Genomic DNA, 71694 nt, shown 5'->3' with positions numbered 1-71694 from the left:
TCTCTTTCTCCTCTGTAAGTATTTTCTCACTTTGTTTCAGCTAAGCTTTCTGTGTCTATTCCAATAGTTTTATTAATCCTGCTGTACCTCTAGTCTCTGGCCTAGACTTTCCCCATAATCCTGCCATTACAGTTTAACTTCTCACCCACAGCTTTGTTGACCTTCTCTGTAAGGACATCTTTGGATGGGTGTAGGCAATCCCTTCACTATTGTCTTCCCTTGTCCCAGAAATTGATCCAATGCCCCAAGAACGTGCACCAGTCTGCGCAACCAGGCATTGATCATCCCTGAACTCCCACTAGCACCAACCTCTCTCACAAGAATCAAACTCCTCTTATTCACTTGACACAAATGTTAATCTTAGAAAATAATTCCTGTCCAACACCATCTTGATGTGCCTCAATGAATCCGAGACTCGACGTTAATGGAGCAAAGCAAGGCTTTTATTAACTCAGAAAGTAATACACATTGGAGAAGTGTCTCTCATCCAGAGATCTGCTGTGCTGCTGTGAGACACGCTGGGGCTTGCTTAAGTAGGGGCCAGGTATGGGCGGAGCCCTACACACAATAAATTACAGGTAAGGAAATGAAACTGAAACTAAACTAAACACAGGGAATACAGTGCCTGATGAATGGCATATTTCATCACATTCACCCCTTCTACAGATTTAGTCTGTTCGGGGGTTTGATAGTCCTCTGTGACCGACGTAGCTGTTGTGGTGCCGCGGGTGTCGGCTGGGTGTCCCCGGTGGCCTCCTGGGTCTCTGCCGGGGGCGCCGCCAGGGTTGTTGAAGGGGTAGTTGGTGGGGGCACCGTTGGCTGGTGTTCTTCCGGGGGTGGTGAAAGGATAGTGGGTGGGTAAGAGTTACTGTGATCGTTGTTGCTGTTGTTGTCGTGGTTGTTGTCGTTACCGGCTGGGGCGACGTCTTTTATGGACACGGTGTCCTCCCTTCCGTCGGCGTGCCGGACATACGCGTATTGGGGGTTGGCGTGGAGTAGGTGCACTGACTCCACGAGGGGGTCCGTCTTGTGGCCCCTCACATGCCTTCGTACAAATACCGGACCTGGGGTGGAGAGCCATGACGGCATGGATACGCCTGAGGTGGATTTCCGGGGAAAGACAAACATTCGTTCATGAGGCGTGGCATTAGTGGCAGTACACAATAGCGACCATATCGAATGGAGCACATCTGGGAGGACTTCCTGCCAGCGGGAGATAGGGAGGCCCTTGGTCCTTAGAGCTAGAGTGACTGCTTTCCATACTGTCCCATTCTCTCACTCCACCTGGCCGTTACCCTGGGGGTTGTAGCTGGTGGTACGGCTCGTGGCGATCCCCCTGGACAGCATGTACTGGCGTAGCTCTTCACTCATGAAGGACGCCCCCCTATCCGTATGGATGTAGCTCGGCATACCGAACAGGCAGAACAGGCTGTTGAGGCATTTAATGACCGTGGCGCTGGTCATGTCTGGGCAGGGGAAGGCGAATGGGAAACGGGAGTATTCGTCCACAATGTTCAGGAAGTAAACATTGCGGTCGACTGACAGGAGGGGGCCCTTGAAATCTAAGCTGAGCCGTTCAAAGGGCCGTGTAGCTTTGATTAAGTGGGCTCTATCTGGGCGGTAGAACCGAGGCTTGCACTCAGCGCAAGTGCGGCAGTTCCTGGTCAGAGACCGAACTTCCTCAATCGAGTAGGGTAAGTTGCGGGACTTTATGAAGTGGAACAACCGTGTGACCCCTGGGTGGCAGAGGTCGTTGTGGAGGGTCTGTAGCCGATCCCCGGTGGCGCTGGCACACATCCCTCGTGAGAGGGCATCGGGGGATTCGTTAAGGGCCCCTGGCCGGTAAATGATGTCATACTCGAAGGTGGAGAGCTCGATCCGCCACCTAAGAATCTTATCATTTTTAATCTTCCCCCTCTGTTTATTATTGAACATAAACGCTACCGACCGCTGGTCGGTAAGTAGGGTGAAGCGTTTGCCGGCTAGGTAGTGCCGCCAGTGGCGCACTGCCTCCACGATGGCTTGGGCCTCCTTTTCCACAGGGGAGTGTCTGATCTCGGGCCCTTGGAGGGTCCTCGAGAAGAAAGCTACGGGCCGCCCCGCCTGGTTGAGGGTGGCCGCCAAGGCAAAGTCAGACGCATCACTTTCCACTTGAAAGGGAGTGTTCTCGTCCACTGCCTGTAGCGTGGCCTGCTCAATATCCCGCTTAATGCTTTTGAAGGCGGCGTGGGCCTCAGCAGAGAGCGGAAAAGAGGATGCTTTCAAGAGGGGGTGGGCTTTGCCGGAGTAGTTGGGGACCCATTGGGCATAATAAGAAAATAACCCCAGGCACCTTTTCAGGGCTTTGGGAGTGTTGGGCAGGGGGAGCTCCCGTAGGGGGCACAATTGGTCGGGGTCTGGTCCGATTTCCCCATTCTCCACCACGCTGCCTAGTATGCAGAGGCACGTGGTGTTGAAAACGCACTTGTCCTCGTTGTAAGTGAGGTTGAGTTTTTGTGCGGTTTTCAGGAACCTCTCGAGGTTCGAGTCGTGATCCTACTGGTTGTGACCGCAGATGGTGACGTTGTCGAGGTAGGGGAAGGTTGCCTGCAAGTGGTGGTCATCGACCATGCGGCCCATCTCCCTCTGGAAGACCGAGACCCCATTCGTCACCCCAAAGGGGACTCTGAGGAATTGGTAGAGGCATCCGTTCGCCTCGAAGGCGGTGTACGGGCGGTCCTCTGGTCTGATAGGGAGCTGGTGGTTCGCTGACTTGAGGTCAATGGTGGAGAACACCCGGTATTGGGCGATTTGGTTCACCACCTCGGATATGCGGGGTAGTGGTAGGCGTCTAGCTGGGTGTATAGATTAACCGTCTGGCTATAATCTATCACCATCCGCTTCTTCTCGCTACCCCTCACCACCACCACTTGGGCGCGCCACGGGCTGTTGCTGCGTTCGATAATGCGCTCCTTCAGGAGCCTGTCTACCTCGGTCGCGATAAACCGCCTGTCCTCCCAGCTGTACCTCCTGCTTTTGGTCGCTATTGGCCGGCAGTTGGGAGTAAGGTTCGCGAATAGCAAAGGCGGCTTTACCTTCAGGGTAGCCAGACCGCACACTGTGCGGGGCGGCTGGGACCCACCGTAATTGAGCGTGATGCTTTGGTGGTGGCACTGGAAATCCAGGCCCAAGATCACGCTCGCACATAGATTCTTCATGATTAGTAATTTAAAATTATCGTATACAGTTCCGTTAACGGACAATTGTACCGCGCAGTAACCCATAATGGTCGATGTCTGGGTTTTATCAGCCATAGAGATGGTGCCCCGAGCAGGGACCACCGTTAGAGAGAGTTGTTGTGCTAGTTCAGGGTGGATAAAACTCTCCGTGCTTCCACTGTCAATTAAACATTTAACCCCGCACCCGTTTACCTCGATGTCCACCATTGATTTGGATAGCGGGTGCGGTCTGGTCTGGTCCACTGTGACCGATGCCACTGTAGGGCCCTGATCGAGACAAGATGGCGTCCACGCTGTCTGCTCACAAGATGGCGGACCCCACGAGGTCGGGCAAGATGGCGTCCAAGATGGCCGCTCCCACGGCGCCCACGCGGCGGTGGCGGGTTTTCCAGCGGGGTTCCCTCTGCACACCTTCCCAAAGTGCCCCTTCTTACTGCACTTAAAGCAGGTGGTGCCTTTCGCCGGGCACAGGTTTCTGATGTGCTTCGGCTGCCTGCAGAAGTAGCAGTTGGGGCCCCAACGCGTCACGGCTGTCGTAGGGCTTCTGGGGGGAGAGTGGGGCCCCGACGGTGTCGGGCTGCCGGGTGGGGAAGATGCCTTCCAAGATGGCGGCACCCTTGGTGCACACGTGGCGGCGTGGGCGGCGCGGGCCGAAGAGTAGGCGTCCGAGTTTCTCTGGGCCACATCCAGGGATCGCGCTGTGTCCACAGCCTGTTTCACGTCCAATCCCGTTTTTTCCAGTAGTCTCTGCCGGATGTCAGTGGAGCTGAGGCCTGCGATAAAGGCATCACGAACAAGCTCGTCAGTGTACACTGCGGCTTTTACATCTTGGCACTTGCAGTCTTTGCCAAGCGTTTTCAGGGTGACTAGGAACTCATCCAGCGATTCCCCAGGTCGCTGTGTGCGAGTAGCGAGCAGATGCCTAGCGTACACCTCGTTCGTAGGCTGCTGGTAATGCGCCTTTAGGATGTCGCAGGCGGCCGGGTACGTGTCGGCGTCTTGGATGAGGGGGTAAACCCGGTGGCTTACCCAATTCCGCAGGATTCCGAGTTTCATACTCTCAGCGTCCGTAGCGCCTGTGATGGCTGCGGAATTGTCCAGGAAGAATTCCATACACTTAAACCAGTGTCCGAATCGTGCCGATGCGTCCGAAGCATGCGGGTCCCAATCCAAACGTTCGGGTTTCAAGAGTTGGTCCATTGCGTTGAAAATTGAGTTAATAAAATTGATGTGCCTCAATGAATCCGAGACTCGACGTTAACGGAGCAAAGCAAGGCTTTTATTAACTCAGAAAGTAATACACATTGGAGAAGTGTCTCTCATCCAGAGATCTGCTGTACTGCTGTGAGACACGCTGGGGCTTGCTTAAGTAGGGGCCAGGTATGGGCGGAGCCCTACACACAATACAATACAGGTAAGGAAATGAAACTGAAACTAAACTAAACACAGGGAATACAGTGCCTGATGAATGGCATATTTCATCACACATCTCAAGGCTGAACTCCACCTGAGGCTAAACTCCAAACTCTTTTGGCGCCTGTCACTCCAGAAACTGCCATTCAGAACAGCTAATCAGACCTCTTTTGTAACTAATTCATTACCTATTAATACTCTCAAACCAGCTCACAGTTAAGGCACCAAGTAAGCAATTATAAAAGGTTCCTAGTAAACAGCTAAATTTAAATAAATTTAACCACAAGTTACAATAAAATATAAAAACTATAAAGTCAATACTTATGTATTAATCACTTCCACTGAGGCTAAATTCCATACTCTTCTGGCCTCTCACACTGCACTGGCCTGTTGCAGCCCTTTTAAGGGAAGATTAGATAAACATTTCAAGTAGAGGAAGGTACAGGGCAATAGGGATAGAGTGGCAGAGACACAATGGGCAGAATGGCATGTTTTGTACATGTTTATGGTTCTCTGAATCTAGCTCGCTCTCTGATTCATTTCTTAAATTGGCAGCTTGGCTCAGTTGGTCATATACTTGCCTCTGAGTCAGAAAGTTGTGGTTAAACCCCCACTCCAGAATTTAAGTACATAATTTAGGCTGGCACACCAGCAAGGGAGAAGTAGATCATTGAAGGTGCTGTGCTTCAGATGATGAGACAATAAACCAAGGCCCTGACTACCTGTTCTAGCCGGATGGTAAAGATTCCATGCCACTATTTAAGGAGTGCGATACATATTTAGGATTTTTTAGTGGCCCTACTGCCACCCAAGCTGAAATGAGCTAGCGCAGCACAAAGTAGGAGGTTTAATGATTTTGTTTGATTACTGTCTTTTCCTTATGTACTTCACAACGATTTACCAGATGCACAAATGGAGTCACAGTGGTAATTTTTATGCACAAGATAAATCATGAGATATTTCAGCATGGCTGTCATAACTATATTGTGAGTCAGTGGTAGGGATTGAGTGCAGTGATAGAAATTGATACCTTTTGCACGGTATATAACTCAGTCAGAAAAATTATTGCCTGGAACAGAGATAGTGCTTTTAGATTGACATATCTGGTGTTCACAATTGCACACACCCCCTTGGAACAACCCCTTCCCTGCTCTCCTATTAGTCTGTGTTCCATCATTTTTCTTTATGGTCCACAGTTTACACCCATTTGCTCCCACGTTGCCCATTTGCACTAATGGTGCCTGTGGACCTCTCACCACTGGTCTTAAATGCTTATCACCGCTTTTGTAGTCTGTAACAGCTCCTAAACTGTAACCATATTGAAGTCTGTATTAAACACACCTGATAGGTTTGTGGGGAACCATACAAAACATCAAAATGAGGCTGTTTGAAATCATATGTGCAAACTTTTCAGGCTCATCGATAGCCTAGCTAATCATTTTCTCTTTCTTTGGTTCATGAGTGCTGAAGCAAATTGTAGAGTCTCTACCACCACCTCACTGATATCAGTTTCATGGGAATGGTAGCACAGTGGTAATGTCACTGGGCTAGTAATCCTGGACTAATGATCCAGAGATGTGAGTTCAAATCCCACCACAACATCTGGAGAATTTTAATTCAGTTAATTAAATAAATCTGGAATACAAAGCTAGTATCAGTACTATCAGATTGTTGTAAAAACCCTGGTTCACTAATGTCCTTTAGGGAAAAAAATCTGCTGTCCTTACCTGGTCTGGCCTATATGTGACTCCAAACCCACAGCAATGTGGTTGACTTTTAACTGAAATGGCCCAGCAAGTCACTCAGTTGCAACAAACTGCTACGAAACACAATAATAAGAATGATGCAACCCAGCATCAACCTCGCGCACCGGCTATGGACATGGCAACGGCACACCCAGCCCAATCAACCCTGCAAAGTCCTCCTCACCAACATCTGGGGACTTGTGCCAAAATTGGGAGAGCTGTCCTACGGACTAGTCAAGCAACAGCCTGACAATAGTCATACTCACAGCCAATGTCCCATTCTACCATTACCACCAATGTCCCAAACTCCTCCATCGCTATCACATGTCCTGTCCCACCGGCAGGACAGACCCACCAGGGGTGGTGGCACAGTGGTATACCATCGGGAAGGAGTGGCCCTGGGAGTCCTCAACATCGACTCTGGACCCCATGAAGTCTCATGGCTTCAGGTCAAGCATGGGCAAGGAAACCTCCTGCTGATTACCACCTACCACCCTCCCTCAGCTGATGAATCAGTACTCCTCCATGTTGAACACCACTTGGAAGAAGCACTGAGAGTAGCAAGGGCACAGAATGTACTCTGGGTGGGGGACTTCAATGTCCATCACCAAGAGTGGCTCGGTAGCACCACTACTGACCGAGCTGGCCGAGTCCTGAAGGACATAACTGCCAGTCTGGGCATGCGACAGGTGGTGAGAGAACCAACACGAGGGAAAAACCTACTTGACTTCGTCCTCACCAATCTACCTGTCGCAGATGCATCTGTTCATGACAGTATTGGTAGCAGTGACCACCGCACAGTCATTGTGGAGACGAAGTCCCGTCTTCACACTGAGCACACCCTCCATCGTGTTGTGTGGCACTACCACCTTGCTAAATGGGATAGATTCAGAACAGATCTAGCAGCTCAAAACTGAGGTGCTGTGGGCCATCAGAAGCAGCAGAGTTGCATTCCACCACAATCTGTAACCTCATGGCCCGGCATATCCCTCACTCTACCATTATCATCAAGCCAGGGGACCAACCCTGGTTCAATAAGGAATGTAGAAGAGCATACCAGGAGCTGCACCAGGCATACCTAAAAATGAGGTGCCAATCTGGGGAAGCTGCAACACAGGACTACATGCATGCTAAAAAGCTGAAGCAGCATGCTATAGACAGGGCTAAGCGATCCCACAGTCAACGGATCAGATCAAAGCTCTGCAGTCCTGCCACATCCAGTCATGAATGGTGGTGGACCATTAAACAACTAACGGGAGGAGTAGGCTCCATGAATATCCTCATCCTCAATGATGGCAGAGCCCAGCACGTGAGTGCAAAAGACAAGGCTGAAGCATTTGCAATCATCTTCAGCCAGAAGTGCTGAGTGGATGATCCATATCAGCCTACTCCTGAGGCCCCCACCATCACAGAAGCCATTCTTCAGCCAATTCAATTTACTCCACGTGATATCAAGAAATGGCTGAGCGCACAGCAAAGGCTATGGGCCCCGACAACATCCCAGCTATCGTGCTGAAGACTTGTGCTCCAGAACTAGCCGCGCCTGCTGTTCCAGTACAGCTACAACACTGGCATCTATCCGACTATGTGGAAAACTGCCCAGGTATGTCCTGTCCACAAAAAGCAGGACAAATCCAATCCGGCTAATTGTCACCCCATTAGTCTACTCTCAATCATCAGCAAAGTGATGGAAGGTGTCATCGACAGTGCTATCAAGCAGCACTTACTCATCAATAACCTGCTCACTGATGCCCAGTTTGGGTTCCGCCAAGACCACTCGGCTCCTGACCACATTACAGCCTTGGTCCAAACATCGACAAAGGAGCTGAATTCCAGAGATGAGGTGAGAGTGACTGCCCTTGACATCAAGGCAGCATTTGACCGAGTGTGGCATCAAGGAGCCCGAGTAAAACTGAAGTCAATGGGAATCAGGGGGAAAACGCTCCACTTGCTGGAGTCATACCTAGCACAAAGGAAGATGGTTGTGGTGATTGAAAGTCAATCATCACAGCCCCAGGACATCACTGCAGGAGTTCCTCAGGGCAGTGTCCTAGGCCCAACCATCTTCAGCTCCTTCATCAATGACCTTCCTCCAACATAAGGTCAGAAATAGGGATGTTCGCTGATGATTGCACAGTGTTCAGTGCCATTCACAACTCCTCAGATAATGAAGCAGTCCATGCCCGCATGCAACAAGACCTGGACGACATTTAGGCTTGGGCTGATAAGTGGCAGGTAACATTTGCGCCACAGAAGTGCCAGGCAATGACTATCTCCAACAAGCGAGAGTCTAACCACCTCCCCTTGACATTCAATGGTATTACCATCGCCGAATCCCCCACCATCAACATCCTGGGGGGTCACCATTGACCAAAAACTTAACTGGACCAGCCACATAAATACTGTGGCAACAAGAGCAGGTCAGAGGCTGGGTATTCTGCGGCGAGTGCCTCACCTCCTGACTCCCCAAAGTCTGTCCACCATCTACAAGGCACAAGTAAGGAGTGTGATGGAATACTCTCCATTTGCCTGGATGAGTGCAGTTCCAACAACACTCAAGAAGCTCAACATCATCCAGGACAAAGATGCCCGCTTGATCGGCACCCCATCCACCACCTTAAACATTCACTCCCTCCACACTGGCGTACCGTGGCTGCAGTGTGTACCATCTACAAGATGCACTGCAGCAACTCGCCAAGGCTTCTTCGGCAGCACCTCCGAAACCCGTGACCTCTTCCACCTAGAAGGACAAGGGCAGCAGGCGCATGGGAACACCAAAAACCTCCAAGTTCCCCTCCATGTCACACACCATCCTGACTTAGAAGTATATCACCGATCCTTCATCGTCGCTGGGTCAAAATCCTGGAACTCCCTCCCTAAAAGCACTGTGGGAGTACCTTCACCACACAGACTGCAGCGGTTCAAGAAGGTGGCTCACTACCACCTTCTCAAGAGCAGTTAGGGATGGGCAATAAATGCTGGCCTTGCCAGCGACGCCCACATCCCACAAAAACGAATTAAAAAAAATTCTAACCCAGCCTAAGTCAAGGATCAAACCTTCGACTTTTCTAAACTATATGGCTCATTCGTGCATCATGAATTGCATTTACCATCTGAGCCAGCAGGAGATTTCCACATACTTTGTATTTCTTTTCTGGATTAACTCCTCTGTAAATCTCCTTTTCTGATGAACACAACTTGCATTTTTCTCACATCTTTAATGTAGAAAAACGTCTGAAGGCACTTAACAGAGGCATAGGAAAAAATTGGATGCTGAGCCAAAGAAGAAGATGATAGGAAGCTTGGTCAAAGAGGTATGTTTTAAGGAGGGGCTTAGAGGAGCAGAGGGAAATGCAGTGGCAGAGGGGATTAGGGAGGGAATTCCACAGCATGGAGTCTAGGGGGCTGAAGGTATGATTGTCAATCTGGAATGAAGAGAGAGGAGATGGACAAGAGGCCGGAGTCAGAGTAACGGTGAGTTATGGGAGGGTTGTAATCCTGGAGAAGGACCGAGGATGAAAATCAGATGTTCTTGTTCTTACCCACCTATTTCCTCCCTCCCCTCCCCACACTATTTACAATGTATCAACAGTTGAGATCAAAACTAACATTCTGTTAAAAATGTGCTCAGTTCCTCTTTCATGGAGAAGTGCTTTTTATATTAACATGAACTCCCTCATCACAAATAGGGGTTTACCTCTCAATTTTCTTATCATTGCCACCAAATTTTACTGGATGTTGTTTACTAGTGATTTGTGCTGGGGTGATTTTGCAAAAACTAAACTAGAAACTATGTTGGTTACGTTCAGAAACATACCTACCTTCAAAATGTTTCTCCACATACCGCCAAGTGCTCTTAATACTGTTTTGCTTTACATATACCAATAGTTCCTCTAGGTGTTGCACCTAGGGATTCAAGACTAAGTGCAGTGTTCAGGTGAAGCGGAGTTAGAGGTTGGGGGATATTTGGACCAGGGTGCATAGATGTAATTAATTTTAAAGTCATACATTCTGTCCTTATTTTTATATTTCCATGATGAATTCCTATGTCCAATTTAAAATGGTAAATGGCTATGTAAACATGCCATCCTGTAATACAGCCCCTGGCCAGTGGTGCTGCCTCTGTAAAGTTTCCACTGGCAGTTTCCAGTATAAATTTGAGCATAGGGATTTTTAATGGAAAAAGTTGACAAGAAATGTACGCAGAATATATTATATAGATATAGATATATTTACTTTCTTTCCTTTTCCTTGGGGCCTGTACCAACTGGAGTCAAGAGCATAAACAGGTGACTCGTTCCAGGGCTACTGCCAAAGCCACACTGAACCGGCCGTTAACAGGTTTGAACAAGCATTCATTGATGACTCTCCCTCTAATTTTGCCTCCTGCTCTGGCAAGCTGCATAGCGCCACCACAGTGATACTGCTTTGATGTGCAACTAATTTGCTGCAATTTTTTCTGTTCTCATCAAGAACATTTCTTTTATTTCAGGCCCATGTTAATATTCTCTGGCTGAAAGAGGAGACAAGGTGACCTACTCCCAGGACTTTTCCAGTATTGATCTTCATCTAATCACTTGGAGGCATGTAAAAGCAGTCTGGGATGGTTACCCTGGAATTCTGCTGCTATTCCCACAGGAGACTGGCTAGCGTCTGCTCGGCACTTTCAATGATTGTGTAATCGAGACCAGTATCTGTCTACATTTGGAATTGTAGGCATGAACTTAAGACCTGTTACTCTGTTGCAGCACCATGAAGTCAGTGGTACTTTAAATATATATAAATATTTTGTTGTACAGCACCAAATTTTATGTGTAAATGGACATCAGTGGGCATTGTTGAGTGTGAAACATCAGGTTGCAACAGAATAAATGGTTGGTACAAAGCATGGAATCAATAAAATGGATTCAAAGTTCTCCCATTCATTAATTTTATCTATATACTTGCTTTCTTGGGTAGTGATTTTCTGAGGCGAGAAGTTGATTCTTGGTAATGGAGTTTCCCACTATAGACACCTGATGCAGGGTAAAGTTTAGTGCACATTTTGCCAAATTGTGGACAGCTTTATTTCGTGGACCACATTTACCCAGTCATCTCACTTAGAACCTTTTTTTACATGCCAATTTGCCCTTCACCTCCTTTCCCGAAGATACAAACTCCTTGCTGGGGAACATTTCCACGGGTGCCAGTTGGCCTCTAGTACCTTGCCCACGTAGCTATTGACTGGGTGGTGGCATGCTATTTGACTACAGGGTGAATCACAGCTAAGCCTGATCCTGCCCTCATTCCAACACTCAGACATGCACACCTCCCAACTAGAGTCAATGGATAGCAATCACGAGTGGAAACCTTGGGCCCTCCATAACATGAGGCCTACTATAACACCCCTGCTGCCTCCTCGCTGACTCAACACAAATTGGCATCTTCTTTGTCTATATGGCTCAGTTATTCGCTGGATAAACTTGCTATGCCAGCAGAGACGGGAGATTTAGGAAGAGAATTAAGAATGCAAGGGCATGATAGCGGAAGGCTTTGTAACTGATGGAGTGCAGGAAGCAGGGGACATACAGTAAGCCAGGGTCGGGTGTCAGCTGGGATATAAGGCTGGAGGAGATGGCGGAGGCCAAGGCCAATGAGAACGGGGATTTGGAACGAATGTGCCGGGGACGAGTGCCAGTGGAAATCTCCGAGGGCAGGGACTTTGTATGGGATCGGATGCAGCAGTGGAGTTTTGGTTAGGTTGGTTTTTGTGTAGGTTGGAGCTTGGAAGGCCAGCAAGGAGAGTGTTGGAAGTGATAAAGATGTGGATGAGTTTCAGCAGGGTGGAACTAACATGGAGACAAAGACATCGTTATGGAGGTGGAAATAAGCAGTCTTGGTGATGGATGAGCTGTGGAGTTTGAAAAACAGCTCCATGTCAAGTAGGACATGAAATTGTGCACCACTGGGCTCAGCTTGAATGAGCAGCTGGGGAGGGAATGGGATCAGGGAGTAGGCTGTGGAATTTTTATGAGGAGCTAAATAGGATGGCTTCACTCTTGCCAGTATTGGAGAATGGTCAGGCTCATCCACAAATTGATGTTGGACAAGCGGTCAGACAGCACAGTAGCAAGGGTAATGATAGAGTGCTAAAATTGCATTTCATCAGCATACATGTGGAAAGTGATCTTATGGATAATGTTGCTGAGGGACAACATGTAGACAAAGAATAAGAGGGGACCAAGGATGTAATCTCAGGGCATGCTGTGCAGAGGTGAGGAAGAAGTCACTGCTGGAGATGTACTGGTTACATTAGGACAGGTAGGAGTGAAACCATGAGAGGACAATGCTGCAAACGTATTCCATACAAGAGTATAGGTGGAGGACCATGTCGAAGGTTGCTGAGAAAACAGGGTGAGGTTATGTGAAACTCTGGCAAAGTATGTTACTGTTTAAGCAGTGTGGTCTCAGTGCAGTGTTTAAGAAAAAAACAAACTGAAGGGATTTGAACAGAGAGTTGTGGGGAGGTGGACATGATACTGGCTAAAAATATCAACTCCAAGTCCCCCTCCAAGTCACACACCATACTGACTTGGAAATATATCACCGTTTCTTCATCGTGGCTGGGTCAAAATCATGGAACTCCCTCCCTAACAGCACTGTGGCAGTACCTTCACCACATGGACTGTGGTGATTTCTTGTTCTTGCTCTTCAAGGGGCTGGGGTTAAATAGCTGGTTAGAGATAAAAAAACATAGTGATTGGTAACTATTAATACTACATTAAATTAGTAACAGTTAATATTATATTAAATTAGTAACTGTTAATATTATATTAAATTAGTAGCTGTTAATACTATATTATATTACTAATTTGAATTAGATACATCTTAGTCTTAAGTTTCTGTAAAGCTAGTTAATAGCCTATTAAATAGAGACATGGCAGGGCAGCTCAGTCCCACGGAATGCACATCCTGCACCATGTGGGAAATCCAGGACACTTCCCGTGTTCTGGACAACTACGTGTGCAGGAGGTGCCGTCAGCTGGAGGAGCTCGAGCTCCAGGTTTTGGAGCTTGAGCAGCAGCTGGCGTCACTGCAGTGCATCCGTGAAGCTGGGAGCTACGTGGATAGCACGTTTCAGGAGGTGGTCACCCCGCAGGTAAAGAGTGTGCAGGCAGAGAGGGAATGGGTGACTGCCAGACAGAAGAGGAGGACCAGGCAGGTAGTGCAGGAATCCCCTGAGTGCATCTCGCTCTCCAACCAGTGCTCTTTGCCTCTCCCAATCCTTTGAGAACATTATTGCCCCTTTCTAATGTTACATCCTGGTGCCCACCCCCCTGCCAACCGGATTTGATAGTTAGGGGAGCAGGCAGGCATGGTATGTTGCCTCCCTGGTGCCAGGGTTAAGGATGTCACTGAGCAGCTGCTGAATGTTCTGAGGGGGAGGGTGAACAGCCAAGAGGTCGTGGCCCATATTGGTACCAACAACATAGGTAGAAAGAGGGATGAGGTCCTGCAGGTAGATTTTAGGGAGTTAGGAAAGAGATTAAAAAGCAGGACCTCAAAGGTAATAATCTCCGGATTACTCCCGATGCCACGGGCGAGTGAGTATAGAAATAGGAGGATAGAACAGATGAATGCATGGCTGGAGAGATGGTGCAGGAGGGAGGGCTTCAGATTCCTGGGACATTGGGACCAGTTCTGGGGGAGGTGGGACCTGTACAGGCCGGGTGGGTTGCACCTCAACAGGGCCAGAACCAATATCCTCGCTGGAAGATTTACTAGTGCTGTTGGGGAGGGGTTAAACTAATTTGACAGGGGGTGGGTGGGCACCAGGATGTAACATTAGAAAGGGAAAATAAAGTTCTCAAAGGATTGGGAGAGGCAGAGAGCACTAAAGTAAGAAATAGTAAGGTATTAGGTGGGGTGCAACTAAGAGAGAATACAGGATGGTCTTAGATGGGTTTACAGTGTATGTATGTGAACGCACAAAGCATAGTAAACAAGGTAAGTGACCTGCAGGTACAAATAGCCACATGGGAATATGATGTTGTGGCAGTAACTGAGAACTGGCTCAAAAAAGGGCAGGATTGGGTATTAAATATTCCTGGTTATAAGATGTTCAGGAATGATAGGGAAGGAAAGATAGGAGCTGGTGTGGCAGTATTGGTTAAGGAGAATGTTACAGTGCTGGTGAGGGAGGATGTCCTGGAGGGGTCAAGGACAGAATCTATATGGCTAGAGTTAAGAAATAATAGAGGTGCCATTACACTACTAGGTGTATTCTATAGACCACCAAATAGTGGTAAAGATATGGAAGAGCAAATTTGCAGAGAAATTACAGAGAGGTGCAAGAACTATAGCGTTGTAATAATGGGGGCTTCAACTATCCTAATATAGACTGGGATCATAATAGTGTTAAGGGCAGAGAAGGGGAAGAATTTCTGGAGTGTGTTCAGGAGAACTTTCTTGATCAGTATGCTTCCGGCCCGACGTGAGAGGAGGCATTGCTGGATCTGGCTCTGGGGAATGAGGTAGGTCAAGTGGAGCAAATGTCAGTAGGTGAACATTCAGGGAACAGTGATCATAATAATATAAGGTTCAGATTAGCTATGGAAAAGCACAGGGAGCAATCTAGAGTAAAAATGTTTAACTGGGAGAAGGCCAATTTCAGTGGGATGAGAATGGATCTGGCCCGGTTAAACTGGTATCAAAGATTGGCAGGCAAAACTGCAGTGGAACAATGGGCTGCCTTTAAAGAGGAAATAGTTCGGGTACAGTCGAGGTACATTCCCACGAGGGAGAAAGGCAGGGCAACTAAAATCAGAGCTCCCTGGATGACGAAACCGATAGAGAATATGATGAAGCAGAAAAAGAGTGTGTATGACAGATGTCAGGTTGCAAATACATCTGAAAATCAGGCTATATATAGAAAGGTCAGAGGAGAAGTGAAAAAGAAAATAAGAGGGGCAAAGAGAGGATATGAGAATAGAATGGCAGCCAACATAAAAGGCAATCCAAAAGTCTTCTACAACAACAACAACTTGTATTTATATATCGCCTTTAACGTAGTAAAATGTCCCAAGGTGCTGTACAGGAGTATTATAAGACAAAAAAATTGACACCGAGCCACATAAGGATAAATTAGGGCATGTGACCAAAAGCTTGGTCAAAGAGGTAGGTTTTATGGAGCGTCTTAAAGGAGGGAGAGGTTTAGGCAGGGAATTCCAGAGCTTAGGGCCTAGGCAACAGAAGGCCCGGCCACCAATGGTTGAGCGGTTATAATCAGTGATGATCAAGAGGGCAGAATTAGGGGAGCGCAGATATCTCGGGGGGTTGTGGGGCTGAAGGACATTACAGAAATAGGGAGGGCTGAGGCCATGGAGCATGGTTGACACTGCCCTCGACCGTGTCAGTTCTATCTCCCGCACTTCTGCCCTCACCCCTGCCCCTCCCTCCCGGAACCACGATAGGGTTCCCCTTGTCCTCACCTTTCACCCCACCAGCCTCCACATTCAATGGATCATCCTCCGGCATTTCCGCTGCCTCCAAAGTGATCCCACCACCAAACGTATCTTCCCCTCCCCTCCCCTTTCAGCATTCCGTAGGGACCGCTCCCTCCGAGACACCCTAGTCCACTCCTCTATCACCCCAAACAGCCCTTCCCCTTCGCCTGGCAAGCGGAGGAGATGTAACACCTGCCCCTATACCTCCCCCCTTCCCACTGTCCAGGGCCCCAAACACCCCTTCCAGGTGAAACAGCGATTTGCTTGTACTTCTCGCAATCTAGTATACTGTATTCGCCGCTCACGATGTGGTCTCCTCTACATTAGGGAGACCAAACGCAGATTGGGTGACTGTTTTGCGGAACACCTCCGTTCAGTCCGTAAGGGTGACCCCGAGCTTCCGGTCGCCTGTCATTTTAATTCACCGCTCCATTCCTACTCGGACCTCACCGTCCTTGGCCTCTTGTATTGTTCCACGGAAGCTCAACGTAAACTCGAGGAACAGCACCTCATCTTCCGATTAGGCACTTTGCAGCCTTCCGGACTCAATATCGAGTTCAACAATTTCAGATCATAACCTCTGCCCCCATTAATTTTTTACCTGTAATTTTTCCACTCCTTTCCCCCCGCCTTTCCTTTTGTTTCACTCTCCCACCTGGCAGCTATCTCTTGCCCTGCCAGTACACTTCACACCTAATCTCAGCCTATTACCATCTCGTCTGGCTTCGAACACCTTTTATTGTCTCTTCTACTTCTTTTGTCTCTTTCACTTCTTTTGTCCGATCGCAGCCCTGCCTTTGATCTATTTTCTTTTCTTTCCAGTTTTGAAGAAGGGTTCGACCCGAAACGTCAACTCAAATTTCTCTCCGCGGATGTTGCCTGACCTGCTGAGTTTTTCCAGCATTTTCTGTTGTTATTTCGGATTTCCAACATCTGCAGTATTTTGCTATCGTTCGAGGTAGTGAGGTAGAGCTGGGTGTCGTCAGCGTACATGTGGAAACTGACGCTGTGTTTTCGGATGATGTCGCCAAGGGGCAACATGTAGATGAGAAATAGGAGGGGGGCCGAGGATAGATCCTTGGGGGACCCCAGAGGTAATGATGCGGGAGCGGGAAGAGAAGCCATTGCAGATGATTCTCTGGCTATGATTAGATAGATAAGAATCGAACCAGGCGATTGCAGTCCCACCCAGCTCGACGACGGTGGAGAGGCGTTGGAGAAGGATGGAGTGGTCAACCGTGTCAAAGGCTGCAGACAAGTCAAGAAGGACGAGGAGGGATAGTTTACCTTTGTCACAGTCATAAATGATGTCATTTGTGACTTTGATGAGAGCCGTTTCGGTACTGTGGCAAGGGCAGAAACCTGATTGGAGGGATTCAAACACAGAGTTCCGGGAAAGATGGGCACGGATTTGGGAGGCGACAACACGTTCAAGGACTTTGAAGAGGAAAGGGAGGTTGGAGATGGGGCGGTAGTTTGCAAGGACGGAGGGCTCAAGGGTTGTTTTTTTGAGGAGAGGGGTAATGATGGCAGATTTGAGGGAGAGGGGGACAGTACTTGAGGAGAGAGAACCGTTAACAGTATCAGTTAACATGGGAGCCAGAAAAGGAAGTTGGGTGGTCAGCAGTTTGGTGGGAATAGGGTCAAGAGAGCAGGAGGTGGGTCTCATGGGCAAGATGAGCGCAGAGAGGTCATGAGGGGAGATTGGAGAGAAATTGGAGAAAGACGCGAGTTCAGGGCTAGGGCAGGGGGAAACCTTAGAGGAATTTTGGCCCAGTGGGCTAGGGGAAGGAAGGGAAGTGGCAGAAGCAGCTGAACGGATGGTCTCAATCTTAGAGACAAAGAAGTCCATGAGCTTCTCACACTTGTTATCGGAGGTGAGGGTGGAGGAGACGGGGAGAGGTGTTTAAGAAGACAGGTTAGCAGTAGAGAATAGGAACCAGGGTTTATCTTTGCATTCCAGAATGATTCTGGAATAGTGAGCAATTTTGGCAGACGAGAGCAGGGCCCGATAGTGCTTTATGTGGTCCAGCCAGATCTGGCGGTGAATGGTTAAACCAGTTGTCTGCCATATCCGTTCGAGTCTGCGTCCCTTGGACTTAAGGGAGCGAAGATGAGAGCTGTACCGGGGGAACGGCCAGGGTGAGAGAGGGTAATTGTTTTAGTAGGGACTAGGGTATCAAAGGTGGTGGTGAGGGTATGGTTGTGCAGATTGGTAGCTGCAGAAATGTCATGGTGAATGGAGGGCCAGATGCTGGACAGTTGGGATTTCATAAGTGTAGTTGTAAGAGAGTTGGGAGTTTTTTCCAGGGGCGGACACAGAAGGAAGTAGGGTTAGCGGGGTGGGGGTGGGGGGGGTGCTGGTGGTGCTGGTGGAAGGGGGATGTGGGTGGAGAGCGATACAAGGAAATGGTCAGAGGTGGCAACTGACACGATGGGAGTAGCGAGGCCACGAGAGATGGCAAGGTTGAGGGGGTGGCCGTGAATATGGGTTGGGGCGTTTACATGGAGGGAGAGATTAATGGAGGATAGGAGGCTAGTGAACTCAGAGGAGAGACAGCATGATGAATTGAGATGGAGGTTGAAATCACCGAGGATGAGAAGTCGTTCGGTGCAGAGGCTGAGGGAGGAGAACAGTGAAGATATCTCATTAATAAAATTTTTACGGTACTTGGGTGGGCGGTAGAGAACAAGAATTTTAACTGAGAGGGGTGGAATAAGGTGAGATGCTCAAAGGAGGAGAAACTGCCGGTGGAATAGGGGGACAGACCAAGGTGTGATTTGGTGATGAGAGCCACACCGCCACCACGGAGGTCTGAGTGGGGCAGGTGGTGGAAGGTATAGCCAGGTTGGGAGGCTTCATTTAAGGGTACGGTGTCATCACCCCTCAACCAAGTTTCCATCAGGGCCATGATGTTAATGCAATCATTCACGATAAGCTCATGGATGGCAAGGGCCTTGTTCGCAAGTGAACAAACATTCTGGAGGGAGATGCGGAGAGGGTCGGTGATGGCTGCCCCACTGCCAGCGTCCACAGTGTCAGCGCTGGGGGGGATGAGTTGGACAGGGAGGAGATTGGCAAGATTTGCCCCCAGTGGGCACGCTGGGTGGGAAGGTCAGCGAGAGAGTAGGATGGAACAGTTGGGGTTGCTGCTCGTAAGGCGGCAGTGGCGAGTGCCTCGATGGGCCCTTCGTAGGACGTCAAGAGAGGCACAGAGGAAAGCTGTGGGCTTATCTAAGAGGGAGTCTAGCCTGGGACGGCGGCAGGAGAGCAGGAAGGTCGAAGAGTAATGAAGAATTGGGGTAGGGATTTGGGAGGGCAGTGTATCCGAGAGAGGAGAGATGAAAGGTGGCATGACGACAGGAGAATGCAGTCAGGGAGGGATAGAGAGAAAAGGAAAATAGGGGCATATAAATAATAAAAAGGTAGTAAGAGGAGTGGTGGGGCTGATTAGGGACCAAAAAGGAGACCTTTGCATGGAGGCAGAGGGTATAGCTGAGGTACTAAATGAATACTTTGCATCTGTCTTCAACAAGGAAGAGGATGCTGCCATAGACATAGTGAAGGAGGAGGTAGTTGAGACACTTGATAGGATAAAAATTGATAAAGAGGTATTAGAAAGGCTGGCTGTACTTAAAGTAGATAAATAACCAGGAGCGGATGGGATGCATCCTTGGATGCTGAAGGAATTGAGGGTGGAAATCGCAGAGGTACTGGCCATAATATTCCAATGCTCCATAGATACAGGGGTGGTGCCAGAGGACTGGAGAATTGCAAATGTGACGCCATTGTTCAAAAAGGGTGTAAAGATAAACCCAGCAACTACAAGCCAGTCAGTTTAACCTCGGTAGTGGAGAAGCTTTTAGAAACAGTAATCCGGGCCGAAATCAACAGTCACTTGGATAGGGGTGGATTAATTAAGGAAAGCCAGCACGGATTTGTTAAAGGCAAATTGTGTTTAACCAACTTGATCGAGTTTCTTGATGAGGTAACAGAGAGGGTTGATGAGGGTAGTGCGGTTGACGCAATGTACATGGATTTCCAAAAGGCGTTCGCCAAAGTGCCACATAATATGCTTGCCAGAAAAATTGAAGTCCATGGAATAAAATGGACAGTGGCAGCCTGGATACAAAATTGGCTAAGTGACAGGAAACAGAGAGTAGTGGTGAACGGATGTTTTTCAGACTGGAGGAAGGTATACAGTGTTGTTCTGCAGGGGTCGGTTATAGGACCACTGCTTTTCTTGATATATATTAATGACTTGGACGTGGATGTACAGGGCACAATTTCAAAATTTGCAGATGACACAAAACTTGGAAGTATAGTGAACAGTGAGGAGGAGAGTGATAGACTTCAGGAAGACATAGACAGGTTGGTGAAATAGGCAGACACATGGCAGATGAAATTTAATGCAGAAAAGTGTGAAGTGATGCATTTTGGTAGAATGAGGAGAGGACATATAAACTAAATGGTAGAATTCTAAAGCGGGTGCACGAACAGAGAGACCGGGGTATGTGTGCATAAATCGTTGAAGGTGGCACGGCAGGTTGAGAAAGCAGTTAAAAAGGCTTACGGGATCCTGGGCTTCATAAATAGAGATATAGAGTACAAAAGTGTGGAAATTATGATGAACCTCTATAAAACACTGGTTCGGCCCCAACTGGAGTGCTGTGTCCAATTCTGGGCACCACACTTTAGGAAGGATGTCAAGGCCTTAGGGAGGGTGCAGAAAAGATTTACGAGAATGATTCCAGGGATGAGGGACTTCCGTTACGTTGATAGACTGGAGAAGCTGGGGTTAATCTCCTAGGAGCAGAGAAGATTGAGAGGAAATTTGATAGAGGTGTTCAAAATCATGAGGGGTCTGGACAGGGTAGATAGAGAGAAACTGTTCCCATTGGCAGAAGGGTCGAGAACCAGAGGACACAGATTTAAGATGATTGGCAAAAGAACCAAAGTCGACGTAAGAAAAAACTTTTTTACACAGCGAGTGGTTAAGATCTGTACTGCACTGCCTGAAAGGGTGGTGGAGACTCAATCTTATCTTTCAAAAGGGAGCTGGCTAAGTAACTGAAGGAAAAATAATTGCAGGGCTACGGGGAAAGGGCAGGGGAGTGGGACTAGCTGAGAGCCGGCATGGGCTCGACAGGCCGAATGGCCTTCTTCCGTGCTGTAACCATTCTATGATTCCATTCTATTCTATGAGGCAGCTCACCACCACCTTCTCCAAGGCAATTAGGCATGGGCAATAAATGCTGGCATTGCCAGCGACGCCCACATCCCTTGAACAAATATAAAAATATTAAATGCAAGTTCTTTCTTTCGTTTGGAAAGCATCAGGCAGAAGGCTCTCAAAGCACCTTTTTAGGGAGTGGTTTGAACTAAATAAGCTGCCAGCAGTTATCTTTTACACTGCTTCCAGGACCCTCCTTTCCATGGGGGTCACGGTGCTAAATCGAACTCTTGGCTTCATCAGTCGCCCCTCTGACTGAACACCCAACGGGGCAATGTAAAAAAAAGTAAATTGAGATGCCAAGAAAGTCGCCTCCTCACTCATTTACATGCCTACAATGGGCTGCATTGCAGCTCCTGCTGATGCGGACCCAATGCCACCGCCCCCTCCCTCCGGTGGGTTAAGTCCCAGAAATCCCCAAGTAATGTAAAAGTGGCAGTGACTAAGCAAAGTGGGTCTCTGCCTCATCTTCCTCACCTTTGTACCCAGGAAATAGGCATTTTCCAAGGAGGTAAAAGGAATATTTACCCTAATGTCTCAGAAGAGGGTAAACTGATTAAAGAAAAAAAATCTGTTGTTAAGTAAAATCATAATGTGAAAAATTACGACTTATATATCTCAAAATTTTTTATAATGTCCAATGTACAAAACCCTTGGAAAAGTGCCACGTATCTAATGCCACTTGCCAATCCTAACCCCTGATTTGGTCTTTTTTTTTGTACTGTGCAGTGTGGATATATCTGTTTATACACTGTACGAATAGATCTGCGTTTATGTGTTCAACCATAAATGTATTTCGATGCTTTGGCAACATAAGATGTAACTTATCATGCCAATAAAGCGATTTGAATTGAATTGAATTGAGTGGCAGCGACATCTATCCAACTTCACCACTTATTATCCCGGAGAGCGCACGACCGATCAAATCATTCAAAAAAGTACACGGAAGGGGGGGGGGGGGGGTAGAAATATTTTCTGATGACTGTGCAGAGAACTTTATTGTCCAAAAACGTTTCCTTCAACTGGTAAACGCTGATTCTTACAAAAACCCTTCCACTGTGCACAGTCTGGCGCATAAGTGTCCCGCACCCGATATTTGCTATTGAGCAGAGTGGGTGTTGGGACACTGAACAACAAGAGGCCACGTGCCTCGGAGCAGGTACGTGTCAGGCCCTAGAGCGCCACCCAACGCGCGATTCGAATCCGTGAACAATGGCTTCGAACATCCGGACACCCACCCACCAATCAGCAGCCCCGCTCACATTCCACCTCTGATTGGCGACTCTTGGAAACACTGGATACATTTTTTTTGACAACAAAGTTTATTTCTAAAGGTTGTCTTTAAAAAAAACGCGATGCCAATGGAGTTGATGTCATGACAAAATATAATGCTTAAAATAAGAGTGCCATCATTGAGCCGACCGCCCCTCCTTTTTCCGAGGACTGCCGCGTCACGTAGCGACGGGGAGGTTTCACGACAGCCGTAAACGCGCGTATCGGACTATAAAAGGCGTTGGGCGCGCATGTTTGCGTAGTGTGGGCTTTTGTGCGAGAAGGGGCAGAGTGGAGTTAGTTAGTGGGGCGGGAAAGGCAGCCTATAGTGGGAGTAGGGCATTCAATAACCCCCGGATTATATTCTGATCACGGGGTTTGATCATGATGTTAATCAGTTAATTAAAAATAAGCTGTTGACAGTACAGAGCTGAGAGTTTAAAGTGTATATACACCCCTATATGTGTGGGAGAGAGTTCGCTTCATCACTGCAACAAAAAAAATCTTAGCGTGGGAGTTATTAGGGAAAAACAGGAGCGAGAGGTTTCGTTTTTGCTTTTATTTGAAAATTCAAATCTCTGACTTAATTTTCGGAACCCACGGGTTTTTTTTGAGTCAGAAGGAAGCATTAACTAAAAGTGTCACCAAAGGGACTTCTAATCTGCGGAAGTTGTGTTTTTTTCCTCTGTGTGAGAAGCTAGACAGCAGCAAGCCGCCTTCCCGCACACCGAGCCGGGGCTCCAGCCAGTTAGGCTTTCCCCTCCCAAGTGATGCTTTGTTTTGCGCTGTCTGGCCGAAATTTTTCATAATCATGAACATAGCCAACGACACATACGCGTTTGTAAAAGACATTAAGCCAGGAATGAAAAATTTAAATGTCATCTTTATTGTTCTGGAAATAGGTAAGTTAGGTAGGGGCTCCAGCCCTGAAACAACAGAATAAGTATCATTTAATCGTTTGAGTAATGACAAGGTCAAAAAGATATATTTTAAAGTTTACTAAAACTCCAAGACACGATAGAAGTGTGACCACGGAGTTAAAATCATTAGGAAGTGACCCAAGTCAGTTTAAACCCCTTAAAAGTGCTAGCGAGGTACAGGTCAGCTTCCTGTGAAAGCGGCACCTTCAATTTTCTTTTATCTGTGAGTTTTACTTCTGGTGCCATTAAGTGCATCCACTTCTATACAGGTTTATGAATGTACGCTACTGGAACTAATTATAGGTTTTTATTCACTCTGCAGGTCGTATTACCAAAACTAAAGATGGACATGAAGTAAGGTCGTGCAAAGTAGCCGATAAAACTGGCAGCATCACAATTTCAGTTTGGGATGAGGTTGGAGGTCTCGTACAGCCCGGGGATATCATTCGCTTGACGAGAGGGTACGTCGAAAGCGGCCACTGGCATAACGCGTGCCTGAGTAATCCAGCCTGCCAATATCGTTAGATTGTGTGTGTGTGTGTGTACATAACGTGAAAATATTGACAGTTGAGAACTAGTAGACAGGGGGCTGAGTCGCAGTGGTAACTCGGGAAACAGCAAAAAGTACGATTTTAAAATGGCAACGAGATCCCTGATAAACCCTGCCTGACTGAATAAAGGTGGCGCTGGTTCATCTGTATCTTGCAGGGTGAGGTGTCAGATTGCTGGTTGAGTAATAACGCCTATGAATGACATGACTCATTCCAAGGACTGAGTCCTTTTCAGATATCGGACTAGAATGGCCCCGATGTAAAATAAATATGCTAATATGAAGTAGGTTTCGAAATGGTTGGAGTTTGACCACATTATCATTAACTTGTACGATCTTATTGGAAATTGCTATTAAAATTTGTTCCAGTTTAAAAACCAGCTGAGAAATTAGGCTACCAGCATGCAACTGGTTTTGTTACCAGAATCTGTGTATACAGATGATTAGAATTGAGAGTCATGTGATTCTTAAGTGTTGGCAGACTATTTGAAGAGGGCATCACAGCATAGGCAGATCTTTCCCTCAACTGTGCACTTTTCAGTCATGAATTAGTGATCAGGAATGAAAGATACCACCTCTATCCTAACTTGGGTATTGAGGGTAATTATGCTTTTACTGTCACTGGTTGAGATCAGTCAACTCTAGCTAGGTTCTGTGATTCAGCTACCCACTGAATAGTTTTGCTAAACCATTTTGGGAGCTGAACTGTGGTTTAATACTCTTTTAACTGTTCTGAGTCCTGCTCCTTAAAGTTCATCTTTGACTTCTGCCCTCCACCTGCTAACTCCTCATAATTTCTTCTTCCCCTTGGGTCCCTGGAACACATCACCAACTCCTTGCCCACCTCTTGCAGTATATTATTGAATCCCTTCCATCTGGTTTATGCTCTGGGCTGTTAACCTTTTGTATCCTATATATTGCTTACAGTCCTTCATTGTACAACTTCTCCATGGTTTGCCGTCCTTAATGATTTTCATCCTATGACTGTATATCCTCTGCGGTCCACCTCTGTCAATGCCCTATACTGGTTCCATTCCTACATGTCCCAGCATAGTTAATACATCCCCAATGATGACTACTCTTGCCATTGCATGATCACCTCTGGTATGCTGCAAGGCCTTTCCCCTTGTCTTTATGTTGCCCTTGGTATTATCATAAACTTGGAGACAGCTTCCATATGTTTGTTGATGTATAACTTTACACCTCCTCCACTACCCTTGACTCAATGGTCCAAATCTTGCTGGAGTGGGGCATCTGCACAGTTAGATTTTTTTTTCCTGCACCCTTCAGCTCAAAAAAAAAAAAAAAAAAAATTGCCCTGGAAGTGGGAACTGATGCATGGTGAGGGCAGTGGGGCATCTAGGACCTTAGTGAACGATGGGACCAACAGTCTATCTCAACCAATGAGATTTGATGATTGAGGAAGAAAGAACAAAAGGCGGGTTAATTAGTCAAATCAGATACAGGAGGTTTAATAGAAGGAAAAAAATTGGATTGTGAGAAAAGAAAAAGGAAAAATAATTTAATTTTTAAAATTGTGAAGCATTTACTACATTGAAGAATGAGATTTGACTGTTTTAAATAGTTTCTTTTCTGTGCCAGAGAGATTGATTGGCATTACATTAACAAATCACGTAGTTGAAAGGGTACTTACATAGAAACATAGAAGATAGGAGCAGGAGTAGGCCATTCGACCCCTCGAGCCTGCTCTGCCATTCAATGCGATCATGACTGATCATCCAAATTCAGTACCCTGTCCCTGCTTTCTCCCTATATCCCTTGATCCCTTTAGTCTTAAGAAATATATCCAACTCCTTCTTGAATATATTTAATGAATTGGCCTCTACTGCCTTCTGTGGTAGAGAATTCCACAAGTTCACCACTCTGAAGAAATTCCTCCTCATTTCTGTCCTAAATGGCTTACCCCTTATCCTTGGACTGTGACCCCTGGTTCTGGACTCCCTGACTATCGGGAACATCCTTCCTGCATCTAATCTGTCCAGTCCTATCAGAATTTTGTAAGTTTCAATGAGATCCCTTCTCATTCTTCTAAACTCCAGCGAGTATAAGCCCAATTGACCCAATCTCTCCTTGTACGTCATTCCTGCCATCCCAGGTATCGGCCTGGTGAATCTTCGCTGAACTCCTTCCATGGCAAGGACATCCTTCCTCCAGATAAGGTGACCAAAACTGCACACAATACTGAAGATGTGGTCTTACCGAGGCCCTGTACAACTGCAGCAAGACATCCTTGTTCCTGTACTCGAACCCTCTCGCTACGAAGGCCAACATACTATTTGCCGCCTTAACCGCTTGCTGCACCTGCATGCTTACCTTCAGCGACTGGTGCACAAGGACACCCAGGTCTTGTTGCACTTCCCCTTCTCCCAATCTATTGCTATTCAGATAATCTGGATAACCTCACATTTATCCATGTTATATTGGGCAAAAGCATGGCAGATGCAATCATCCAACCTGTCCATCATCCTGGAGTTTCTCTGCATCTTCCTCACAGCACACATGCCCACCCAGCTTTGTGTCATCTGCAAACTTGGAGATATTACATCTAGTTCCCTTTTCTAGATCATTAATATATATTGTGAATAGCTGGGGGTCCAAGGACAAATCCCTGCAGTACCCCACTAGTCACTGCCTGCCAACTCTTTGCTTTCTGTCTGCCAACCAGTTCCCTATCCAAGTCAATACCTTGCCCCCAATCCCATGTGCCTTAACTTTACACGCTAATCTCTTATGCGCTTGTGCTGTTAAATACTGGCTCTAACGTGCAAATCCAACAAGTTCTTACAAGTAACGGAGGCTAAGGGCAAGATAACATTGTGAAGCAAACGGCGGAGCAACATAAACCAGCCAGCAAATTATGGCGATTCGCAACTTGCAGCTTATCTCTTCTTTGCCTAAACTTGCTGGCTGATTTACGCATCAACAACGACGTGTGTTGTGAACTCTTGCTTTTCAAGCAAGATTTGGGCCCATAATTGCTGCCTGTCCGATATCAAGTCTTGGATGAACCAGAGCTTTCTCTTGGCAAGATGGAAGTCATCCAATTTTCACCCTGCCTTTTCAATCTTTACTTGAAGTCTCAGTGTGCACCTTTTGGTCCTGTAACTGATCGTGTTTCTTCCTTCCACTCCACTATCTATGGTAGAGCCTTCACTCCTCACACCCTGCACTCTGAACTCCTGAGCCCCTCTGCCTTCCTAAAAATCCTCTGCCTTCTCAGCGCTCTTCCTGATTTTTCTCTGCCTGTGGCCACCTCCTATGACTTCTCCTTCCTGTTCAGTGTTCTGCTTTCCTACAAAGCATCTTGCAATGATTTGTATGAAAGGCACTAAAGTCTTAAGTTCAAATGTGTGGAGATTCAGAATTGTGCTAAAATGAACTTGACTAAAATCCCTGTGTTCGGCTTCACACAACACTAACCTTCATAACCCTGAGATTGCCAATTTATACTGAACTGTACATAGTTTGTAATAACAGAAAATGCTGGAAAAACTCAGCAGGTCAGGCAACATCCGTGGAGAGAAATTTGAGTTGACTTTTCGGGTCGAACCCTTCAAAACTGGAAAGAAAAGAAACTAGATCGAAGGCAGGGCTGCGATCGGACAAAAAATAAAAGAAACAAAAGAAGTAAAAGAGATTAGAAGCTAGACGAGATGGTAATAGGCTGTATTTTGCTATTGTACATAGTTTGTGCTGGGTCATGTGGCTATTTAAGTGTTGAGACTGCAAACTCATTTCACATGAGACTCTTGTAGAGGAGCCCTTCAGTTGATTAATGAGTTCAATTCAAACCCAGGTTCCAGAGGTGAAAGGACAGAATGCCAAACTACTGCATCATCCATTCCTGCAACTCAAAGCAAACCTATTTTGAAAACACTACTGAAGCATTTCTTGGAAAAGGAACAATAAAAGTTGAGTGGAAGAAGCTGCACTGTAATGTTTGTCCCCAGATACGGGACCTCTGGGATTCAACAATAAATCCGCAGTAATGTTAAGGAAATTTGAAATATCTGAAACCGGCCATGAATGAGCATATGCCGGAATATAAATCTGTTCTATTGAGGTTAATTTCAGATGAATGTGCCATATGAAATATCAAACCAGGATCTGCTGTTTATACATTTAGATAGTCTGCCAAATCAGTGAAGCGAACAAAATAATTTTAATTTCAAAAGTTGATCTGCAATGTCTGGTTTACTTCCAGCACTGAATGTGGCTGTTTCCAAGTCAAATTTGTTGCAGCTTAAAGTTGAATGATTGCCCATCAAACAAATGTTTGTCAGGGTACTTGTTCTGACTTGTTTTACTTCAGCATGAGAATTCTACTTCTCAACAGGCTGCCTTGTCTTTCTAATACAAAATATTGGCAGATGAGCTTACAGACTTCAGCTGTTTGTATAAATGTGAAAGTACCAACTATCACTGCAGAGATAATCGGAGCTCTGTGTATATAGAATGTTTTTGTTTAATTCAGTAGTCCACTTTTTGTAAAAGTGGTGAAAAAGCTCTTTCTCTAGGAGTAATAGTAGTATCCCTGGTGATGCACTCTGCTGCAGAGGCTGCCATTTGAGCAGCATTACTGGCCTGTTGATCTTTTCCCCTTAATTGGCCTGAGTTTTTAGCTTCTCCCAGGAGATCGCATGATTTTCAGGTGGGATGGGAGTGTGTATATATTGTGATGCACAAGACATCGTGGTTGTGCAGGACAAGCTGGATGGACCAGTGGGTCTTTTGCTGTCTGTCATTGTTGCATGCTCATATGTATAAGCCAGTAATATTTTTGCTTGCAGGGTTTATGCATTTCTCCTCAGTCACTGGGGGTTTACCCTCCCTGGTCATGGAGAAGGTATGTCAGTCAGTCACAAGCAGCAACTTTAAACCAGCTGCATATGTTCACCTTTTCTAGTGCCATTGAGTCTACTGTTCAATGCAAGTCTGGCAGATTCCACAGCAATGGGGGCCCTCTGTCGGTGTTTTAGTATGTCCTCCGGGAAGCAGGTCTGCAGTGCAAATAACAGCATTAAGGTCTGTTCTCCTGTACCTAATCTGCAAAATGGTGTATAGGGTTTTTGTTTTTTTATTCTGCTTCCACCCTTTTGGCTTGAAGGGGGGAATGCCAGACTACTTAGCATGACGCTAAGATATGTAGGAGAAGCAGGAAACAATTCTTCCTGACGTCACCTTGGTTTAGGTGCTGCTCAGTGTTGCAAGTCACGTTTCTTATCTCGCTGCTCTTCAGTTTGACGCATTTGTCTATTTCTGATGTTTGGCAGTTTTTTCTAGCCCAGAAAGGAAAATGATCTCCCTACACATGGTAAAATGGATGATTAATACTTTTGGTTCTCTAGTTTGAGTTAAACTACAAAGTCCCACATGTTTGACACTGGTTTTTTAATGACCATTTTGCACTAGTTTTCCATGAAAGTTGCACTTCATTCTACATTTTGGGGAGATAGGCAAGAGAGATTTTTGTGTAATACTTGCCAATAACCATTTGTATTACTGCTGTACACTTCCAAAGTTCTTCAAAAGTAGACCAGGGACCTTCAGTGATCAGTACTGTGATAATCACTGATTTGAAGGTGCTCCAACTATCCTTGCTATGAGGGTGGGGGTACATCTGTCATAAGTTGGGGAGGATTTATGGCCTAATTGTGGATTTAAAAAAAAAAAAATCAAATCAACTTTTATTGTCATTGTTAGTGCACAAGTGCAGTACAACGAAATGTAGGCTTGCGGCTCCTGAGAGTGTACATTTAGATTGAACTTTGGAGGATCTAGTGGATAATGAGATACTGTACAAAGATAACTAGGTAATACATATTTGCAGCAAGAACCAAAATGGTAGACTGTGCATATTTTATACTATGTGCATAGTTGATTTAAGAGTTGGAATTGTTTTAGAATGCTCTGATTTAATTATTTTGCTGCGTTTGAAAATCCTTGGCTGTGGATCTGCAGCAGCTTTAGTTTGTACCTGACGTGGTCTGGCTTCCTCTAATTCTGAGTGAAACTAACTATTTAGCAGTTTACTATGGCATCAACAACTCCTATAAATCTGGCACACAGTAAGACTGCCCTATATCGTACAAAATTCTTGAAACTGCTGAAACGAATGGGCTATAACTTCTCTGATCTGGTGACTGGGTGACTATAAAGTGCAGAGCTAAAAGCCTAGAAAGCAAAAATTGCTTTTGTTCTCCATATAAATGTCTTTGGTATTGAAGGTGAAGGGAGTGTCTGGCTTATTTATTCAGAATTAAGGTGCATGCCATAATTGGATGAGGACAAGATGGGGCTTGACTGCGGCCCCAATATTTGAACTGCCCACTGACGACTCCTGGGTGCATGCATGAAGTATGGCCACCTGAGGGTGCTGGTGGAACTGTTCTCCTACATTAACTTCTTGATGGGAGGGATATAAAGAGGGAATTCATAGAAATTACAGCGTAGGAGGCTGCCATGTGGCCCAATTGTGCCTATGCTGGTGCTAGTTCCTTAACTAGAGCTTGTTCATGTTAAACCTTGACCTGTCCCTGTATCCTTTCATATTTTTCAAATGCTTATCCAATTCCTTTTTAGTAATCTGCCTCAATAGCTGCTTGTGGTAAGGCATTCCATGTTCTAAACCTCTGGGAACAAGTTGTCCTAATTATTCATTTGTTCTGACAACACTGGATGCCAAAAATAGTGTTCCCTTTTACCAGCACTTGCATCCTTCCCTTGACCAGCACAAAAATATAAATGGGTTTGAAGTAGGGAAATTATTGACCTGCATGGTAATCCTGTAGACCCATTTGCAGTTACTTTCTGATGGGCGTTTTAAAATCTCTCCGTCGTGTTTGCTCATCAATTTGTATTAATTGCTAATGGAAGCATTGCTCAATGGACTGTGTAAATGCTTTATGCACATTTAAAAGCCTCTTTATAGGTTTGTGAATATAGGATATTGAAACCAAAATGAGTCTTCTATTTTGAGTCTCTGGTTGCCTATGCTGGCAAATATTCTCGCAGTGTTGAAGATTTTAAAGAAAATGTAGAAGGGGCTAAATTTCCCACTGACAGCTGGAGTATCTTTCCTAAAAGGTTTCTCAATTCAGATTTCCTGTCTATGAAGAATGTGCTGCTTAGCTGCAGTGTTGAAATTAGAGGCTGCTAAAGCATACAGTAACATGCCACATGCAGAATGTTGCCCTTGAAGCATCACCTTTTATTCTATGGCGGTTATAGCCCCAAAAAAGGGTTTCCAAGTTTGAAGCACAACCTGATATTCAGACTCCCTTATTCTTGGGTGGATTTTGCCACACCTGTGTGGCTCTTGAAGCTGTATCCTGAAGAAGGGGATTAAAACATTCAAGACGATGCCTTTACTGTATGCAGTGGCATTGATGGATGTTTGGAATCCTTGAATTAGTGTCCTGCCATCCTGTGGCAGGAGGAGGTAATAGTATGTGCTTGATTGTTACTGTACAAATTATAGTGGGACAAAAGGGCCTTATTTTGGTTACTGGTTTCATACATATAATTTGTACAGCACATTGGAATTGCTGTTTTATAATTCTACTAATTCACTGACTTTCTCCATGACCTTTCCTTGTTCAGTTATGCTTCAATGTGGAAAAATTGCCTGACGCTGTATACAGGAAGAGGTGGAGATCTTCAAAAAATTGGAGAGTAAGTATGATGACACAACAGGATGGGATTAATCTTGTGATGTCTGCCACAGTGTGATAGCCTGACAGTATTCACTTATGGCTCTGACCTATATAATAACCACTTGGGCAGAGTGCCAGAAAGTATCTGGTACCTTTTTTGAGGTCTTATCGCAATAGAGTTGGTGCCCTTCAGGAGAGCAGAGGAAATTGGAAGTGGGGAGGATTAGGAGACACTGCTTTAAAAGAACTGTTTCAGCACTTTGTGCCCCACAACCCTCCTGCTGTTGAGTTTTGCAATTCAGTTTTTACGAGACTAAAAGAAAATAAGCTTGGTTGCTAGAAGAAATACATAAGCTTGCTCACTGGTTCATTTCCTATTTTGAGATTTAAGAGGAAAAATCTATGCAACAAATTGAGGTCTGTTAATAGAACCAGCCACAAGCAGCAGTTTAAATATGTCTCGGGATTATGCCCGGTCGGCACAGGGCAATTGTGGCTTTCATTGTTTGGATCAATTCTAAATTTGTGGCTTGCTTCCTTTTTAAGGAGCTGACTTGACTTTGACCTTTCGAAGTACATCCCCTGCTGGTAGACCTGTAGGGCAGCATAATTATTGGAAGTTCTTGTGGAAAAGGCTATGGGCAAGGCTACTAATAGAATATCAATTAAATGGGATTTTTTTCTCTCTCTGGTGTTGGGATCACATTGCATGATTTCAGTTTTGCTCTGTGGAAACTGAACCAATTGCCTTGCCTATAATATACAAAGAGGCTGTAATAAAATTTGACATTCTGTGGGAATGTGGGCTTTTATGTTTTGGCAATTGTGTTTGATTTCATCTGCTTTTTTCCCCATGGCACACTAAGCTTTGGCTGAGGGAGTATTGATTTATGAAGCCTCTTGAGGTGAAATAAAGCTCTACTTTTTAGTATTGAGTTCTTTGACATTACAAGATGTGATTTAGAAAAAATGCAGAAGGTGCATAATCACTAAGCTAGGTATTTGCATCGGCATTTACATAGTTGAAAGTCATTACTACTATATTGTAATCTGAAGAAAAATATTTCTGCTCCCATTGTCCCCTGGCAAATTTGGGGTGGAAGGAGGAGGTGGAGAAAGGAGCAAATGATGGGTGAAGAGCAGTTGGTGCGTTAAACATTGGCTGTGTTGCTGAGAAGATGTCCGACCTGATGCATGAAGTGACAATCGGCCATTTTTGTAATCCTAGTATGTCTGGCAATGCAAGGCTTGGTGGGGTGGGGGGTGTATCAAACTGCTGTGTTGTTCGGTGCCATTGCTGCTTTGACCACAAGTCATGTTACAGTAACCTAAAGATGGAAATGTTTTTTCCCCTCATTCCCTTTCTGGTCAATATATTGGCTGCAGATGGCGTAACTGCAATTATAGAAACTGGCTCTGCAACTCCTCCAACTCTTCCCCCTCATCTATTTTTTGCAACTACTTTTTAGAAATATTAAAGTTTTTTTTTTCCTGTTGAGCAGAGTTTAACACTTTAATCTTTTATTGTGATAGGTTTTGTATGGTATATTCTGAAGTACCCAACTTTAGTGAACCAAATCCAGAATACCTCAACCAGATGAACCAAACAAACAAAGTTGTAAGTGACATTAGGACTGCTGAAAGCATGCATGTTGTCAGTGGTCATCTTTAACTTAAATTTCAAAAAACATAATTTAATTCAATCTCTAATCTTTTTTTACTATGGAGCTTTTATTCCTCCTTATCCATGTGGTGCTGCTCTTTCATTCAATAATATTTAAATGTTTTATCAAGGCACAAAGTGAACATAGAAACAATTCTCCTCCTAGTCAGCTGGCTACAAATGGACAGATGCAAACAGGTAAGCTGGTAATGCAGATCAATCTTGAATAAAACTCCTTGTGTATGATCACTGCAGTGTCCATGCTGGTTTTCCTCTGTCCTTCTCTCCCTCTTTCTTTTCTCTCTTCAGTCTGTTGTGCTCCAAATTCCAATAGATCATTGCTTCTCTGCTGTTTGTGGCCTGTTCTGCAGGAAAACTTGCCATCTGTGCTAAAATGTGCAATTTTGCTCCTAAAAGATTTCTTCTGGCTAAGTTAAGCAATGAAAAGTAGCTACTTTTTAACGTTACGTTTTTTCCTCAAATTCTTCTGCCTGCCTGACCATGATGCCTGTGTTGCTGACTGTCAATGTTGTGCTGCCAGGAAACACTAGCCTGCTGTGTGCAACTCTCCTTCAATGAAGACTAACTGAGCTATGCAGATCATAAAATCCCAGCTTTGATTCTTGGTCTGTGCTGAGTTCAGATCTTGGTGGTAGGACTGTTATAATTGGCTTCACCTTCTCTTGGGCAGGTAGGTGGAGTGAAAAACGACGAGGCTTTCCTGCTCCTGATCACTATCCAATAAATCCTGCTGGAAAGTGTGTGGACATGCCAACCAGTCTAATGTCAGTGGTGGAAAAACTACTAGAAACAATTGTCAAGGACAAAATTAATTTTCACTTGAAGCATGGGTTAATAAGGGACAGCCAGCACAGATTTGTTAAAGGCAGATCATGTCTGACTAAACCTTTTGAAGTAACAAAGGGTTGATGAAAGTAGTGTGGTACATGTGTTAGTGTATGGGATACTTGGCTCTGTAAATGGGGTCAATAAATACAAAACCAGGAAGTCATGCTAAACCTATCTCTGGTTTAGCCTCAGCTGGAGTATTGTGTATAATTCTGGGCACCACACTTTAGGAAAGATGCCAAGGCCCTGGAGAGGGTGGAGGAGGTTAATCAGGATGATACCAGAGATGAGGGGAGTTCAGTTATGTAGAGTGGAGAAGCTGGGATTGTTCTCCTTGGAGAAGGTTAAGGCGAGACCTAATAGAGGTATTCAAAATTGAGGGGTTTTGATAGTGTAAATAGGGAGAACTATTTCTTTTGGCAAGTGGGTCAGTAACCAGAGGTCATAGATTTAAAATAATTGGCAAAAGAGCAAGAGGGGAAATGAGAAATTTCTTCAGTGTTAAGATCTGGAACACCTGACAGGGTGGTGGAATCAGATTCAGGAACTTTTAATCGGCAATTGGACATGGACTTGAAGAGGACTAATTTGCAGGGTTATGATGGTACGGGACTAAATTGGGCAGCTCTTTCAAAGCTGGCACAGGTGTGATGGGCTAAATGGCCTCCTGTGCTACAAGATTTATTCTAAGGTGAGGACAAAAGGATCAGATTTAGTTGTGATGCTGCCTTTGCTCCAGTGTGCTGCTAACTGACTTTAAACAAGCTGCATCAAGTGTGGGGAGGAGGAGGAAAGAAATAAATCTATTGTATTTGGACTGCTGGAGCATCCCATGGATATTCAGTTGACAAATGCTCACTGTCCTGAGGTGAAAAGCTTCAATACTTTTTATACATCAAATGTTGAAATATAATTGTTTAAAATTGTCCATTGGAAATTTGGGAGCCACAGTAGCTGACTGGTCATAACCTGACTTCTGCACCTGTCCCTAATTTGATGCCATGGGATAAATGTTGAGTTATTCTCCTTTTTCCCCCCCCCCCCCCCCCCCCCCACAACCACACATAATGGTAAAGCTATAGCAGTATAATTGGAGAAAGTTGATCCAATCTCCTGCTTTGGTGGAAATCAACAAACCCCAAAGGCAAATTATTTCTCTTCAGCTTCCACCAGTCACAACAGGAAGAACTCTGGAAATTCTGCCCCATAATTTTAGTTGTATGGTAAATACAGGAAACTGTTATCTGGAGGCGAACCATCCAGCAAGCTTGAGCCGCCGGTAAAAATCAGGAGCCGTTTTTTATTCTTTTCGTTTCTTTGCTTTTTTTTTGTTGAACAGTCAAGCTGTGCAAGGTCTGTAGCTAAGCAACAGCTTCAGCTAGAGACGCTACAGAGACGCTTGCTGACTGTTGAGGTTGTTGCTAAGCAACAGGGTTTGTTGATTCATACGGAGATGAAAATCTCCGTATGTTTCAGCATTAGCTCTGGAGTGTACGGCAGTTTTGAGGGAACGGCAGCAGCTCGGTCCTGTCGGTGCCGGATAGCACAAAGTTTCCTGTACGTTAACATTTTGTGTACTGATTATCTTGAGGTTTCAGATAAACTGGCCCTGGTATCATGGTCCTGGCCACTTGAACCTTGGGGTCTGTAGTCAGTCACCACCTGTTGATCAGTAGCATAGTGGTTGTTACTGGACTAGTAATCCAGAGGTCTGGAATAATGATCTGGAGATGAGAGTTCAAATCCCACCACAGGATTCAATTAATTAAATTAAATAAATCTGGAATTTAAAAAAGCTAATCAGTAATGAAACTACTGGATTGTCGTAAAAACCCATCTGGTTCACTAATGTCCTTTTACGGAAGGAAATCTGCCGTCCTTACCCAGTCTGGCCTATGTGACTCCAGACCCACAGCACTGGTTGACTCTTAACTGCCCTCTGAAATAGTCTAGCAAGCCACTCGGTTGTATTCAAGAAGGCAGCTCACCACCACCTTCTCGAGGGAAAGTAGGGTTGTCCACACCCTGTGAATGAATAATAAAAAAGTTCACTGTTCAATAGATTGAAGATTCTGAGACCTGGCAGTTTAGTAAACTGGCTTTTGATTAAATCTTTATGAAGGAGTCAAGTAAATGACCCTTTATGGGGAAAATAACAAGTTTGACAATTTTTGATTGTCAAAGTAGGAGAGTTAAAGGAGTATTCAGATTGTGTTGCTGTCATAGAGAAGTGGGGCGGGGAGAGCCCAAGCTTGGCAGCTTGTCCTATAATCAGGCGTTGGGTGGTGAATTTGTGTACCTTGACTGGGCCTCTTGTTCAGTACCATTAATGTAGAAGTGATATTTGGAGTGTTATACTGTAGTGACTACTGTAAATCTATCTGAATTCAAATGGGGACATGACAATAATGGCCAGTGCAGAACAATCTATCGTCTGCTAATATTTAGGAACCTCACTGTTGTACAAGGCTGTCTAGCTTGTGTGCTTGCCCATCTTTCTTCCTCCTGCTTTGAAAAGCATTGACCACTATCAAACCAATATTCAGATTGTTCTTAAAACCATAATGAACGGAAGTATAAATGGTACACATTGTGTATCCAATCATTCATTGTATTGCCCTTGATCTGAAGAATCCTTAAACCAACTAACTCAGGACTGCTCTTCACCATTTTGTTTAACTTGAAGCTGGTGAGATTCTGCAGGAAATTTGTTTACCCACATTCTTAAACAGTCTTCTGTTCTATACAACTTTTGATTCATCAGGTTGAATGTGGTAAACTTTATTTAACTTCAAATGAGTAAATACAATGTTCATTGCTGCTGCTATTGTCCTCTTCATAATGTATTAAACTGTTGGTCATGAAAATGTGATTCACATTTCATTGTGAGCAGGATTAATCAGCCATTGCTTCACTCTTGTGGAGTGTGACCAACCTGAGTGGAACATGTTTATGGATTTTACTTGGAAGCTTGTAGTTCTTGTTTCTTTTAATGCTGTGACTTGTTTAAAGTGTACAATCTTGTTTTGCTCAACATATAAAAGCATTAATGTCAAGGATTTTATTAATAATTTTTGTTTAGGAAATGGCTCTCAAAGTGCAGCATTGCACGGGGGACTTCCCCCATCAAGCAATAACCATCAGCAGCAACAGAACCCTAACTTTGTAGGTGGTGGAAGAAGCAATGGACGGGGACCAATAAGTCAGCCACAGATGACTCTAGCTCAAGGATCTGCAACTGTTAGCAATGGAAGAGACCCACGTAGAGCATTCAAAAGATGACCTGTGCCATATGTATATACAAACCTTGTTCAACTCTACACCCTACTTGAATCCACTTGATGCACTTTTATTTTTTTTTTATATAAAACTGAGTTTGTATGTGTGTTTTGTTTTAACCCTCTTCATTTTAAGGTGGGGTTTTGAACTGTAAAACATTGACTCCTTAATAGTTGAGGTGTCTTGCAGTATTCAAGCTGCGCAAGACTTATTACCTTATGGTCTGAAAATGAGTTGTGTAAGTAGAGGTGGTTGTCTCTTGAGAGCAGCAAGGGAAAACAGTTAATTTTAGATTTAAAATGTCAATAAAATCACAAATTCAATTACTGATAGCATGTAGTGAAGGGTATTATGTCACCTGTACTGTGATCAGGAGTGTTGAAAGGTTGCATCTTGCTCATGTAACCTATACTAAATTTATGAAAAGGATACATCCCTTCAAGTGGTTTATGATGGCATTGCAGGAAGTTGCTATGCAATGTTAAAGCTATTGCTTACTAGAAATGAACTGTACAGAATGGGTGGAGCTTGGGTTTAATCTATAGTCTCTAATCTAGCCAAAATGGCAGTGGTGATACAACTGGTTTGTGTCCCTGGGTCAGTGGAGGGGAAAATAACAGGGTTCCTGCTTCTGGCTGCTAAGCAATGACTCCTATTGGAAGAGTGCAGGATGGAGCTTGGTTGGAATTCTCCATCCAACCCTGCTGCTATACATTCTGAGGGAGGAATGGCCACTAAGAACTGAAGGTAGCTGGCATCTGACTACCCGAGCACAAGTTCCTTTCTTAACATGCCTGGGGAGGGGAATATTAAGAGAAAATGCCACAGGACTTTTTTTTTTTTTTTTTTTTTAAGTGCAACCAGCTGTAGTTCAAAGCATAAGTGGAAAGGTATTATGAAACTTAATTTTTATTATTGGGCAGCAATTAGTTCTAACACTTGGGGTGGTATGCTGCAATAATATACACCTATGCAGTCTGACATTGGATTTGAACTAACACAGCAAGTACTTCTACCAATATGGCCATAAATGTTTGTTACTGCCTGATGTGAATTGTGTAATTGCTCAAGTCTGATTTAACATGTCTGTTTATACATGAATTTTAATGAGCACATACAGAAAAGTAGATGGGAAATTTACTCTGCTTAGACCCTTCAGTGTTAAGCTGTAGAAAGTAGTAATGTTTTGCTTCCAGTCCAAGTTGCCTGTTGTTTCTTTACTGTTTTTATATTCTGCCTAGTTTTGTTTAAGATAATTGATGGTGATCATGTGTTCAAGCCTTCCTCTCAACACTTGAATACACCATCACCACTGCTGTCCTGGATGCTGCACTGTCAGGTGTCGTCTTTCAGATGAGATGTTAAACTGAGGCCAAGTCTGCCACCTCGGTGAATGTAAAAATCCCATTTGAAGAGGAGTAGGGGTGTTTTTCCGGTGCCCCGGTCAGCATTTCATTGTTGCCTGTGGGACCATGAGTGTGCAAATGAGCTACCACACTTGCCTACATTACAACAGTGCCTACAATTCAAATGTACCTCATTGGTTGTAAAACACTTTGGGCTGCCCTGAGGTTCTTTCTTTATACCTCTCTGCACAAAGAAGGTTTGCAGCCGCCCCCCCCCCCCCCCCCCGGCAACCGAATGTGCGCATGTTTTATTTTACTTGTCAATCTGTTTTTCTGGGTTAATAATCCTTCACTTGAATGCTGTAAAGGGACTGGGCACAGCCTTTACAGCTTCTTGCCCATAAAATCCATATCAAACCAATACTAAATTTGGAACCGCTGAAGTCTACAGCAAGAATGGTAACAATAATTTTCTATGGAACATGTGGGTCATGTTAAAGCTGTTGGGGAAATCTGCATCATAGAAAAGCCAACATTTTAAGCTGCCTTAAAAAGACTTCATGGATTTACTAGAAGTGAGTGTTTTCTTTAACAAAAAACATTTATTACAATTAAATACATAAATTCAGAATTTATGGTAAAATAATCAAATGGAAATTCTAATACTTAATAACAAAGTTGTGTGTATAATCCATAGCCAAGGATTTAAGTACTGGCTAATTCATATCAACCAAATTCTTATTCTTAATACCTAGATGATTAGAATTTTGCTAAAAAATGTAGTTTTATTAAGGAAGCCATTCTAAGTAAATATATTCTAGTGCCCAATTAATTTAGGGTTATCAAATCAGTATGTATAAGAATAGGGGGAGGTAGTTTGGATGTTTTTTATTTGTATATTTTCTATTTCTGCTCCTCCACATTGGGTTTGGTGCCATTGGCCTCCACTACCTTGCCCAAGTGGCCGTTCTCCCTGTATGTTCTCTGACAGTGCCTGGCAGCAGTTGAGTTCTGCGCACCGCTGACTGAGCAGGACTGCCGGATTGTGCTCGGCAGTAGGATTTGTGGCTGTTTTTGTGACCCGCCTTTCCCTAATGCAAAACTGCGGAGATTACTTGTAATGCTCCTATTGCTGCCATACCTGAGATCAATGATCTCCATACAGTGGGGATCAAAGCTGGGCCTTTCCTGGTCAGCGTACCTCTGCAGCGCACAGCCAATTGGGGAAACTTTCTGTATTGTAATTATGATTAATTTATCTATATCTAATGTGCTTTTGCTAGGAGTTAGCAAAAGTACTCATGCAAACTATGGATAGTGCCTTAATAGGAGAATGTTATCATTAATAACAAAGTTGTGTATAATCCATAGCCAAGGATTTAAGTTACACACAAGCACTCTTAGCATTTCTGGAAGTTGGTGAAACTGACTGATGCCAGGTTTGGCATGCACCAGGTTTGGAATGCTTCACATTTGTGTATTAAAGTTCTAGCTGTTGCAATATGTATGGGACAATGAGATGTATTTGGGGATACAGAGGACTATGATGGAACAGAAAACAGGTGTTGTGGCTGTATATAGCAAGTCTGTCTATTGTTGCAGCCTGTTTTTTTCAGCTGCTGATGAATCTAATTTCTATGCTTATTTTGAGTATGTAAAACAACTTGGTTTTTGTCACCATTTATGTGTGAGGTGCTAGTGCCTTAATTTACCCTTGGCCTATGAGTGAACACATTTCAGTAGATGATGGCTACAGCCACTAGCGTGCTGAACCCTTAAAATGAAATAATTACAATGGCAATTTATGAAAAGGTTTGAAGATGGGTTCCATTTTGTTTCTATACATGGTCTTTTGAATAATTCCATGCCGTGTGATGATTCATTGGAGGGAGTATAGTATCATTTTCCAATTTGAGGGGCTTGGGTGGTATAGTGAATTAGGGAAAAGTTCACATTTTTAAAGATTGAGGGGAAAATCTGCTGCCCAAAGCACAATAGATTTGAGCAATCTTTCATCCCTACCTACTGCAAGGAATGAAAACTTGTTACACTTTGTAGTTGGGTTGCTCTTTATAGGTTGGGTTTGAGATATTGGAATAGGAGTACACTTGTTCACTCTTGTTGCTAGAGGGACTGATCTTGACAGGGTACAGATGGTAATGCAGGAGCTGTTGGCTACTACATCTTTCTCTTCACCTGCCCCATAGGGGGTGAATTTATAAATACACACCTTACACCCATTATCACGTCATAGGGACCAAGTTAACTGGCACATAAAGTGCATATTTTTTTAAATAATGAAAAAGTTGGCAATTTGAAGCAAAGCCCCCAAAATGCTGGAACTAGCCTGAGGATAGTCTGCGCCTACCAACAGAGGAGGTTGAGTGACGCTTGGGACCGAGCCTCTATCCACAGCGTCAACTCTCCAGCAGATGGCGACTGACCTGCTGGATAGTTGCACTATTTTACTTTTGCAGTATTTTGTCTCCCACCTTTTATGGATTTATTTTCCCATCAACGTAGCTGCTGTAGTTATCCTTGCTATCTTAGTTGGTCCTAGTGTGCACAGGGAGAGTAGCCTCGGTGCTCACAGGCTCCGAAAGCTGCAGCAATTCTTGCAGTTATCCAAGGAACTGCCACAATTCAAAGTGAACACATGAAACACATCGCACACGACATCCATCTCATTGCTTGACCATTATTTTCTGTTCCTGCTACTTACGTTTCCTTCTGGAATATTTAACGTGTGTTTTTCTTTTTTACAGTTGGAGGTGTCATTAACAAATTGTTATAGGGACTATTATCCCTTAAACACGAGGCGCAGTTCATCCAATATATTTTAGCGGATCGGCAGGCACAGTGCTTCACGATACTTGGAAGTAAAATGCAACTTGGCTTTTTCAACCCGATGCACATGATTTAAATGCACACTCAATTCAAGAGGCCGGTGACCTTTACTGTCAGTTTACGTTTCCTTATAGTAGATACAATTATGCAGGTCACATCAGTTAACATATGTAATTTTGTCCTCCCCGTGGCGTTTTAAAAAATGGGTAACGTTGCCCAGATATTTTAATTGTGTGTGTGTATATATTGCATTTATATAGCGTCTTCACTGTCGTAAAATGCTCCAAATGAGCCACTTGAGATAATAGGGCAAGCGACCAAAAGCTTGGTCAAAGAGGTAGGTTTTAAGGAGCGTCTTGAAGAGGTAGAGAGGCTTAGGGAGAGAATTCCAGAACTTGGGGCTTCCACATATGAAGGCATAGCTGCCCATGGTGGAGCAATGAAAATCGGGGATGCACAACAGGCCAGAATTGGGGCAGTGCAGCGATCTATGGAGTATCAGGGCTGGAGGAGGTTACAGAGAGGAAGGGGCAAGGCCATACATATTCGGTCTAGTCTTTAGGGCTCCACACTAGGTCTGTACAGTCTGAAATTCCAGTGTTGAGAACCTTCAGAAACTATTTTACTCACTGGGCAGCAAGTTAATTGACAAACCTGCAAACAATGCAGCTATTGTACTACGAGGGGGCCGCTGTACCAGTGGGATAGATGCAATCTTCATTTTACTTCCCTAACCCTTCATTCACTTAACCACCCCTTTTTTACTTGGAAAACATTTAACCCAAGATACTTCAATGAAATTATATTTAAAGGGCTGGATGGTTGAAGCGCAATTGGCGGGGGAGGATATCTCGAGTGAGATAAATGCTTCACCAGTGGTGGCGGATTCCCTGCAATTTTCTTCCAAGCATCTTTTATTAGGTAAGGGTATCAGGACATGGAGCTCGAGGCTGAATGGAGTTGAGGTAGGGATGCTCATTGAATGGCGGAGCAGGTTCGAGGGGCGGAATGGCCGACTGCTCCTACCATCCGCACCTTCCCCGCTCTTCGTCAGCCTTATTAAACCCCATTTCTTTGCCTATGCGTTTGCCTCTCCACGGAAAATACCCACTTTTGTTTCTGGCCGGTGTTTACCTCCAGTTTGGGAAGCTCTCATTTTTACCTAACGCGCGCTACCTAAATGCAAGTTTTTTGATGTGACGGGATTTTATCATGCACACTTCGGATATCGACTGCACATCCAGCCCAGGGAACTCACTGGGGCTGCAGTAAACCTCATCCCTTGCGCCGCCGTATCATTTCTGGGGTAAGAGCTCGGCTGTTATTCAAGTCGAGGTCCATGGACCCCTGGGGAATCTGTGAGAGCTTACCAAGGGGTCCGTGAGGTCCTAACGTGAAATCTGATATTTCTGTCGGCGTATCTGTCGTTCACCGAGCATTCTGGTTACTGGTGTAAGGTTATAGGGGTGGGCATTCTGGTACAATGAGCGCTGCTGCTGATTCGTTACAGATCACTAGAGGGCAGCAGGCCACCAAATACTTAGCATAGCTATCATTGATTCACTGAATTCAGGGTTTTTGACAGCTGGAGTGACGTGCATCAGTTCTTAAAATGTATAGCTAGTGATAAGGTGCCGGGCAAGAAACACAAATATGTAAGTTTTCTGTTGGGAAGGAGCTGCCATCGCCAATAAAAGAAAGGTTGAGGACGAATATTCCATACCCGCAGTATTGATACCAATAGCATCTGAGGCAAAGTTCCGCATTTTACTTCCCCCTCTATCTTGATAAGCAGTGTTCTGTTGCCAATAATAAGATATTTACTACAGCGATAGCGCCAACGACCCTGAGGCAGATCGTGCTGTCTTTTGAGTGATTTAGGACAAGGTGTGCCGATATATTTACAGTTTTCTTTCACAAAATTGAATTTCGAAAACCCACTGGCTTATAATTCACAACCGCCCGGACCAGAAATCAGTGTGCTTCCAAACTAACAAAAGAGAATCCGTGTTCTCCACTTACACTATTCCTAAACAACAAAAAGTTACCTGTTTTGTTTAATTTTTTCTTTAACTATCCCATTTGCTGTGCTTTTATTGACATCCATTAGAGCACCTTGGTTGTTTTCACAGAATCACAGAAACCCCACAGTGCAGATAGAGGCCATTTCGGCCCATCGAGCCTGCACCGACACATATCCCACCCGATTCCCGTAACCCCTATACCAACACATATCCCACCCTATCCCCATAACCTCACGTATTTAATCCCCCTAACACTAAGGGTCAATTTATCATGGCCAATCAACCTAACCCACACATCTTTGGACTGTGGGAGGAAACCAGAGCACCCAGAGGAAACCCACGCAAACACGGGGAGAATGTGCAAACTCCACACAGACAGTCGCCCGAGACCAGATTTGAACCCGGGTCCCTGGCGCTGTGAGGCAACAGTGCTAACCACTATGCCACCGTGCTGCTAGTGTGGGTATTTTTATTCAAAGGTATTTACATTTTATTCCAACTATGCATTTATTGGCCTGGCTTTTAAATCCTACTCCTCCTTAATATATACGTGCTACTTTTGAATTTACCTTAGTTTCAAGGCTGTGTAACTCCAGGCACTGGAGTATCTGGGTTTGAATTCCAGCTTCAGTGACATTTGAATCAGACTTCCTCAATAAAGGTGTCCGGCATAGTACTGGAAGAGTAGAGGTGCCTGTCCACTGTGAGGCCCACAATTCAATAAAAGCTAGCAGCCAGACATTGAAAGTAGTGGTAGAGACAGAAGAGATGTTTGATTCCATTTGTGATTAAAAGGACAGTGACAGCATTGGCTAAGGGGCAGAAAGCAGAGAGTAGTGGTGAATGGTTGTTTTTCAGACTGAAGGGCAGGAAAGTTTCCGCCCCAATCAATATTCCAGCCCCTGTAAGAAAATGGCCCAGAATTTGCAGTAGTAATAAAGGCGAGTCCGTCAGCGTCGCCGTTATTAGAGGGTAAAACTGACAACTTCTGCGTCCGTGCATTCACAGTTAAAAGTGGAAATCTGGAACGTGCTGTCAGATACCCTGCTCCTCCACAGGGTGCGCTGTTGCAGTCTTCGCAGATGGAATCAACACAATCAGTGATTTGATGTGAACTTCAACTATTTACGCACTATCCTCGCTGTAAAATCCAATGAAGTCTTGTTCAATCAGAGGTAACTGAGATTTTAACGGCATACTAAGTCTTAATTACTGTGGAACAACCTCTCTGGCCGTGAAAAGGTAATTTTACAAGTGTGGAGTCTCATTTCCTCAGAAGAACATTTAAAAATTGCAGATTAAAAAACAATGTTAATTCATTTTTATTTTTCTAAAGATTTTTTAAATGATATTTAAGCTTCTCCCTTTATCTCATGTGTATGTTCCAATCTTTATTTTGCTTTCTGTACAAAGATTTAAATGATTTATATTCCCTGCTTTTTACTTCCTGCTTTGCTGTCTGTGAGAATTCTTCAATCTGATTGGCTGATCAGCCTGTTTGCTGCCTGCCCTGTTCCTGTACACCACAGATCCACTGTAGATGGCGCCAAATTGAAACTGACATCGGAAATTAGGAAATCTTTGTGGGCAGCTTTTTATTGAGTTCAGCGGTGAATGCTGACCAGATTTTTGATACAAACCTAGGAGACACTAATAAGTTGAAAGAAACCAGCCACTCAAAGGTGTTATTATTACAGAATTGAAGGATATGGGGCTGGTCTGGGGTGATATGCTGATTTATAAGTAAAACACGATGCTCCACACAAAATATTTTTGTACAAATAACATGCCGCTTTAAGCATTGCTATGGCCTCTTGGAGTCTCGGGATATTAATGGTGAAATGTGTAGCTCGGTCAGCAGGTGGCACTCTGACTCTATGAGGCTTCAAGAAGAGCTTTGCATTAATCAGTATAATTGATCCTTTAAACTGCAGTAGTGTGACAATAAATCGCCCGGCTTCTAACCTTTACATTAGCAATTATTTATTAAAACTGGCTTGTGGCACACAGTTCTACAAATTAAACACTGCCAACAATAATCCGGATCGATCTGCAGCAGTTCCTTATCTTCATGTCATAATGTGGTTTTCTCCGATCACCGTCCCTCCCCATCTGGCACCAAGTCCCACTCACCTATCACTCCTGTCCACGTTGCCTCCAGGTTGCCCAACACCTTCAATTTTAAATTCACATCCCAGAAATCCCTTGATGGGCTTATTTCTTCCTATCTCAGTAACCACCTCCAGCCCTACAACCTCCCCAGAACTCTCAAGTCAGGCTCTGGCCTATTTTGCATCCACCTCCTCCAATTGCCCTATCAATGAACTTGCCTTCAGCCCTATATGGCCCTAGGATTCTGCCCCCCTCCCCCTTCCCCCCCCCAACCTCTCCTCTCCAAAACCCACCTCTTTCACCAGGCTTTCAGTAACCCCTCCTAAGAACTCTCTTTGGTTCCCCATTCCTTTTTTCTCTGTGAAGACCTTGTGATGTTTTTCTACGTTAGAGGCTCTAAATAAATACAAGTTGTTTTTGTTCAACACAAAAAGGTAGAACACATTTCCTTACCCAGAATGATGTAATCACAACATTGCCTACAAAAGGATGGGGCAAAAAATGTAATGCTCACTAATAAACATATCCAGCCCTAGTTATTCAGAATCTGCAACACTGATCTAGCAGTTTTATAGTGAAAAACTTATGGTCAAATTTCAGCTTTTACTGACAAGTAGAGGAATACAGTTGTTATTAATGTGTAATCCTAGTAGGAAATAGTATCCTGTTTTGACAGTCACTGCTTGTCAACACAGCCTTTTCTGTTACATAGAAATGCTGGCAAATAAACAGTATTTTACATCATTCACCTCTTGGAGATGTGCATCAGTACCCAAACTGTCAGTCGATGTACTCATAAGTATTCTCCTGCTTGTCACCATCAGACTCACTGCGCTTGAAATGATAGTCAATTAATCTGGATAACAGGCGCAACCACCTAAAGGAATTAAGCATGAACGCAGGAAGATATATATTCTACACTGCATTTGAAATAAACAATGGCCAATTACCATCATATTATTAATGAACGATTACCATAATGTTAGTAGCAAGGAATAACAGGCAGGGATCCACTTTTAATTCTTTTTATTTACTCTTCAGGCTTGGATACTTAGTTACAGTTATAAAACATTTCTTGGCTTTCATTTTGTTTAATAGCAAACAGGAAAATAACTGAAGAAGAAGAACGTTCACCAAGCAATATATTATATGTGAAGACAATTAGAATATATATTTATTGTGGCAATTTATCTCAGAAAAGCTATTCTCAATTAGCAATAAAGGGTGAAAGAAGCTGGAATTCATCTGCGTTACACAGGCCATGAAATGACACCACTTGGCACCGGCGTAGCTGAACTGTTTACATTGGTACAGGGAGTAGAGATGCAGTACTATTTCCTTTTTAGTCGAAGTTTCCTTGAGTTCCTCAGTTTTATGCATGATTCTTTTCAATTTTTTTTTTAGAAAATTGGCGTCTACCTAAATAGTTTACCAATATGAATCAAAATAGAGCGGTTGTATGTATAAAACAGATACATTTCAAATAATTATAATGTAAATTGTCTTGGTGTCTGTTCTACAGCTTTCATACAGACCTGCAAGTATAAAACCCAAATAACACAAACTTTGTCCAGAGAGTTTGCTTCCTCACCAAATACCGTCAAATATACAATTTTATAAACCTATCCCAGTGCTGTTTGTTCATATCCCACTGTTACTTTCTATCTTTAACCTTTCACCTTCCCTCCCCCAACATGCTTCAGTCTCTCTAGGCTAGCCGTGAACTCCCTGTAGGGTTACAGTAGCTAATAATAACTATCACAAGCATGATTTTCATATATAACTGGAGGTTCATTGGGCCACTCTCCGGAGGTTTAGGCCGTTTGCTGTATCTGCAAAACAGCGGGCTCGTCTGGCTCCTCAATGTGCAGCTCTATATTCGATCCTGTGTGTTTTGCATCGTCTTCTTGCTGGTTTTCGGGGAGGCCCTCCAGCAGGATCTCGGCCTCCTCTGTGCTTTCCGCCTTCATCACAACGCCCCGGCTGTTACTGCTTTCCATCGCAAGTTCCGCCTCTTTCATTTCCTTTTCTGCCGTCTCTTTAGCTTCGTCGGCTGTTAAAGTGCTGGGGGATATTTCCAAGTGCGCTTCGGGGAACACATCGTCTTCAGCAGGACCTGATGGGTTGGCTTCCAGTGTGACGACCGTGTCGCTGGGGCTCTGCGGAGGCGTCTCCCCGTTCCTAACCTTTTTCACCTTGAAAGTCATGGGCGTTACTTTGAAGCTGGAGGACTTAGCTGAGTGCGGCTTCTGTTGGTTTGGGGTGAGCGACTTCTTAATCTTCTCTCGTCTCTCGGGAGACACAATCTTCGTGCCAAACTTATTCATCCTTTTCTCAATGTTCTCGCGGGAAAAGGCTTTCTTGATGCTGTCAACTTTCTTCATACTTGATCTCTTGATTTTCGCAGCCCTGGATTGCTCTAGCTTTTCCAATTTATCCCCATCGTGTATTTCGTCGTTGTCCTCACCTTCGTGGATGTCTTCGTCCGAGGACAGCTCCCGTGATGGAGGGGTATCTTCCACGGCTTTGTTCGCGTCCACACATTCTTCCTCTGCCGCGTCTTCTTTCGGCTTTTCAACAAAAAGGTTGGCTGGGATCTCCGCTTCCTCCTGCAAGGATTCACCAAGTTTAAAATCAACAGTTGCTCACTAGCCCATAAACTTAAACAAAACTATGGCTGTTTAATAAAAAAAAATCTACTTAACAAAATTGCCTCTGCTTAGCACTTCAATATTTTGCCTCCTTTTAACAGCCAGCTATCTATATTTATTGCTTGAATGTGTTCTATAGCAAAAAGGCGATTGAATTACATTATAACTGATTAAAAAAAATACACACACAGTAGTAAACTGAGGGATGAAACTGACTTTAATTATGAGCACATTGATCTGGGGGTATGTGTGAATTTCACAGTAAGGCTAGGATAAACTATTTTTTTGGAATTAAAGCAAATTTGATTGCATTGGGAAATGTTAGCAGGTTCTGAGCGCGATAATAAGCACTAACAAATGACGACTGAAAGTTTGAGAACCACAATCCAAAAGTCTGGGTTAGTCTACAGAATCAGAAGAAATTGGAAATGCGCCAACAATGAAAGATAAAATTAGCTGTCATTTGTTGTAATTACTCTTCATTTAAAATTTACTTTTGTTCTGTTGACTTCATATATCTCGGCCCTGACTCTTCCCCCCCTCATTTCCGAGCACTCTTGGTTCAGGTTGAGGTTCCTAATGGCTCTACATTAACCTAAACCCTTATACTTTATTTACCTTCAGGAGTAAACGCATCGTTTAATTTGCCAATTAAGGCCCTGTTGCTAAAAGGTACGCTTGAAAGACAAGTACAATCCACAACGCAAGCTGGTTGGTAATTCTTGTTATGACATATGGTATTTTAATATTCCTTTTCTTCAAAATCAAATCTAGAACGTTAGAGGGAGAAGCTATCAAGGTCCTAGAAATCAAAAGCCAAATACTGCGGCTGCTGTAAATCTGAAATTAAATAAGTGTCCACCCACAATTACTTAAATTGGAAAAAAAAATGCCGTGACTCATTCTGCTACAATCTCGGTCAAGTGGTTAATGAAAATTTACACAGTCTCGGACAACTTCAAACAGATCAGTTTCACAAACACCAAATTAATTCTACACATTTGGAATGTATTTTAAAAGCTGTTTTGAGGTGTACAGTTTCAGCCAGGATGGGTACACATTTTACTGCTTGCATTCCAACCCCGTCCCACCCTTCCCGGAAAAATGCAAAGCACTGGTCCCGCGTCAGCGAGTTGACAGCACAAGCACAGCCCGCCCTCTTACTGTACGAACACGAGAAATGTTTTCACTGCAGATTGCCTGACACACCCCACCCCATACCTGCTCACACAGCAGGATCGGAGATCAGTCCGCGACATAACGACATGGAAGTGCAGTCCTTCACTGCCACCAGGATTCATGAGATAGGGCGGGGACCGTGATGGTGAAACTGCTAACACTTCAAACATATGTTATGTGAGGGGAGAGAAACTGTTTTGATCATTCTTGCAAAATAGAAGCCGTCCGAAATAGCATTTGTTTTGCGGCTTTCACCGAATATAAAGGGTGTAAAGGCCCAAATATGCAACACATTGCGTATTATGTTTACCACTCATAATCCTTTCTTTAAAGAATTATTTGTGCCCAGGTCAGGCAATTATGGATCGAAAGAGCTGGACTAGTGCAATTCGTAAACAACTCCCAACTCTAAAACAGAGTGCAGGTTAATTTCTGAAACTCACATAAAATAAGTAACTGACAGGAATGAGGTTTTTGCAGTCAGTGGGCAGATATTGCAACCACTCAGTTTTCATTCGGATCTGAAGCGAGTGTGCGCTGTAAACACCGTTTAATGATCGGCATCACTCTCTAATAAATTGCAAGGTGTCTCGGTGACTGATGCAACCAGCTGCACTTTGCACCGAGACGGCGGTCCGCCCCCAACCTTACCTGGAAGATCAACACTCGGAAGTTGTTCTTCTTCAGGAGCTGCGCCTGGTTGGTCTCCAGCTTCTTCACCTGCGCCGTCTGCTTGTCCAGGCGCTCCCGCATCTCCTTGACGTTGGTGCTGACTTTGCGCGATTTGTCCAGCAGCTTGTTGACGGTGTTGCTGGTGGTGCTGTGACTCTTGGACAGTTTGGTGATGTCGCTCTGGATGCCCTTCACCGAGCTCTCCACCCCGATCTGCCGGTGCTCCATCTTCTTCTGGTTGTCCTGCACCGTGTCCAGCATGTTGACCAGCTTGTCCAGCAGAGCCAGAACGGTGATGGCGTTAACTTGCGAGCCCTCCCGGATCGACTCGGCCTTGATCGGCCCGGCAACGTGGCCGGGAGCCGGGCTGGGAGGCGTGCTGGAGTCCAGGCTCGGGCTGGGTGGCGGGCTGGGCTCCGTGCTTCCCTGGACGGCCTCGGTGCTACTTTTCTCCGCTTGCACTCCGTCTTCTCCCATCTTGACGATCTCCACAAACTTTTGTTTCCCCCTCTCCTCCCCTTGCTGTATCTCGGCGGTGTAACTCTGAGTGTGTCTTCCTTCTCGGGGAGAGTTGCAAACCGCAAAGACTAAAGCTCGCACCCCTCCCTCCCTCCCAGCTCGGCTCGACTCGGCTCCCTCCTTCCCCTGAGGCTGTTTTTTGTAACTTCCCACAGCCGCCTCGCCAGCGACCTAGTTACGGAAAACCCCGCTCCAGTGCAGTACGTGTCCACAGCCAGTGGCTGCGCCTGGTTACACGCGGGGGTTGGGCTTCCCCCAGAGATTTTTTTCCCATAAATACCAAAACAATTTTGCAAAACGTCTGGATCCTGTAAAAACAAATCATAGGGAATCTGGCCCTAGTCCCACAGCTGCTATTGGCTGAAGATGGAAAGTGGGGAAGCGCTGATGTGACGCCTGGGTTTTCCTCCACGCTATTCCCGTGTTCTCACTTCTTAAATTGGGCGAATGTACCGGGCACCCGCCGCGCCTCCCGCTTCCCACAGGACACCCAGACATTGCACACATCCGTGACCTTTATACACACTACATGCACCACACTGCAAAGCAAACTTTTAAAATGAGCCGGTTGCAATATAATAACATCTGCTTTTTATTTCTTTAAAAAAAAACCACCTCTCAAATGCAAACTTTGTACTATGCAATCGTCTGATACAGTCTGAACTGAAAATAAATCTTGGGAGTCAGTGTTTTCTCAAAGGTGCCGAGAACTTGCAGCGCTCGCTGACACTTGTCAAAAGGTTGGACCGAGATGGCGTTCGTGTGTTTCAAGGTCTCCTCTAGGTGGCAGCAGGCTCCTTGCGGACGAATACATGGAAAGGGAGGGTGGGGCCTGGGGCATATTTAGCCCGTGATGTAATGTATTCGGAATAGTTTTACCAAAGTACCTCTAGTTTTCAGCACTTCATACACTCGTTCTGTGCTCGCCCAGGCGCGTACCTAGTGTTTCATGCTTAGTATTCATTAACTGCAAACTAATTTTTAATGAAAATACTTTGCACTCCACACTGTCAACCAGCCACCGGCCTGCAACTTTAGTTGCGGCAGCACGCATCTTTCCACATACATGCTTCGAAAAGTTCCCATGTCCGCACCCTCGGTATATATTCCACACATCATTAAAACAAAAACAAAGTACTGCGGATGTTGGAAATCAGAAATAAAAACAGAAAATGCTGGAAACACTCAGCAGGTCAGGCAGCATCTGTGGAGAGAGAAACAGTTAACGTTGGGCTAGAAATTCATTGTAGCCCAGGAATGGGCGTTAAAATTAGAAAAGCTGGAGAATTAGCACCAGGCGCTAACGCTTTAGACTGCACGCAGAATTCATTCTCACTGCTCAAAGAAATGATTGGGACGCTAAGTCAAGTCTTAAAGGCCTAACTCAGTGGCGTTACACTCAAGGGGTGGACTAATGTCAGGTGCAGTCTAATCTCAACTCAACATTGTCCCAGTACTTAAAAGGCAGGTTCATTGCCGGAGGACTGAAGCAGGTGTGCTCATGGCAGATCCACCTCAGTCGGGTGGTCAGGGTGATCGAATGCTTCAACAAATGCTACATACCACCATCTGTACCACAAGCTTCACACACTGCCCAAAGCACCACACCCCCAGCACTTACCCACCAACAATCTCTAGCTACCAACACTCACACCTGCATCTCACGCCTTGCACACAATGATAGCTAATCAACTATGGCAGGCACAAGGGTCATTAGTTATTAGAATATGATAGGTGTGATATGTTTATGCATAAATTTATTAATGGAGTTTGCAATATTTTGTGATCTCTCATTTCACCTTTGCGCCCAGGAGGACGCTGTGATATGGCACGACAGAGGGATGGTATGATGGGCATGTGGTGAGCAAAAGGGATCTGGGGTATAAGTCATCCTGCTGTGTGGCTGGAGGTCTGTTTGGAGGAGGTGGCAAAGTTCTGTGACCACCACCTTGGTGATGTGGAGCCATCTAATACACTGCTCCTCACTTAATTGGAGGTAGGGGAAGTGCTCTCGAAATACCGGTTGAGAGCCCTGATGACCCTCCTCTCCCCTCTGGCCACAGGTTCCAATCTTTCTCATTGCTCCCGCTCCCTCCGCCATAGATCCTGGAGGGCCAGGTAGACTGCCAGTACACCCCCCATTAATGTAAGCCAAGTGTAGCACTTTGATATTTTTAAAGAATAAATGTAACTACTTTTTAGTTAACACTGCTGATACAAAAGAACTTTTAAATTCCTGAATTAAACTTTCACAATTTCAAACTGACAAGAAAGCACTGAAACTCCACTAACCTGACAGCTGCGACTCATTTCTCATGATCCCTTTAAATAACATCGCTGGAGCCGGCTTCTGCCTGCTTGATGCCTTCTCTCCCTGTCGCTGTCTGGTCGAGAAAATTAATTTTGCAGATCGGGCACCCAGTGAGCGTTGCACATTCACTGATGTCACGATCTGCCTGGCGTTGAAGTCCCCGACGGTACCTTGTACCAGCAGCGCAATGGGGCAACCGGATTTGACATGTGGCACTGGATTCACCTCACCCCGGCGTTACTGCATCAGCATCCTGTTAGCACTAGTACGCAAATGGGAGGCGCTAACCAACTGAATTTTTCCCCCATCATTTCTTACTTGCTTAAGAACTGTTAAAACTATAACTTCTTCCAGTTCTGATGGAAGGCTATACATTGAAATGTTAACAGTTTCTCTCTCCACCGATGCTGCCTGACCTGCTGAGTGTTTCCAGCATTTTCTGTTTTTATTCCACATGTCATTGTTGCATTGATCCAGAACACTCAACAGGTCAGGCAGCATCTGTGGAGAGAGGAAGGTGGAGCGAGCTTTTCAGATTTATGACCCTTGGTCAGAACCTGAAGATAGACATGGCATTGTGAGTTGGGGAGAGTCTTTTGTTAACAGCCACATTCAACTAGTACTCAATAGAATGCTTGGAAACTGATTATTATTGTTGTTGCAAATAATTACTTTGAAACTGGGTTATTAGAACAAAACGGAAAACTAACTTAATTATATTAATTATGTAATGTGTTACCCAGGCAGCAATAGTCCATGCCCCCCTCATACCCACATACAAACGTTTAAAGGTACACACTTGCCTGTGTTTACACAACTAGCTTCCGTGTATTGTGGTTGTCAGAAGGTAAATAAATAGCAGGAAGCAGGATTCTCTTCACCAGCAACATTTTGTTTGACTGGTTAATCCCTTCATAGGCACAATCCTGCAGTTAACTCCTATGCTTGACCAATTGTTCTTGACAGAGTTTTTGAGCTACATAAACAAATTTATCTTTGAAGAACACAACCTTTTAACAGTGATACAACCCCTCTTTTAAGGTGGTTCGACAGGTCTCACCATATTTTGCTATCAAAGCTGAGGTATTAAGATGGACTAGCTCCAGCTAACAGTGAGTGAAGGCTTTCTCTGCCAACCTCAGTTACAGTGTCTGTCATTGTGGGTGTGTGTGTCTGCCTGTCTGTGCCTGCCATTGATTGTGTGTTTGACTGTCTGTTTCTGTTATTGATTGTGTGTTTGACTGTCTGTTTCTGTCATTGATTGTGTGTGTGTCTGTGTCTGTCATTGATTGTGTGTGTGTCTGACATTGATTGTGTGTCTGTGTGTGTCTGCCTGTCCCTGTCAGTGATTGTGTGTGTGTGTCTGTCCCTGTCAGTGATTGTGTGTATGTCCCTGTCCCTGTCAGTGATTGTGTGTGTGTGCCTTCGGTCGCCTGAGGAAGAGAGTGTTTGAAGACCAGGACCTCAAACCCGACACTAAGCTCATGGTCTACAGAGCAGCAGTGATACCCGCCCTGCTGTATGCCCCAGAGACATGGACTATGTACAGCAGGCACCTCAAAGCACTGGAGCGGTACCATCAATGCTGCCTCTGCAAGATCCTGCAAATCCATTGGCAGGATAGGCGCACCAACGACAGTGTTCTTGCTCAGGCCAACATCCCCAGCATCGAAGCTTTAACCACGCTCAATCAGCTCCGATGGATGGGTCACATTGTCCGCATGCCCGATACGAGACTCCCAAAACAAGCGCTCTACTCGGAGCTCCGGCACGGCAAGAGAGCCCCAGGTGGGCAAAGGAAACACTTCAAGGACACCCTCAAAGCCTACTTGAAAAAGTGTAACATCCCCACCGACACCTGGGACTCCCTGGCCCAAGACTGCACAAAGTGGAGAAGCATCGGGAAGGCGCCGAATACCTCGAGTCTCTTCGCTGGGAGCAAGCGGAAGCCAAACGCAGGCAACGCAAGGAGCGCACGTCAACCCAAGCACCCCACCCACCCGCCCCTTCAACCACTGTCTGCCCCACCTGTGACAGAGACTGTAGGTCCCGCATTGGACTCATCAGTCACCTGCAAACTCATTTTTAATGTGGAAGCAAGTCATCCTCGGCTCCGAGGGACTGCCTAAGAAGAGAAGAAGTGTGTGTGTGTCTGTCCCTGTCATTGATTGTGTGTGTGTGTCTGTCCCTGTCATTGATTGTGTGTGTGTGTCTGTCCCTGTCATTGATTGTGTGTGTGTGTGTCTGTCCCTGTCATTGATTGTGTGTGTGTGTCTGTCCCTGTCATTGATTGTGTGTGTGTGTGTCTGTCCCTGTCATTGATTGTGTGTGTCTGTCCCTGTCATTGATTGTGTGTGTGTGTGTCTGTCCCTGTCATTGATTGTGTGTGTGTGTCTGTTCCTGTCATTGATTGTGTGTGTGTGTCTGTCCCTGTCATTGATTGTGTGTGTGTGTCTGTCCCTGTCATTGATTGTGTGTGTGTGTCTGTCCCTGTCATTGATTGTGTGTGTGTGTCTGTCCCTGTCATTGATTGTGTGTGTGTGTCTGTCCCTGTCATTGATTGTGTGTGTGTGTCTGTCCCTGTCATTGATTGTGTGTGTGTGTCTGTCCCTGTCATTGATTGTGTGTGTGTGTCTGTCCCTGTCATTGATTGTGTGTGTGTGTGTCTGTCCCTGTCATTGATTGTGTGTGTGTGTCTGCCTGTCCCTGTCCTTGATTATGTTTCAGCCCTGTGTTGGGCAACTGGCACCTGTGGAACTGCACCTCTGTATATGTCAGCAGTTTCAACAGAGCAATGGAGGAAATTAGAGGTGATTTTGCTTAAATGAAAGACACACACACATAGGCAATGGCAGGGAAAGACAGGGTGTGTGTATATGCATGTGTGTATGTTGCGTTTGTGACTTGCATTATAAAAAATCTAGACTGCAACTGACACTCATGGAATTGCTGTTTCTCTCTTTCTCTACTGAAACTGATAACTGATGCAGGGATACAATTCCATAAAGACCAGTTGTAGTCTGGTACCTTTCCTAAATGGCCATTCAACATGTACGAGCTTAGGCAGTAAGAACTCTTCATCTCCTTCTTAGGCAGTCCCTTGGAACCGAGGATGACTTGCTTCCACATTAAAAATGAGTTCTCAGGTGACTGATGAGTCCAATGTGGGACCTACAGTCTCTGTCACAGGTGGGGCAGACGGTGGTTGAAGGGGCAGGTGGGTGGGGTGCTTGGGTTGACGTGCGCTTCTTGCGCTGTTTGCGCTTGGCTTCCGCTTGCTCCCGACGAAGAGACTCGAGGTGTTCGGCGCCTTCCTGGATGCTTCTCCTCCACTTTGTACGGTCTTGGGCCAGGGATTCCCAGGTGTCGGTGGGGATGTTGCACTTTTTCAAGGAGGCTTTGAGGGTGTCCTTGAAGCATTTCCTCTGCCCACCTGGGGCTCTCTTGCCGTGTCGGAGCTCCGAGTAGAATGCTTGTTTTGGGAGTCTCATATTGGGCATGCGGACAATGTGACCCATCCATCGGAGCTGATCGAGCGTGGTTAAAGCTTTGATGCTGGCGATGTTGGCCTGAGCGAGAACACTGACGTTGGTGCGCCTATCCTGCCAATGGATTTGCAGGATCTTGCGGAGGCAGCATTGGTGGTACCTCTCCAGTGCTTTGAGGTGCCTGCTGTACATGGCCCATGTCTCTGAGGCATACAGGAGGGTGGGCATTACTACTGCTCTGTAGACCATGAGCTTGGTGCCGGGTTTGAGGTCCTGGTCTTCAAACACTCTCTTCCTCAGGCGACCAAAGGCTGCACTGGCACACTGAAGGCGGTGTTGGACATCGTCATCGACATCTGCCCTTGTTGACAGTAGGCTCCCGAGGTATGGAAAGTGGTCCACATTGTCCAAGGCCTTGTCATGGATTTTGATAATCGGAGGGCAGTACTGTGTGGTGGGGGCAAGTTGGTAGAGGACCTTTGTCTTACGGATGTTTAGTGTAAGGCCCATGCTCTCGTATGCTTCGGTGAAGGTGTTAATGATGGTTTGGAGTTCGACCTCCGAATGTGCGCAGACGCAAGCATCGTCTGCATACTGTAATTCGATGACAGAGGAAGGGACGGCCTTGGATCTGGACTGGAGGCAATGGAGGTTGAACAATTTCCCGTTTGTTCTGTAAATTAGCTCCATTCCAGCGGGGAGCTTACTGAGGGTGAGAATGAGCATTGCCACAAGGAAGATCGCGAAGAGCATTGGTGCAATGACAGAGCCTTGCTTGACCCCGGTCTGTACATGAATTGGGTCTGTGGTGGAACCATTGGTCAGAATCACGGCTTGCATATCATTGTGAAGCAGGCGGAGGATGGTGACAAACTTTTGAGGGCAGCCAAATTTGAGGAGGACACTCCATAATCCCTCACGGTTGACAGTGTCAAAGGCCTTTGTGAAGTCAAAGACGGCCATGTACAGCGGTTGGTGCTGTTCCCTGCATTTCTCTTGTAATTGGCGAGTGGTGAAGATCATGTCCATTGTGCCCCTTAGTGGGCGGAATCCTCTTTTGCGACTCTGGGAGGAGCTCTTCAGCCACTGGGAGAAGGCGATTGAGGAGGATTCTTGCGATGACTTTCCCTGTGGCAGACAGCAGTTAAACTCCTCTGTAATTACTGCAATCGGACTTGTCACTTTTCTTGAAGATGGTCACAATTATGGCGTCTCTGAGATCCCCTGGCATGCTCTCCTCCTTCCAGATGAGTTCATGAATTTGCACCAGTAGTGCTTCTCCGCCATGCTTTAGCGCCTCAACAGGGATTCCATCTGCTCCTGAGGCCTTGTTGTTCTTCAGTTGTCGGATGGCCTTTTCAACCTCATGCTGGGCTGGGGTTGTGCTGAGATGGTGGCGGGTAGCATGCCGCGGGATCGAGTTGAGGACACTCGCATCGAAGATAGAGTCTCGGTTAAGGCGATCTTCGAAGTGCTCCTTCCAGCGGGCAGACTGCCTCCCTGTCCTTGATGAGTACCTCTCCATTCTTGGCCCGCAGTGGGGTAGGACCTTGGGTGCTTGGGGCCGTAGGCGGTCTTGACTGCGCTAAAGAATCCACGCACGTCGTGGTTGTCAGCTAGCTGCTGGATTTCCTGTGCTTTCTCCACCCACCACCTGTTCTTTAGGTCGCGAGTTTTTTGTTGGACCTCGGCCTTCAGGCTATGCTTTTCCATTTGACTATGCTTCTCCACTGGACTAGTGATCTAGCGACTAGTCAATCGCGAGTGGAGCTCGGGGCCAGGGATCGCGAGAATATCAGTGCTAATTTAATCCTGTGAGAGACAACATCACTCATGTCCGAGGCCGGGATGAAAGAGTGAGGACAAGCCCTGCAGCAAGTTCAAGGCCCAGAAGTGGTGCAGTGGGGACCAGCAGTGGGGTTGGGGCCCAGGGGAGGTGCGGCACGGGCCAACAGCGAGGTCGGGAGGACCACAATGCATCCTACGAAACCCAGGCAGAGAGGACCTGTGGGAAGGAGGTTGGAGGACAGTAACAGTATGTTTGTGTGTGTGTGCCAGGCCGTTGTAGCAGAGCCTGGTCTCCAATCGTCTTGGATCCCCTTGCCGTTGGACCAAGACCTTGCTCTGTCAAGCCCGTGTGGTAGCTGGTGTGCAACGGCCACCCCATGTTAAAAGAAATCACGCACAGGCACCTTCCACCCTTTAAAATGAAGTTCAGGACCCTCATGGACAACCCCAACAGTGACAGACCAGAACGCCATACTGCTATCATCGCCCGGGAGCTCAGATGTTTCGACATTGACATCACCGCCCTAAGCGAGACCCAGCGGGCAGGGGAAGGCCAGCTCAAGAATAAAGGTGGTGGCTACACCTTCTTCTGGAAAGGCAAACCTGAAGAATGGTGCCTCCATGGGGTAGGCTTCGCCATAAAAAATGAACTAGTTGGGCTTCTCAGAGACTCCCCTCGTGGTATAAATGAGCACCTCATGACTCTTCGGCTCACCCTAGCCTGGAACCAGTGCGCTATGGTTATCAGTGCGTACGCCCCAACACTGGAAGCCACAGGCGAGATCAAAGAGGAATTCTACTCCAGCCTCGAACAATCCCTGTCCCGAGTCCCAAAGGGCGACAAGCTGATCCTCCTTGGCAACTTTAACGCCAGAGTTGGAAAGGACACAGACCTCTGGGGAGGTGTGATTGGCAGAGAAGGGGTAGGGAAAGCCAATTGCAACAGTACACTCCTCCTGACGAAATGCTTAGAACATGGCCTTGTCATAACCAACACCTTGTTCCGGCAGAGAGACAAGTACAAGGCTTCATGTCAGCACCCTCGCTCCAAGCACTGGCATCTGCTGGACTACGTCATCGTCTGAGCGAGGGACCGCAAGGATGTCCGCATCACCCGCGCCATGACAGAAGCTGACAACTGCTGGATAGACCACTGCCTAATCCGCTCTGTCATCTCCATCAATGTAGCCCCAAAACGGTGGCGGCAACAGAAACAATGCCGCAGGAAAATCAACGCTGGAGCACTCAAAGACCCTGCTAAGAAAGCCCTATTCAGCCTGCACCTCACAAACAACCTGACGACTCCCAGTGATGCAGAGACACAGAGTGTCCACAGCGCCTGGTCTGCACTCAAGGCCTCCATAATCAGCACCTGTGAAGAGACGCTTGGTCACTCGACCAGGAAACACCAAGACTGGTTCGATGAGAATGACCAGGAGATCCAATAGCTAATAAGCTGCAAGCGCAAGGCATTTCTGATCTGGAAACAGCAACAGAACTCGAGAGCAAGAAAGCAGCTCTACAGACGCCTGAAGTAAGAACTGGCAGGCTATTTGATCACGGGTGAGGTCAATGCTGTCTTCACCTGTTGTCCTTACACATCTGCTTTCCAGCAATGGCCAAAGAAAGTGATCAAGAGTAACAATACCGGATGATTTTTCTCCTCCCTCCCCCATGGAATGTGGAGTCAATGGGCTGGATTTTCATTGGGCCGTGGAATCGGGATTGGAGGCGTGTGGGGGTTTAAAATCTTGAAATCGGGGGTCCCGCCCCCAACCCGCCTCCATGCCAGTTTCAAAGGAGGCGGGTACCCGCCCCACACTGGGACCCGCCTCCCTGAGGCGGGAAGGGGATTAGTGCCAATTAACTGCCTGTTAACAGGTAGTTAACAGGCAGTTTTAAGCCTAATCCCTATTTTTATTGTTGAACTGTGGGATTCCAAACCACGCCAAGTTAGCGAGGCGGGCCGTCGGGATGAAGGGCTTGGAGGGGTCGAGATGTCCGGTGTTCAGGTGAGTGATGGGTGCATGAGTGCAGAGGTAAGTGTGTTTGGTGTGTGTAAGGTGTTTAAAGAAGTTCTACTAACCTTTACTTACCTTTACAGTCTTCCTTCAGGTCTCGGGAGTCCCTCATCTCACCGGCACAGAAAGCAGAATGGCCGCCAGCTGTCAAAATCTGCAGCCTCTGCTTTCTGTTCCGGGGAGCTCTCTAAATCATCCTGAAAGGAAGGAATTAACCTGGAGTACAGATTGTCAGTGTTTGACAGCTTCAAACAGCTGTGAAACGCTGATATTTCATCTGTCAAAAGGTCTTGACAATGTGTGATGTAACCTGTTGCCGGGTGGCCCTTAATTGGCCTGCTGAGCCCGCTGGGCGGGCTCAACAAGGTCAATCAAGTCAAAATCATGTGGGTTGGCTAGAACTCGATGAAGGCGGGACTACAATACCAAAAGTTGTAGTCCCGACTCCTCAATGAAAATCCAGCCCAATGTGTAGCAGAGCAATTGCTGCCTCAAAGATATTTTGATTTACCTATATTGAGTTAAGTTTTAGATCTTAATCTAATACTTGTTACTTAACACGATTACAGATGCAACAATGCAGAGACAGGTGTAGTTTGAAAACAGGTTGATGACTGATGAGTGCATGCCAACAATGTCATTTCAGTTGCACAAACTTTAATTCATTTTTATATGTAATTTTGGTTATTTTGTTTTAGTTATGAACAAACATTTTAATTATAGATTTAATTAACAAAAGGGATATTAGTTATCATTATAGTTAAAACCATACTGCATGCATATTTTATAATGCCCCATTGCCCTGTACCACCACATGTGTCAGCTGTGGCTCAGTGGGCAGCACTCTCTAGGTGGGAGGGGCTAGGAGTGAGCCAGGTGTGACTGGTTGCCTAATTACAGCTGGGTGTTGGAGGAAGTTTTGTAAAAAGTTGGTGGAGGGTTTTGGGGTGTTGTTTTCAGGTTTTAGGGCCTTTTTGGCCCACAAAAAACAGCCAGGTGGCTGCTGAGGGGTCCGGCGTGCCGGGCCCCTCAGAGGACAATATTCCCGAGAGGAATTTTATTAGGGAAGAAACTGTGGTGGGAAGGGGAAAAAAAAGGCCCAAAGATTTGGGTCGGGACCTCAGGAGGTTTGGTAAAGAAAATACGGTGGTGGTGCAATGTGAAGATAAGAAGATTCGAGCCTGTGATATAATCCAGGCGGTTCATGAGGACTGTGGTGAGGGAAGCTGTTTTGCCTGCCGACCAAAACCAAATGTGGGATTTGAGGTGACGGTCAGTGGCCGTGAGGAGGTGGAAAAACTGCTGCTCAGCCTGAAAGTTGGGGAGAAATTTTTGGAGGTGACTCTGCTATATTCAGAGGAGGTGGTGGTTTCATTTTTGAACTTGCCAGTGTACATCGAGGATGAAGTGCTGAGCAAAAAGTTGGAGTCGTGGGACATTTAAATCTGTTCCGAAATAAAGAGGAGGTACTATCCGGGAACACGGGTAGCAGATGGAACCCGGTATGTAAAGGTGCGGTTCCCAGAGGGGGTGAGGTCTTTGCCTTACAGTATGAAGTTCGAGACACTGGAAGGAGTACAGTACTTTCGTGTGCTGCACGATAACCAAGTAAAGGTGTGTTACTATTGTCTGGGACATGACCATCTCGTAAGAAACTGTCCTGATTTGTATTGTTACTATTGCGGTGAGTCGGGACATATCGCACAGAGCTGCAAGGCGGAGAGCTGTGGGGTGTGTCGTAAAGGCCCCGCCCGCTGTGAGTGTGTGGCAGAAGGGAGCGAAATGAGTGATGAGGAGATGGGAGAAGGAGCAGGAGAGGAGTGTGGAACGGCCGGAGGTGTGGTGCAGTCGGAGGACATAGCCGGTAAAATGAAGGGAAAAGGAGCACAGGAAGAGGCAGAGGTTGGCGGAGCGGAGATCGAGATGGAGATGGCGGAAAACACGGCGAGTGCTATGGAGGGGAATAAAGACAGCAGCGGGCAGCGAGGGTCGAGTGCAGACTCGAGCCTTAGTGCAGTTTGGCTCCCCCTGGGGAGTCTGGTGTCTGCGGGGGGAGAGGAGGCGGGAGCGGGGTGTGTGGTGGAAGTGAGTGCTCCAGAGAGAGGCGGGGAGTCGGATATTTTGGTGAGCGGGAGGGGGCAGGGCGGGGAGAGGGTGCAAGAGCCAGGAGCCTTAAAGAGACAGCAGAATGGGATCGGCGAGATAGAGACGTCAGAAGGGAACAATTTAGGTGCGCCATTGTCGCATGGAGTGAGGGAACAAGGTGCAAGGGTCAGAGGTAGAGACGTGGTCGAAGGGGGCGGCACAGTGGGAGAAACTGCGATAGCAGGAAGACTCTCTATGGGAGATGAAATATCTGACGGGGAGCAGGATTATGTATCTGACAGGGAGCAGGTACAGGGGGTTGCAGAAGAGCTTGAGTGTGAGGAATTAGAGGGGGACAGAGACATGGAAGTCGGGGATGGGGTGGCATCATGTGGAAAGGGAAAGGTTAGTGAGTGGCAGAAGGAGGGAGAAAGGGCAGCTCTTGGGCCCAAAGTTAAGGCAAGGAAGAGGCTGAAACAGCAGGGAGGGGTCAAACAGGAGGGGAAAAAGAGCCGGAGGCTGCAGGAAAAAGCAACAGCTGCCCGAAAAGTTGAGAAGGAGCATGAGAGGAGGGAGGAGCCAGAGATTAAATGATGGGGAGATTATTGGGCATATTTCCCTTCTTTGGAGCCATGATTACATTGGTCTCGATCAATGTGAACGGACTGAGGGGTGAGAAGAAATTGCAGCAGTTGTTGCAGGGTTTTAAAGGCACGGACTTGTGTCTGCAAGAAACCTTTTGGGATGAGGATATTCTAGAAAGAGTTCAGAAGGTTTGGAAGGGAGAGGTGTTTGCAAGTTGTGCAAACAATAACCGTAGAGGGGTGGCTGTTTTGGTGAGTCCGTCCATAGAAGATGGTGGACAAGGACACTGAGGGGAGATTTTTATGGCTAAGGGTAAAATTGGAGGGATTTAATTGCGATCTTTTTAATATCTATGCACCAAACGACCATTGCAAGCATCGCGAGTTTTTTCGGGGGTTATTCACTGAACTGGCAGAGGTGGAAAATCCTTGTATAGTGGGGGATTTTAATGTATTTTTATCTTGGATGGACATTTCAGCCCAGATGACCTTTAAAGAGGATAACTCCAGAGGGATGATTATAAAAATGATGGCAAATTTAAATTTGAGAGATTTATGGAGGGACCGGAACCCCATAAAAAGGGAGTTCTCCAGAGCAGGTTGGGTGGGTGATGTTTTAAAACAGAGCCGAATAGATTTTGTATTAATGCGGGAAGGGTTAAGTTCGGAGGTGATGGAGATTTATTATAAAAAAGTATTTTTTAGTGATCCCTCGGCTTTGGTTCTTAGAATTAGGAACAGCAGAGTTAAGATTGGTTCAGGGGTGTGGATTTTGAACAATCAATACCTGAAGGAATGTGCTTATAAAGAAGGGATTATAAATATAATAAAGAATGCTCGGAAGGAACTTTTGTTCTTGAAAGAAAGAAGAGTTTGGTGGGACAATTTCAAATATGAGGTAAAAGTTTTTTCGGTACGTTATGGGAAAAAGAGGGCGGCAGCTAACTGGCATCGAGAAGAGAATATAAACAAAAGGTTTACGGATGTCTGTAAAGCAGTTGACGGAGGGGATAAGGGAGCTGAGACTAAGTTCCGGTGCTAAAGGAAGAGTGGGAATTATTGCAAGCTGAAAAATGCAAGGGGGCCATTCTCCGTGCAAAGGCTAGAGATGCATTGGAGGGCGAAAGATGCACTAGATATTTTCTAGAGCAAGAGAAGCTGCGACAGAGATTATCGTTAATTGAGGAGTTGAAGGTTGGGGAGAAGATCATTCCTGAAAGTGAGGAGATTTTGGAGGCGGCTAGCAGCTTTTATCAAGAGCTATATATTATGTCCGTGTATAATTGAGACACGGACTGCAGGAGTTGGTTATAACAGGTCTTTACTGAATGGAGACAACCTGGAACTACTATGCAAATGTTACTACACAGGCTTATATACAGGGGTGGTCACTACTGGTACTGCAGTATACAGGGGCTGCAGAATATAGTTCCTTCTGCAAAGTACATACACTACAATTCCTCCCCTTTTAGCTAAACAGTACATAACATTCGATTAACAATGAAATAACATATTTACAATTACAGTTGCTAGATACATTAGTTGAAGTTAAGCAATTATAAGTTCAGCCTTTGAGGAGGCTTCCTGATTCTGTCTGGATAACGCCTCTTTGGGGTATCAGGTTCTTCTGGCAAAGTTGAGTCGGAATCAATGTCGTTGTTTGGTTCGTCTGCTTCCAATATCACCGGTTCTGAGGTAGATGCAATTGGTACTTCGGTTTCATCACCAGGTGTATAGGATCATGGTGTAGATTTGACGTTTTCCAGTGACTCTAGAATCTGGTCAGCATGGCGTCTTACAATGCTCTCTCCAACGTCCATGGTATACATTAGAGGTCCTTGCCATGTGCAGATCGTTCCTGGCTGCCATTTCTCTGTGCGGTAGTCCCGGGCCAAAACTGGTTGACCTATCTTAAAACTCCTGGTTGGCCTTTCATTCATATTCTGAAACTGCCTGTTCTCCACATCTCTTCTGATGTTTGGCTTAACCAAATCCAAGCGGCATCTTAGTCTTCGATTGAAGAACATCATGGCTGGAGTTTGGTTGGTAACCGCATGTGTCGCATTCCGGTAGGCAAACAAGAAGTTATCCACCTCGTGTTGTAGGGGTATGTCTTCAGTACATATTGCCTTGATAGCCTTCTTGAATGTTTGAACGAACCTCTCGGCCAATCCATTAGTGGCCGGATGATATGGGGCGGATGTGTAATGCTTAACACCATTGTTCTTTAAGAACCTCCGGAACTCTTCAGACACAAACTGTGGTCCATTGTCGGAGCAAATCTGTTCAGGCAGCCCATTCCTGGCGAATATGGTCTGTAAGACTGTGATAGTTTTTTCTGTGGTGGTTGAGAACATTTTTATTACCTCTGGCCACTTTGAATGTGCATCCACCGCAATTAAAAACATCGAGTCCATAAATGGACCAGCAAAATCAATGTGCACCCTTTGCCATGGAGATGAGGGCCACTCCCATGGATGTAGAGGGGCTTGTGGTGGGGCGTTTTGGACCTTCTGGCATCCTGTACAGCTCTTGGTCATCTCTTCGATTTCTCTATCGATTCCCGGCCACCACACAAACGCTCTGGCTAAGTTCTTCATTTTTACCCCTCCCAGATGACCCTCATGAAGCTCATTGAGCACTCTATCCTTCAATTTGGGTGGAATTACTACTCTGGATCCACACATCAAGGTTCCTCTGCACACTGACAGCTGTTCTCTTCTCGGCGAGAATGCTGGCAACAGTGGTTCGCCATGTGCTGGCCATCCCTTCACCGTTAAATCATAGAGCCTGGAGAGTGTCGGGTCATTTCGTGTTTCCTTTTCTATGTTTGCATTCGTCACAGGGAGACATTCGACTATGGTTGAGTGGAATATCTCCACTGGATCCACTGCAAGTTCTTCTTCCACCATCGGCAATGGTAGGCGCGACAATCCATCAGCATTCCCATGCTGTTTAGTTCCTTTGTACTCGATGTCATATTGGTGTGCCCCTAAGAAAAGGGACCACCTCTGTAGCTGTTGTGCTGTAATTATCGGTACGCCCTTCTGAGGGTTGAAAATGGAGACAAGAGGTTGATGATCAGTAAGTAGAGTAAATTTCTGACCGTGCAGGTAGTGATTGAACTTCTTCACCCCCCACACCAGGCTGAGGGCCTCTCTGTCAATCTGGGCGTAGTTACGCTCGGCTGAAGTTAACGAGCGTGACGCAAAAGCTATCGGCCTCTCTGAACCATCAAGGAATTTATGTGACAGTACCGCCCCAATGCCGTATGGAGACGCATCACACGCCAATCTTATCGGTAGTGATGGGTTGTAGTGAGCCAATACTTCTCTTGAAGTGATTAAGTCCTTACTCTTCTGAAAGGCCCGCTTACATTCATCGCTCCATTTCCATGCTACTCCTGTTTGTAGTAGGGCGTTCAGTGGGTGCAGAATTGTGGACAAATTCGGCAAAAACTTATGGTAGTAATTCACCAATCCAAGGAATGACCTCAGTTGCGACACATTTTCAGGCGCTGGAGCCTTAACTACCGCTTCAATTTCGTCAGGGGACTTATGTAACCCCTCTTCATCAATCACGTGGCCACAATACGATATCTGTTTCTTAAAAAACTCGCACTTGGGGCGATTGGCCCGTAGCCCATGTTCACGTAGTCTAGTGAGCACCTGCTCTAGGTTGGCAAGGTGTTCACTGTCATCTTCACCTGTCACTAGGATGTCGTCCAAGTAACACTGAGTCCCCGGGATTCCTTGCAGGACTTGTTCCATCGCTCTTTGCCATATCGCCAGAGCTGATGCTACTCCGAATACCAGTCGATTATACTGGTAAAGACCTTTGTGAGTGTTTATCGTGAGATACTTCCTAGAGGATATTTCAACCTCCATCTGCAAATATGCTTGTGCTAGGTCAATTTTTGTAAAACGTTTCCCTCCAGATAGTGAGGCGAAGATATCTTCTATCCTTGGAAGAGGATATTGTACTGTGTGAAGGACTGGGTTCACCGTCACCTTGAAGTCCCCACAGATGCGAACCTTCCTTGGCTCCTCAGACTTATTGTTTAACGTTTTCTTCATGACAGGAATGATGGGTGTCGCCCACTCGCTCCAGTCTACCTTAGATAACACGCCTGCATTCTCCAGATTCTCCAGCTCTGCCTCGATGGCTGGGCGAATTGCATACGGTACCGGTCTTGCTTTGAAAAACTTGGGAATTGCATTCTCTTCTATTTTTATCAAGGCGGTTATGCCTTTAAGAGTTCCCAGTTCTTGTTGAAATACCTCTTTGGCGTTAGCTAAGATTGTTGACAATCGTCCAGGAGTGACGTCGTCATCCTTTTTACCAGCCACCGTCAGTGCCTGAATGGAGTGCCAGTCTAAACTTATCTTTCTGATCCATTCATGTCCCAATAATGGTGGTCCACCATCTTGCAGTATGTACAGATACAATTTCTGTATTTCCTTGCCATTGTATTCGACAGGCACCCTTATTTTTCCACTGGGGTATACTTTTTGCCCCGTATACGTCTTCAAGACAATGGATGTCTCTTTCAAGGGTATATGTGAGAATAGCCGCTCGTAGTCTCATCGATTCATGAGGGTTAGAGCTGATCCTGTATCCAATTCCATTTTGACTTGGGACCCTGCTATCGTGAGGGTGACCCAAATGGTTCGGTGATCCTCTTTTGCGATTACGTTGTGAAGTTTGAGACAGCTTAGTCTCTTGTTCCCGGATTCACTATCGCTCATCTGGTCTTCGGAACTACTGTCCGTCATCTTTTGTACTTTCCTGTACGGTTCCTTAGTAGCCATTTTGTTGTCGTTGGTCTTCTTCCCAGACCTGCAAACTCGTGCAATGTGTCCCATCTTTCCGCATTGCCTGCATATTTTGTCCTTGGACCAGCAGTCCTTCTGGTCATGAGTTGTTCTGCCGCAGCGATAACATTTTGCAAATCCCCGTGTCATTTCGTGGGTGCCGTATTCCTGTGGCTTTTGCTGTATTTCTGCAGCTCCCCTTGCTGCTGCTTCGTACGATGCTGCCACGCTGAAAGCCTTATCTAGCGTCAGCTCTTTCTCTGAGAGTAACCTCTTCTGGGTTCCTTCACTCAGGAGTCCACAGACAAATTTGTCCCGTAAGGTATCTGCCAGTCCTGCTCCGAACTGGCAGTGCTTTGATAGCTTGTGTAGTTCCGTAAGGTAATCAGCCTTTATGCTGCTTTCTCCTGTGGAATTTAAATCTTTCTGCTATCAGCAGCGGTGTAGGATTTAGGTGTTCCTGTAGGATAGCAACAATTTCGTTAAAACTCTTCGCCTTCGGTTTGGCTGGAGTAATCAGGTCCCGCAATAGGCCGTACGTTCTTGCGCCCATTAAGTTTAGCAGTACCGATGCCTTTTTCTCACCGGCTACTTCGTTTGCCTCGCAAAATACCTCGACTCTTTCCACATACGTAGTCCAGTCTTCTATTGCATTATCGAAGGCAGTGATATTGCCAGTCTTCGGCATCTTGGAAATCTAAGATGGCGCCTCCCGCGCTTTGCCTTCTTCCCCGATTTAACAAAATGGCGCCTCCTGCGCTTTGCCTTCTTCCCCGCTGGATTAAGATGGTGCCTCCCGCGCTTTCTGTCTTCTCCGCTGTTGCTAGCGCTGTTGCTGGCGTTTTATGCCTTGATGGCGACGCCCTATGGTCTTCGCGTACTTCCCCCCGCGCTGCTGCTAACGCCGCTCTCCGCGGTTCCCGTGGCAAACTGCAGCTCCTCGCGGCTTTCTGCGCGTTTAATTTTTATTATTTCCCCGTCGTCGGAACAACCCTGCGGGACACTTGCCCCCCTCTTCTCGGGTCTGTACGCTGCCCGGCTTCGTAGCACCGGCCGCACCCTTTGTGCTCCACCCTCTCTCTCTCTCCTCTTCCCGACAACGCTGCTCGGCCCCGTTGCAAAGCCACCCGCTCGAGCTCTAGACCGCCGCAGCCCAGGAAGGATCAGTGTACTACCTGGCACCAGCCCGATTAGCTGAAGCACCATCGACAGGATAACCAAGCCCCGCTCTCGACAGCCTCTCCTGCAAATCTTCAACTCCGCTGACTCAGAGGCAGATGCCCACGGTCGACGCCCGTTTCTTCTGTTTCTTGCTTCCTTCTGGCCTCGACCTCTGATAACTTCGCTTCAGGGATGGATCCCCATGAGGTGGTGCAGACTGCAGGTAAGTTCGTATCTGCTCGTTGCCAGTATTATGTCCGTGTATAATTGAGACACGGACTGCAGGAGTTGGTTATAACAGGTCTTTACTGAATGGAGGCAACCTGGAACTACTATGCAAATGTTACTACACAGGCTTATATACAGGGGTGGTCACTACTGGTACTGCAGTATACAGGGGCTGCAGAATATAGCTCCTTCTGCAAAGTACATACACTGCACTATATACAAAAGAAGACATTTCCAATTTGGAGATGGAGAAGGTTACTGCTTTTATTGAAAAGGGTTTAAAGGAGGATGAGAGAAGCATGTGTGATAAAGAAGTAGGATTAGCGGAAATAAAAATAGCAATAAGTGGAATGAAGGGGGGGGGGAAAAGCCCAGGGTCCGATGGACTAAGTGCAGAATTTTATAAGGAATTTTTCGAGATTTTAAGTCCATTGCTTTTAGAAGTTTTTAAGGAAATTAAAATTGAGGGAAGCCTGGCCCCATCTATGAGAGGTATCATAAGCTTAGCTTATAAAAATAAAGGGGATAGACGGGATCTGAAGAATTGGAGGCCGATCACACTATTAAATGTGGATTATAAGATCTTGGCGAGGGTTATGGCAAATCGTTTGAAGAAGGTGTTACCGGAGATAGTTTGGCCCTCTCAGTCCTATGGAGTCATTGGCCGGGACATCGCAGACTCTGGTCTCAATCCGAGATGCGATAGAGCTCATGGAAGAGAGTGGGAGGGAGGCTTATGTATTAAAGATAGATCAAGAGAAAGCCTTTGATAGGGTCTCTCATGAGTTTTTATTGAAGGTTTTGGAAGCATTTGGTTTCAAGGAAAATTTCATTCAGTGGATAAGGATTTTTTATTCAAACATATTTAGCTGTGTTAAATGTAATGGTTTTTTATCTAAGTATTTTCTGATACAGAGATCAGTGAGACAGGGTTGTCCCCTGTCCCCACTGCTGTACACATTGGTAGCAGAACCATTAGGTTACATGATGCGAAAGAAACAAGGTGTAGTTGGGATTGTGGTACCCAGTTCCGGGCTGGTGTCGGTGATACACCAATATGCAGATGACACAACCTTAACATTGAGAAATGGGGAGTCAGTGAGGAAAGCTATGGAGGTAGTAGAGGAATATTGTAGAGCTTCAGGTGCCAGAGTGAATTATAGTAAGTCCCAATGCCTGGTTGCAGGGAGGGGTAGGGGGAAATGGTTGGGGGAATGTCCCTTTAAGGTGGTGGAGGTTTTGGAAGTTCTGGGGGTGCATATGGGGTGCAAGAAAGACAGGGAAGAAGTGGATCGATTAAATTGGGAACCGAAGGTTATGAAAATTAAAAAGATTTTGGGAAGATGAGAAAGAAGGTGGTTGAAAGTGCAAGGAAGAGCGACAGTGGTGTCTGCTCTCCTGCTATCTAAGCTATGGTACTTATTGACGGTGGAGGATATTCCTGAGTGGGCAGAAAAGTCCATCCGAGAGACTTGTGTGAGGTTTTTATGGGAAGGGAAACCAGCCTTGGTGGCTTACAATACCATCATTGGACGGAGAAATCAGGGAGGACTCAACTTCCCAGATATTGATTTGAAGAAAAAATCCTTTAGAATCAAATGGGTGAAGAGATTTCTTCAGAAGTCAAATTCAAGTTTTTGGAAGAGTTGTTTTGAGCATTTTTTAAAACGAAGTGGAATAGGAGGGCAGGGAATATTGTATATGGAATACAATAATATGTTTTTGAAATCGATTAAGCTTCTCCCTCGGTTTTATAAGGGGGTTGTAGAGACTTGGGCTCAATTTTTAAAAAGTGTGCAGTTTATGCCCAAGGGGGCTGAGGAATTTTTAGAACAGCCTTTATTTTTGAACAGGTGGGTCAACATCGAAGGAGAGGTTTTATTTAATCAAGCTTTTATAAAAGCTGGGATTATATCGGTGAAAGATGTATTATACGAGGTGATTCCAGGTTGGTTGCCGGAAGCGATAGTGAGGGACATGGTGTGGGAGGAGGATCAGGAGGTAGAAGGAAAAGCAATAGAAATCATATATGAGAAGATTGTGAGGGCAATGCCACAGGATTGGATGGAAGAAATAAATGCGGAAATCTCCAAAGGAAGTAAAATGCATCCTGCTTTTCCAAGCTTTGTACTGGAGAAAGGGGGAGAGTTAGTCCAATTTGACAACTGTAATACTCGAGATTTCTATGAGGTATTCAGAGAATGGAGATTCAAGATACCTGCTGGTCAGGAGTTTTGGCAGAGTATATACCCACAGCTGGACTTCAACAGGATTTGGAAGGAAGTGTGGGCGAATTTTAAATGCCCAGAATGGATTGAACTGGATTTCAAATTGGCTCATAACCGGATTTTTACCATGACGGTCTTGTGCAAGATTGGACGAGTGGAGGCGGCAACTTGCCCAATGTGTGGGACACAGGATGAGACTCTGTCCCATTTACTGGTGTTACGTCCGCAGTTAAATGACTTTAAGTACTATGTTTGACAGTTGTGTGAAGCTTTTTTGCTGGGTGGGGACCGAACAGCGAGAATGGGAATCCCGTGGGACTCAATTTTGAGAT

The 71694-nt window shown here is 45.6% G+C and overlaps 2 protein-coding genes across 2 annotated transcripts; one reads left to right on the top strand and one right to left on the bottom strand.

Annotated features, from left to right (window-relative positions):
• Positions 1–22642: 22642 nt before the first annotated feature.
• LOC147120227 (SOSS complex subunit B2-like) lies at positions 22643–47033 on the top strand. Its single transcript, XM_085985843.1, has 6 exons — positions 22643–23269; positions 23610–23748; positions 31461–31532; positions 33047–33131; positions 33308–33374; positions 37108–47033. Exons 1-6 carry the CDS (start codon positions 23179–23181, stop codon positions 37305–37307), a joined length of 654 nt encoding a protein of 217 aa, XP_085841969.1. The 5' UTR covers positions 22643–23178; the 3' UTR covers positions 37308–47033.
• On the bottom strand, positions 46643–51012 carry LOC147120226 (caveolae-associated protein 2-like). The gene is made up of 2 exons (XM_085985841.1): positions 50115–51012; positions 46643–48242 (listed from the first exon to the last, which is right to left on the bottom strand). The coding sequence occupies exons 1-2, from the start codon at positions 50610–50612 to the stop codon at positions 47448–47450; spliced, it is 1293 nt and encodes a 430-aa protein (XP_085841967.1). The 5' UTR covers positions 50613–51012; the 3' UTR covers positions 46643–47447.
• Between the last annotated feature and the right edge of the window lie 20682 nt (positions 51013–71694).

The sequence above is a fragment of the Somniosus microcephalus genome, chromosome 4 (genome assembly GCF_052327205.1).
Source record: "Somniosus microcephalus isolate GS21.2 chromosome 4, FLI_Smic_1.0, whole genome shotgun sequence".
In the NCBI taxonomy this organism is placed as follows: domain Eukaryota; kingdom Metazoa; phylum Chordata; class Chondrichthyes; order Squaliformes; family Somniosidae; genus Somniosus; species Somniosus microcephalus.
The sequence above is the reverse complement of the archived record's forward strand: the minus strand, read 5'-3'. Positions and strand labels throughout refer to the sequence as shown.

Excerpts from the sequence above, each read along its gene's own strand:
- LOC147120227 (XM_085985843.1), top strand. The coding sequence starts at position 23,179 with ATGAACATAGCCAACGACACATACGCGTTTGTAAAAGACATTAAGCCA. Across the intron at positions 23,749-31,460 it reads ATCATTCGCTTGACGAGAGG|TTATGCTTCAATGTGGAAAA; the intron begins GTACGTCGAAAG and ends TTCCTTGTTCAG. Across the intron at positions 31,533-33,046 it reads GATCTTCAAAAAATTGGAGA|GTTTTGTATGGTATATTCTG; the intron begins GTAAGTATGATG and ends TTATTGTGATAG.
- LOC147120226 (XM_085985841.1), bottom strand. The coding sequence starts at position 50,612 with ATGGGAGAAGACGGAGTGCAAGCGGAGAAAAGTAGCACCGAGGCCGTC. Across the intron at positions 48,243-50,114 it reads TCCGAGTGTTGATCTTCCAG|GAGGAAGCGGAGATCCCAGC; the intron begins GTAAGGTTGGGG and ends GAATCCTTGCAG.